Below are 72,089 nucleotides of genomic sequence, written 5' to 3'. Positions count from 1 at the left end.
CAATTTTATGGCTGTGTGGAATGGTAATGGTCAGGCCTCCCAGCCCTAATTTATATCAGTTCTAAAGGTCAGGAAGGGGAGTTGCAACCAGGGGGATTGAGGCAGAACAATTCAAGGAACTGAAGTATAACAATTCAGGAAAACTGAGGCAGAACAATTAAAGGAAAATGTGGCATAATACTCGGATTTACCTACTACATCCAAAATGACCCTGGGTTCAGCATCTTGATGTAAAGAGGGAGCCTGCCAAACCCCAGGCACCATCTCTCTTGGTCCTGAGGAGACCAGAGGACAAGGCACTGGGAAGATGTGGCTCAACCCCACCATGGGCAGTCTGTCTTCCTGTGTCCTTCCTGGTTGCACTTAGGGCATGGGTCTGGGGGTTTCCTCCAAAGACATTCCTGAGAGCAATGGCCCTGGCCATGGCAGCTGAGCCACAAAACCCCATGGTTCCCAAATATGGCAGCAACTACAATTTGAATCTATTCTCTGATTCCCCTGATTCTGCAATTTTCCTCCTTTGCTGCAACTTGTCCCCTATTATTGAAAACTCCAAAGGCTGTTTCCAACAGCTGTGTCTGGGGAGTTTGAGAATCTGCAGCTTCCTCCAAATGTCTGGAGCAGACTGACTAATAAAATGCATGCTGATAGCGATGGTCCCTCTTGAGAAGTGGGGTCCAGCTTAGTGTATTTCTTTAGAGACTTTACAAGCCACCTCTGAAAGAGAGTCACATTTTCCTCCTTGTCTAACTTCCTTAAATTTTTCATAATTAACCTGCTTTTTAATTCCTTTCTTCATGCCTTCAGTGAGGCAAATTAGAAAATTATCCATTCTCTGTGTGTCACTGCTTCCTTTTCAATAATCCCACCAGGGATCCCCTACTGGGACAGCAAAAGCCTCTGGGGAGTATCTACCAGAAGAGGACTCAGCCATATCATCTCCAAACTTCTGGGCTAGATCCAAGATTCTCTTTTTCTCCTCCACGTTGCAGCAAGAAGAAATAATGATGTTACCATGTCCCCAGGTAAGATCAAATTGAAAGGAGATAACTTTAAAGTCCTCAGTATATTTCATAGGGTCCTCAGAATAACAGCCACATTTTTCTTTAATCTGGAAAAGATCTGACATTTAAAAAGGCACATGCACTCTGACTATCCCTCCCTGAGAGCCTGCTAACAACAACAAACAACAATAACAAAAAAGAAAGCTACTTTTCTCAATGGACAGAGTTTAGAAGGGGTGGATAAATCAGGATCCTAAGGGAGAGACAAAGGCTACTTCTTGCATAGGAGGTATTGAGAGGTAGGGTCTGGGAGGTGTCAGACTCCTGGTTTAGGAGGTGAGGGTTCAGGGAAGAGAAGGGTCTACTTTCAATTCCTTTCCAGTAAATTTAGGGATAGAGGTGAATTGTCCTATCTTTGCCACAAGCCTTAGAACTTCTAGTTCTATAGTGCCTGGCCTTCCTCTGCTGTACCAGGGAATGTGAAAAGGTGACAAAAGGTCCCTTAGTCAAGAAGAAATTTTGCTGAGAAATGACAAGAGATTTCAAGTTCAGATGTCTCTAGTCAAGGAAAATTTGAAGAGCATAGAGCTCAGATAACACAGGGAAGCTTTCCTAGATGTTTGGGATATCACAAGCTATAGGGGCGAAAAGGGCTTACCTTAACAATGAGAATATAAAATGGGGGGCCCCACATTTGGGCACCAACAATGTTGAGGCAGAAGATATCCCCAATAATATTAGGGTCCCTTGGTAAATATCACGGGTATGGTGAATTCACACATTATTTGTCTCTAAGGTAAGGGGCAAAGATTTGTTATAATTGAAGTGGGTTTAAAGTTCTAAGGGAATTCAGCAAAGAGTCAAGATAATTTTATAGGAAAGAGAAACAAAGATTAGGTTGATATGCTAATATTATGACTTAGAAGTACAATTGAGGAGTGGTAGGGGTGGAGCAGCTCCCATTATTGAATTCTATGGTTTACTGACCAACAAGACTGTTCTTTGGCAGTCGGTATTGTCTGTGGCACTGCCAAAGCTGAGTAGCCTTAGGGTTTCTCAGGAATTGCAACTTTCTCACACCTCATCAAAGTGATGATTTATGAGTATTTGAGAACTATTTATGACTATTTAAAAAGCATTTATGGCTAGCTACTACATTATCTTTGCCCAGAAAACCTCAAATGGTCTCAGAAAGATCTGACCAAAATTACTGAACAACAAAAGAAAGGGAAATGAATAAAGAATTAGTATGATTTTATTCAGATACAAAAAGTAATATCCATAAATATTTTAGACAATATGGAAATATTCGGGTTAGAAAATAATTCAGTTGATGGAGTTTAGAATTGGTTGAATGACCAAAATGTCAATCTTCTCCCAAAGTCATTAGTGGAATACCACAAAGAATTTTCTTTTTTCCTTATATTAACATTTCTATGTGTGGTGATGATAATCAATATTTATGTAATAATTGAAAGTTTAAAATTACATGAATTATCTGATTTAATACTAACAACAATTCTGTAAAATTAATGCTTCAGGTATCCAGACCAAAGGTGAGCCTGTAGCTACATAAGACAAGGGAATATTTCACTTTTTTCTTCCTATACCTACAATCTATGAAAACATTGGCTAAATAATAGATTATTATAAATGCATATTGATTGGTTCCCATTTTACAAAGGAGGAAACTGAGTCTGAGAAGTTAAATAATTTATCTTCTTTAAGACCACACAAGTATTAAGTGACAAAGGAATGATTCAAGCAGAGACTTTCCTGGTTTCAAGTCTATCAATAGTTCCTCCAGAAAACTTCAATTCTAAAATGAATGAATGTATAGCAGCTTATGAAATTTGCTGAAAACAGAAAGGTTGGAGTGACAGTTAACATATTAAATGGAATAGCTAAAGTTAAAAAAAACCTGTATGATAGGCTAGAAACAGGTCAAATTGAATAAGATAAAATTAAATGTAAAATAATATGCTTGGTTACATATTATAAAAATAAAGATACATTCAGTAAATCAATATATCAAATACAGGCTCAACAAAACATGGCAATAAAACAGTTCATGAAAAGCTTTTGGAAGTTTGAGTGAACAACAGTGTGATGTGGAAACCAAAAGAGATATTTGGTACTATAATGTAATAGAACCTATCAAACAAGCAGCAAATACCTGTTACATGCTAGGCACTGTGCTAGATACAAATAAAATCTATCTATACATAAGGAGTTAATAAAATCTTAGATTGAATTAAAACAGGAACAATATCCCAAAGAAGAGTTGATAATTATTTAGCACTGTTCTAGTTACATGACATCTGGAGTGTTTTATTCTGTTCTGGGAATGAATGTTTGCAGTTTATTGTCAAGGTGTAAAATCCAAAGATGGGAAATAATAATAAGGGGATCAAGGACTGTCATAGAAGTACTGGGGGGGAGGGGAAGAAGTATAGATGTATATTCTGGAAAGAGACAAGAAATAGAGGGGTAAGGGGAGAAGTGAGACTGACAAGTTAGTGCAGCTCCATCTGGCTTAAATTCAATTCACATATGTCAGGACATCACTCTCATGATGCTTCATCTTTATCTAGAATCAAGGACCACCACTACCATCAACACTTCACATAAACCTGAAACATTCATCTTAAATCCATGAGGAAAGTAGCATATGTTGTATTATTCTTATTGGAACAATGAGAAGCTTAAATTCAATGGAAATATAACTTAACCAAACTCACATCATAGATAGCTGATGGAGCCAGAGAATGAACTCTTATCACTTTTTATGTCTAGAGAACTTTCCAACTTTCATTTTATTTATTGTTTTTTTGAATTTTTAATGTTTGTATTTCATATTGTTCTTAATGTCCATGAAACTATCCATAAGATATTCAGGAAATATTTCTTTATTATGTGAATGGATCTAATGTCCACATAGGAAACATTATTACTGAAATTCCAAAATATATGAATGGTAACATTTTCCCTATACCTCCTTCAAGACAATGATACCTCAAGAGAAGACATGATTCACTTTGTGTGGATATTCACTCCATGATTAATCTAATTTTTATATTAATGTTTTCCATACTATGAAGGCTCTGAGACTTGGTCACTTTTTATTTCCTTAAGAAGAGGCATCAAATTTGGACCTTACAAGCTTCTACCAAAAAGTGATGAGCCACATTAAAATGTCATTGGGAAAAATTTAATAAAATAAATATAAATACAACAAAAATAATGTTAATGTACAATTTTCTAAGTCAAAATGTGACTATCAATGACCCATTTTTGAGTTTGACATTACTGCAACTTCATCTTCCTTACTCTGGGAACATTAATATCTAGCAGAACAAGAGAGTTTTTGTTGTTGTTGTTTTGTTTTGTTTGAGGTTTTTTTTTTGTTGTTGTTGTTGTTGTTGTTGTTTTCCAGTTCTCTTTACAAACATATAGAAGCATGGGTTTGTGCTTCCTCTCTCCCCCTTTCCCTTCCCCTTCCTCCCTCCCTCTCTCTCTCTCTCTCTCTCTCTCTCTCTCTCTCTCTTCCTTTCTCTCCTTCTGTCTGTCTCCCTCTGCTTCTCTGTCTTTGTCACCAACTCTCTTTGCTTCATTTGCACCTTTTCCCAGAGACTAAAACTACAACCTTATATATATATGGGCCATGTCTCAAAGTTTGTTTATTACAACTAAAATATGCTCATCTCTAATATTGTTAAGCTATGTTTTGTACATTATCTCCAGAGTCCTAAATCTCAAACAATTAGCTTCTAGGTGAGGGGGAAAGATATGGTAAGCTTTTTTCCTAGTACCACTTAATTTTAATTTCTGTTTTTAACTCTATTCAGGTTTATCAATTTCTTCTCTATTACTCAAAAAGGGCATGCTTTCCTTTCAAATTGGCACTACTTTCTATGTTTCAGAAATCTGAAAATACCTTTGTTCTATACTCACTTGCCCTCTATTTCCTTACTTTCCAGAGCAAATCTAGTTCACTCTCATTATCTAGGGCTAATTCTAGAAAGAAGGGGAGGCAATTCAAAAGGTTCTGGTCCAAGTACATGCAAGAAAGAATAAGAAGGCATTCTTCATTCATGTTTCATTTAAAGAAATAAAAAAAATACTTGAATATTATAAAACTTTAAGATTAGATACTGAGTTAAAGGTTCTGATAAAGGCCTCATTTCCAAAATATATAGAGCATTGACTCAAATTTATAAGAAATTAACCATTCTCCAACTGGTAAATGGTCAAAGGATATGAACAGACAATTTTCAGACGATGAAATGGAAACTATTACCACTCATATAAAAGTGTTCCAAATCATTATTGATCAGAGAAATGCAAATTAAGACAACTCTGAGATATCACTATACACCTGTCAGATTGGCTAGAATGACAGGAAAAGATAATGCGGAATGTTGGAGGGGATGTGGGAAAACAGGGACACAAATACATTGTTGGTGGAATTGTGAACACATCCAGCCATTCTGGAGAGTATTTGGAACTATGCTCAAAAAATTAACAAACTTTGATCCAACAGTGTTATTACTGGACTTATATCCCAAAGAGATCTTAAAGAAAGGAAAAGGACCTGTATGTGTAAAAATGTTTGTGGCAATCCTTTTTGTAGTGGCCAGAAACTAGAAATTGAATGGATGCCGATCAATTGGAGAATGGTTGGATAAATTGTTGTATATGAATATTATGGAATATTATTGTTCTGTAAGAAATGACCAGCAGGATGAATACAGAGAGGCTTGGAGAGACTTACATGAACTGATGCTGAGTGAAATGAGCAGAACCAGGAGATCATTATACACTTCAACAACAATACTATATGAGGATCAGTTCTAATGGAAGTGACTATTTTCAACAATGAGAGAATCTAAATCAGTTCCAATTGATCAGTAATGAACAGAACCAGCTATCCTCAGCAAAAGTGTATGAGGAAATGAGTGTGAACCACAACATAGAATTTTCACTCTTTCTGTTATGGTTTGCTTACATTTTTGTTTTTCTCCCCAGGTTATTTTTACCTTCTTTCTAAATCTGATTTTTCTTGTGTAGCAAGACAACTGTATAAATATGTATACATATATTGTATTTAACATATACTTTAACATATCTAACATGTATGGGACTACCTGCCATCCAGGGGAGGGGATGGAGAGAAGGAGGGGAAAGGTTGGAACAGAAGTTTTTGCTAAGGTCAATATTGAAAAATTATCCATACATATATTTTGTCAATAAAAAGCTATAATAATTTTTTTTTTTAATGATTAGATTCTGGGAAAGGAACATTGGTCTAGAGAATGAGTGAAAACCAAATTTAAAAAAAAGATATGTATACACATACACACACAATCATACATATATATTTATATATTTCCTCAAGCCTATATTACATGCAGAGGAAATAATACATTCAATGTGATGAAAATGGTCCTGGATTTTTAGAATTCAAATGATGTGGATTTAAACCTACCTCTAACACTATGTGTTTGCATGATTTGGGGTATTCTTGGCCTTGAGCATAACTTTTCTGGCTTTCAGTTTCCTCATCTTTAAAATAAGGGAGTATAATGGATGGCCTCTGAGCTCTCTTTGAGATCCAAATGTATAATCCTATATTTGTGTGAACTGGAATGTTTCTTCCTAGAAATGTCAGGTTTTTTAAAATTTTTTAATAACTTTTTATTGACAGAACCCATGCCAGGTTAATTTTTTACAGCATTATCCCTTGCACTCACTTCTGTTCCAATTTTTCTCCTCCCTCCCTCCACCCCTTCCCCCAGATGGCAAGAGTCCTTTACATGTTGAATGGGTTGCAGTATATCCTAGATACAATATATGTGTGCAGAACCGAACAGTTTTCTTGTTGCACAGGGAGAATTGAATTCAGAAGGTATCAATAACCCGGAAAGAAAAAGAAAAATGCAAGCAGTTTATATTCATTTCCCAGTGTTCTTTCTCTGGGTGTAGCTGCTTCTGTCCATCTTTGATCAATTAAGACTCTCTTTATCGAAGAGATCCACTTCCATCAGAATACATCCTCAAACAGTATCGTTGTTGAGGTACATAATGATCTTCTGGTTCTGCTCATTTCACTCAGCATCAGTTCATGTAAGTCTCTCCAAGCCTCTCTGTATTCATCCTGCTGGTCATCCCTTACAGAACAATAATATTCCATAACATTCATATACCACAATTTACTCAATCATTCTCCAATTGATGGACATCCTTTCATTTTCCAGCTTCTAGTCACTACAAACATTTTGGCACATACAGGTCCCTTTCCTTTCTTTAGTATCTCTTTGGGGTATAAGCCCAGTAGAAACACTGCTGGATCAAAGGGTATGCACAGCTTGATAACTTTTTGAACATAGTTCCAAATTACTCTCCAGAATGGCTGGATGTGTTCACAATTCCACCAACAATGTATCAGTGTCCCTGTTTTCCCACATCCCCTCCAACATTCCCCATTATCTTTCTCTGTCATTCTAGCCGATCTGACAGGTATGTAGTGGTATCTCAGAGTTGTCTTAATTTGCATTTCTCTGATTAATAATGATTTGGAGCATATTTTCATATGTCTATAAATAGTTTCAATTTCGTCTGAGAATTGTCTGTTCATATCCTTTGACCATTTATCAATTGGAGAATGGCTTGATTTCTTATAGATTAGAGTCAATTCTCTATATATTTTGGAAATAAGGCCTTTTTCAGAACCTTTGATTGTAAAAATGTTTTCCCAGTTTATTGTTTCCCTTCTAATCTTGTTTGCATTTGTTTTGTTTGTACAAAAACTTTTCAATTTGATATAATCAAAATTTTCTATGTTGTGGTCAATAGTGATCTCTCGTTCTTCTTTGGTCATAAATTCCTCCCTCTTCCACAGGTCTGTGAGGTAAACCATCCTATGCTCTTCCAATTTATTTATCATCTCATTCTTTATGCCTAGGTCATGAACCCATTTTGACCTTATCTTGGTGTACGGTGTTAAGTGTGGGTCAATGCCTAGTTTCTGCCATACTGATTTCCAATTTTCCCAGCAATTTTTGTCAAATAATGCATTCTTATCCCAGAAACTGGCGTCTTTGGGTTTGTCAAACACTATATTATTAAAGTTATTGGCTGTTTTGTCCTTTGAATCTAACCTATTCCATTGATCAACTAGTCTATTTCTTAACCAATATCAGATGGTTTTAGAAATGTCAGTTTTAACCTGGTCTTCAGAATACATGTAGGTAGAATTGATCCAAATGTATAATCCTATATTTGTGTGAACTGGAATGTTTCTTCCTAGAAATGTCAGTTTTAACCTGGTCTTCAGAATACATATAGGTAGAATTATTCAAAGGTGTTAGAAATGGCATCTATTTTGAAACACACAAAAACAAACCAAAAAAAAGGTTATAGTTTGACTCCTGAAGAATGAATTTTCTCTATAAATTCAACTCTGATTTTTTCATATGTCATAAATATTTCTTCCAAATTCAATTTCTTACTTCATGATTCTTCTTCCAAATTCAACTTTTCAGGCAACCCAACTGAAAGTGATCTCTTTTGCCTTATATTTCCCAATATAAGGAGAAAATCGAACATGTTATCTGGACCTCCACTGAGCACTGATCTCATTCTATTTTATACACTAGATATGTATATACTTGTCCTTTATACAAATTAAGTCCTAATTAAGCTTTTTGAAAGCTGATCCCATGACAAATATTACATGTAACAGCAGCTAATTAATAATAAATACTTTATATAACACTTTAATATTTATCTCATTGTATCCTTTTAACAACTCTTGGACATAGGTATTACTAAATTTTCCAAATGAAGAAACTGAGGCACATAGTAAAATTATGATTGCTTCAAGGTCATACATCTATTGTCTGATACTGAATTGGAACTTAGATCTTCCTGAATACAAGTCCTTAACTCTATCCCCAGCACCACTTAATTGCCCCAAGACAAACATTCAATTACCGCACTTTGGTTATAACTGGAATTCAAGCTTCTGTCAGATCTAAAAATGAACAAAATCTATTTATTGAGACCATTCTTCTGATATTGAGCAGCAGAATCTACTCTGCTAACCTTGGAAAAGAAAAGTAAGCATCAGAAATATGATCATTTTCAGATCCTAGCAGACTCATTCCTGATATAATTCATTAGGATGCAAGCTCTCTGAAAGAAGCAACTATTTTCCTTTTTGTCCCTGTGCCCTGTGTCCTCAGTGTCTAGTATAATTTCTAGTATACAATAGGCGCTTAATACGTGCTTGTTGAATTAAAATTAATTTGAAGGAGACATAAAAATAATTCCCGCATGTGTTAGGAGATAGGACATTTGGTGGCAAAATTAAACTCATTACGAGTTTTGAAGAGAAACAAGTTACACCTCAGAATCATAGCAGGGCAGTGTCACGATTTTTAAAAATGCTAGCTTTTGAGTCTAAAGAATTGTTTTTGCATCTCATCCCCAACATTCCTTAGCTATGTGATGTAGCTAGTTTACCCTCTCTGCCCGGGTTTCCTGATTTGTAAAATGGGTATGCTAGAATTTGTTGTCATTACCCTCTCAAGGATACTGTGAGGAAGGGGCTTTGTAAATCTTAAAGAGTTAGACAAGTTCCAGTTTTTATTATTAGGCTTTAAAACCCCAAGCTAGCTATTTTCTGTATCTCCGACTCAGTTGAATTCAAAGAAAGGCATCAGTAATTTATAAGGAAGAGAAGATCTCTGGAGAGTTTGTTTTTCTGTTTGTGCAGCAGTCTGAGACCTAGGGGGAGGGAAGGTCATTTGATCTGTCAGAGGTATCATTCTCAGGCCTGTCAACCAGTGCTGCTCTGATGCAGGGGCCAGGGTATTGTTAGCACTGTCTCAGAGCCCCATGTCAGCCATCAACACCACTGCCAAACAGTCAGACTGGCAGAATGACTCTGCTTCAGGTGGGGAGATTTCTAAGGAATCCCAACAGCCTGAAAACCATCAAACCAGCCAGGATGACTTGTTTGGAACTTTATCTCAAGTTAGAAATGAAAGCAACCCCAGAATAGACTTGTCATTGAAGGTTATATATCTCTTGCTTCCTATTTATCTCTGTTAATGGTACCTTGATAATGTAGATTGAGGGATAGCCTGGTAGAGTGGAAAGAACACTGAATTGTGTGTTAAAAGATCTACTTTGGAATCCTAATGTTTCTACTTCCTAGTTATGACAATGGGCAAAATATTTGGCTTCTCTATATCAATTTTTTAATCTGTAAAATGACCTGTAAATTTTAAATTTCAAAAATGAGGTGAAATGGGAAAAATACTGCTTATATTATATCCCTCACGGGGTATTATAAAAGTATGTTGTAAATGGGCAGGTGAGTAGTACAGTGGATATAGTGCTGGAGTCAGAAGTATAAATCTGGCCTCAGACACTGCCTAGCTGTGTGACCCTGGGCAAGTCACTTAACCCTACTTGCCTCAATTTCCTCATTTGTAAAATGAGCTGCAGAAGAAAATGGCAAATCACTCCAATGTCTTTACCATGAAAATCTCAAAAAGGGTCACAAAGAGTTGGACATAACTGAAGTACAACAAATAGGAAATATGAGACCATTTATTTATGTCTCAGAAAAAATTCTGTACCTGAAACCACAAAAACTAGGGCATTTCTTTGCTTCCTGGTTTACTAAACATTTATAAATAAGTTATGGGCAACATTAGCTTTGGCACCAGAAAGAAAAATTAAGTCCTGACTCTAATCTATATTAGCTGTATGAAAATGAACAAGTAACTTAAACTCTCCAAGGCTTAATTACTTAATTTGTAAAATGGTAGCTCTTATATTTCAGCGTTATTTTAATGTTCCAATGAGAAAACTGAGTACCTCTAATAAGAAGGGTGTTCTAAGATAATCCATTCCCACTTTCCCAAGATTTAACATTTTTTGTTTTTCTTTCTTTTTTTCTTGATATGAAATATAAATAGTATTCTTTATAAGTCATCTGTTTCTCCCAGTTCTTTATTTTATGCTAGGCAAAACAAATTTTACCCTTTTCCATATGACAGTCTGTTCAGTACTTGAAGACAACATGTGTCCATAATGACTTCATTTCCACTGGGAAGTGGACTTTGGACTTCTATATTTGTGTTACTACTCTATACATATTGAATATGACTTTTATTAGAGATATTTGATGAAAACACTTTTGATCAATTAAAAACTTCCATTGATTTAGTTTGTTCAAAAAGCTTTTGGTGTCATGTAATTACAATTTTTTTTTTATATTTTGCCCTCATCTCTATTGCTCATTTAGTTTTCTGAAAGGAAACTGATGTGGTCCTTTTCTATTTTTTATGATATAATCTTTCATAATAAGGTTCCATTTCCATTTTGAGCTTATTCTCATTTGTGGTATAAGATATGATCAGAAACTAATTTCTTCTAGGACCTTTTTTTCATAGCAACTGACATCTAACCATGTGTTCCCCATCTTGTATTTGTGAATTTCATTTTTAACCCAACTGTGAGATTTTACATTTATTCATTATAATTCAATTCAATTTGACCTTATTAAATACAATCCATATAACAGACATTTATTAAATAGCTACCAATATATGACACTTCACTTACAGGTTAGTAGATAGTGGAAGAACCAAGTCAGGAGTACACATACAACACAACATGGTAACATTCAACTTGTTATTCTAGATTATCTTTTATAATGTATCCTTCATATGAATCCCTTGTTATAATAATGATATATTCACACAAAAATATCCTTAATCCAAATCAAGGAAAGTTCTGAGTTTATATTCCAAAAGAGCTAGATAAAATTGAATGTGTTGTCTTTTAAGAGTGTATGTTTCACAGACCTGAAGACTTGGGTTGGTTCTTCAAACTCACAACTCTATGTGACTCCTTGTTCCTTATTTATTTGAGAAAACTATACATTACTTAGTCTCAATCCTCTCCTACTACATGCACATCTTTTGTTTTGAATTGTTTTCCTTTGCTCCATTTTCTTTAAATGTCAATTTTCTTCTTTAAAAAGGAACAACTGTTTATATTATAAATAGAATTTTGCCTTGGAAGAGAGTCACTTATCCATTCATGGGAGGTTTTCAAAGAAAAGGTAGATTATAACTTGTGGATGTTGCAGAGGTAATTCATATTCTAGATGCTCTCTGAGTCTACTTATGACTAAGATTCAGTGATTCTGCTAAGATACTGAAGTGGTTTTCCATTTCCTTTTCCAACTTAATGACAAATGAGGAAACTGAGACGGATAAGGCTAACTGACTTATTCAGGATCACACAGCTAGTAAGAGTCTGAGACCAGATTTAACAGATCCAAAATCTATCCTCTGTACCATCTAGCTGCCCCTCAAGTCAAAGAAACAAATTGCTAATCAACTTTCATTGAATTGTCCATTAAGAAAGCAAGTAGAAGAGGTCCTTTTTAGGGGAGAGAAACAAGGCATGTATTTCTCCAGTGAATACCTCAAAGGAGCTGCCGAAATTAGGTAGGCAAGGATTATCAGCTAGGAGTTACATTCTCCAATTATAAGACCATTTAAGAAACGATCAGCAGGATGATTGCAGAAAGGACTGGAGAGACTGAACTGACTCTGAGTGAAATAAGTAGAACTAAGAGAACAATGTACACAGCAACAAAAAGTGTATGCAATGATCAATTCTGATGAATATGAGGTGATTTAGGCCAATTCCAATAGATTTGTGATGTAGAGGGCCATCTGCATGCAGAGAAAAGACTTTGGGGACTGAATGTGAATCACAACATAGTATTTTCACTTTATTTTTTTGTTTTTTGGTTGGTGTTCGCTATTTTTTTTCTTTCACATTTTTTTTGCATGATAAATGGAAATCATGTATAGAAGAATTAATTGCCCATATTTAACATATATTGGATTACTTTCTGTCTAGTGGTGGGAGGAAAGGAGGGAAGAAAATTTGTAACACAAGGTTTTGCAAGAATGAATGTTGAAAACTATCTTTGCATATATTTTGAAAATAAAAAATCTATTTAAAAAATAACATTCAGAAACACAAGATAATTAATAAAAAGGAGGTTTTTTCCATAATATTTCAAGGATAAAACCTAATCTAAAATCTTTACTCTGTTAGAGGGGAGTGACCAAAAGGGACAGAAAAATGATCTTCCTTCAAGGCTCAGTTTAGGTATGACATCCTGCAGGAAGCTTTTCAGTTCCGTTTAGTTGTTATTGTGATCTGCTTCCTTAAATGATCCTTGGTTTGTTTATATTCTGTCTCTCTTGTCCAATAGAATATAAGTTCCTAGAGGACAGAGTGTTTTTTTCTGCCTTTGTATCTCTATCTTCTAGCACAGAGGCAGCCACATAAATTGAATTGAGTAAGAAGAATCTAGGCTACAGTATACACTATAGTAAACAGGCCATAAAAAGATTTTGGTGAAAGGAAAGTTTTTTTTTTTTTTTTTAAGACCAATCAAGATTAGAATTGGCAGAGAAGTAATATGACAATTCAATCATAGCCCTAAATGAAATAACATGACAGGTTCATGTTGGTCAACTTGTTATCCCAGATTATTTTCTTTTTATAATGTATCCTTTAATAAATTTCCTTGACTATGACATTCCTATAAGTTTTCTCCCTGGGATCTCTTTCACATGGCAATTGGTGGATTCTTTCTATTTTTACTTTATCTTGTTCTACAACTTCAAGGTAATTTCCTTAGTAATTTCTTGTAATAATGTATCCAGATTTTTTAAAATTATAACTTTCAGGTAGTCTGACACCTCTTATATCTCTCTGATTTTTTCTTCTGGTTAGTTTTCTTTGTAATGAAGTGTTTCAGATTCTCTTTCTCTCTCTTTTTTTAGTTTTATTATATCTTGGTATCTTATGTTATTTGATTCCCCTTGCTCTTTTCTAGTTTTCAAGAAGTTATTTTCTTCCTTAAAATTTTCTATTTTTCTAATTGTTTAACTTTCTTTTCATAATTTTCTTGCATCTTTAAGTCATGCCCAAAGATCTATCATAAACTTATTCTCTTTTAGAAATATCATTTGACATCAATTACTGCCTTTTTATCTAGGTAACTTCTAATTTTACATTTATGTTCCTGAGCTCTACTTTGCATCTCCATTTGTTTATAGGATACCTCTATCTATTGTACATGTCTCATTGATAACTCAAATTCAACCTGTCCAAAGCCAAACTGATCATATGTCCTAAACCTATTCCTCATTCTGATTTTACTATTTCTTTCAGTGGTATTTACTTTTATTTAATTCAGTGTATAACTAGTAAATCTGTAGTTTTTTAATTGGCAAAATTAGAAAGATACATCTTTCAGAGAGTACTGTCCATGCCTGTTAATATAAACCCAGTTCATAGAAATGAAAGTTAAAATATAAAATGAGTCCATTCATATTATTTTAAGAATCTCAGCTCTTAGAGATGTCTAAAGGAGATGATCCAATCCATAAATTTCAAGGCTAATTTCTAGTGTTTGGGGGTGCTGTACAGTAAATAATAGCCTCTAAGCAAAGGTTTCTACCCAGACTTGCTTTGAAAAGTTGAGAAAGAAATTTAATAAGATAATGACTTCACAACAATATATAGCAACATCTATCTTCAAAAGATGTTTTAATCACAATCAAATTTCTCCTGTAAGTACATTAGGGTTTGTGAGAATTCAGGGCCCCATTCACCACAGTGAGAACAAACTCTCCCATCTCTTTACAAGTGTTTATCAATTACTGTCACTGCCAAGTTATAAAAGTGACAAATCTGGATAAAGTATGTATTTGATAACTTTTAAATGTTTTAATCAAAACTTAGAAAGGAATGTTCAGCCACAGAGAGAAACAAGAGCTCAGCAAGGATGAAATATATCCCAAGTCCTTCTTTAAGACAGAACTGGAAGTAGAAAGGACTGGTTAATTTTTTTTTTTCTTTTTACGATTCAACAGACATTTACTAGATATCTGCCAATTAAGCTGGATGCAATCAGAGAGTAGGGGTAGAAAAAAATGGAAAAAATTCTTAGCTTATGAAGGGCTTACCATCTAATATAAAGGATATGTCCCATGTACACAAAAAAGTAAGAGATTTAATTCAAGTAGAATTTATTAAATATCTGCTAACTACAGTATATGGTTCTGGGTGCTAGATATATATATATATATATATATAAATTGACCTCAAGGAGGTTAAAAAGTTTTTTGCATAAGTTATCTATTTTGCTCCCTAAAACCTGGTGAGGCATTTGGTGCAGGAATCCCCATTTTACAAATAAGGAAACTGAGTTACAGAAAGGTAGGATGCTTTGCTCCTCGTTTCACAAGCATCAGAGACTAGATTTGAACGTTGGCATTCTTAGGGCCAAGTCCCACATATTATCCAGTCTACAAAACTACCTCTTAAAAAGGGGGTTAGAGTTGATCATCTTTAATCTCCTCTGGGCTGCTACATAAGTAGAGCACTGTCATGGAGTTAGGAAATCTTGATCTTTCTGAGTTCAAATCCAGTCTCAGACATTTTGTAGTCATTAGATTCTGGACAAATAATTTAATTCTGTTTGCCTCAATTTGCTCATTTATCAAATGAGCTTGAGAAGGAAATGGCAAATTATTCCAATATCTTTGACAAGAAAATTCCAAATAGGGCTACAAAGATTCATACACTTTTAATATCAACATTATGTGTTCTAAGATTCTGTGTAATATTAACATTCTGAGACTCTGTGAATTTTAATTAAATTGAAGTAATAACATGTAAGACTAGTTACAGCTAGCCAGAGCCATCCCAACAAGAGCAATTTCCATACATTTGCAAAGGAGACTCAAGAAACACAAAGGAGCTCCCAGATTTCAAAATACCTGAAGAGACCATATCTCAGACCTAGAGGCATTCTACAAGAAACATGATAATAGTACCACCACACGAGATAGCTTATTCTGGACACACTACAGCAATTAATAAAAGATAACCTTCAGTAATAAAGATCTGTTTAGTTTCTACCTTGGGAGTCAGGGTAGTAGAGTACTTAACTGTCTCTGAAAGAAATTGAATTAGGAAAATACACCAGTAGGGAATTTGGCCAAATTCTAACTCAGTATTAAGTTCCTCCAGTGAATTGTGTTATAACTGCTTAAGTCCCTGGTCCAGTTACTTTAATTCTAGTGTTTGGTATTATAGGATAGGGAAGAATATGACACAGTATGGACACAGAACTTATTTTCAGGGTTTAGAATATATATAAAGAGGAGAGAGACAGAGAGATTGAGATAGATAGATAATAGATGATAGATAAATAGCTTCGCTAGATGATAGATTAGATAGGTGTTAGGTGATAGACAGATGGAAGGATGGATGGATAGAGAGACAAGAAGACAGACAAATAGATAGATAGAAAGAAAGAAAGAAAGAAAGATAGACAAGAAGAGAGATGGATGAGCAAACAGCAGATGGACAGAATAGATAGTAAGATAGAAATAGAAAGATAAAGAGATAAAAATAGAAAGATAGATAGATAAGAAATAGAGATAGATTAATATAGATAGATTAGATGATTGATATATAGATAGTTCAAGATAGGTAAATAAATTAGATAGATGATAGATAGACAAATAGACTATATAGATGATAGATAAATAAATACATAGAGAGATAGATTAGATGATAGATATATATAGATAGTTCAAGATAGGTAAATAAATTAGATAGATGATAGACAGACAAATAGACTATATAGATGATAGATAAGTAAATAGATAGAAAGGCAGATAGATAAGGCAGACAGACAGATTAGATAGCTAGAAAGACAGCAAGACAGAGATAGATAGACAAATAGATGAAAAATGATAGATTCGAGGGTGGGTCCTACTTTACAAAGGGTGGTGCTCATGAGGAAAATGTATCTCAGATATTTTACAGACTAGAAACTGAGGATCTGTCTTTAGACATCCCCCCTCTTTCCTAGAGAGAAAGAAGAATTAATGGAAAGGACCAGAGAATAACATAATACTGAGCTTCAAGGTATTTAAAAAAACTTAATCTATCTTACTTTAAGTGGCACAATGAATAGGGGATAGATTCAGGAAGAGTTGAGCTTAAATCTGGCCTCAGATATTTCTAGCTGTGTGATCAGAAATAAGTCACTTCATCTGTCTGCCTCAGTTTCCTCACCTATAAAATGACCTGGAGAAAGAAATGTCAAACTGTATCACTGTCAAGAAAATTCCAAATGATGTCATGAAGAGTCAGACACTATGAAACAATTGAACAGCTTATATATTTAGTATTATGTTTGTGGGTAGAAATGTCAATCACTTTTTAATGTAACTTTATGAGCCAAGGCACTCCTTTTATTTGTAATTTTCTCCTTAGCCAATATTTCTGCTTAATCCCTTCTAAGAGAGATATCTTGCTGACAAAAAATAAAAAATACACAGCTTCAAAATCTCTCTTCTTTCTTCCACGAACCCATTTTCAGTTTCCTCCCTTCATTCCTAGTGAATACACACCAATTAATAAATGCCTGCAGTTAACCAAGATGACCACAATTGTCAGCTTAAAAGATAAAGCAAATGTTTATATAAAAGTAAATAAATTCATTAGAAACATAGTTTCAATATGTTTTGCATGATTTCACTTGTATAAGTGATATTTTGTTTGCCTTCTGAATTGATGTGGGTGAGTTGGGAGGGAAAAAATTTGGAATTCATTTTTTGGGGGGATAAGACAATTGGGGTTAAATGATATGCCTAGGGTCACATAGCTACTAATTGTTAAGCATATGAGACTGGATTTGAACTCTTAACTCCAAAGCCAATGATCTATCCACTAAGTCATCTAGTTGCCCTGGAACTCAAATTTTAAAAAAGGATGTTCAAAATAAATAATCCACTTTTTTTAAGTACAAAAGAAAAAAAAAAGAAACATACTTTTCCTCACTTCGATGAAGCATTTTGAAAATCTATAAACTATAATAGAAATTCAAACTATTATTATTAGGTGCAAATCCTCCCTGGGATATTTTAATTTTTAATGGGGAGTCACTGAGGCCTTGGAGGCAAAATAGCATTTAAGCCTTGAATTAGGCTGTAATGGTGTAATATCAGAAAATGAGATTGACATTTTGCCTCATAGATCATATAACAAAAATCAGAACCTTGGCATAAGCAACAACAGAACACATGGGGTGGTGACCAGTAGTCCAAGTAGATCTGTAGGGTTGATTGAAGCCTAGGCGGCAGAATCTGGGAGCCAGAGTCTGACTACATGAGAAAAAGGTATTCAGTGACATAAAGAGGAAAGAAGGTCTTGGACTGGAGAGAGTCCTCAGAGGGTAAGTTTAAGGGTGGAAATGGGGGTGGTGGTATTGAATGGGGGTGCAGGGGAATTATAGAAGAAAGAAAGGTGTTTGCCAAAAGTCCAAATCAAATCCCAAAGTCCGGGGAGGAAAAGATGGGAATGATGTGTATCATTTGCCAAAAGTCCAAAATGGGTCTGTTATCCAAGGATTCCATGCATTGGGGATGAGGTAACTGGGTAATTGGTGGGGTCCAAGAAGCAAACTGTCAATCGGCAATCCAAACAGGCAAATGGTCAGCATCTGGGAGATCCAGTAGTGGGTATAGGGGATTCATTCTAGAGGTGATAAAAATTTAAAGGCAGGAAATCGATCTTCCTTGGGAACGAAGGTACCAGGAAAAGTCAGTCACAAAGATGGTAGGAAACCAGCTAGAGAGAGGATTGCAAAGAAAGAACTGTTATTAATGTCAGAAAACCTCAGTAAGAACTTACAGCTGCTATTTACTAGTTGTGGGAACATAGGCAAGAAAATTAAACTCAATTTCTTCATCTGTAAAATAGTGATAAGAACACCTGTTCAATTTAACTTTTAAAATTCTGGAATTGTATAGTTAGAACTGGAAGGGGACTTAGATTGTTGTGAAAAAGCACTTTGTATATTTTAAGTAGAAATGAGACTTTAGCATTATTGTCATCACTATTTATGACTTTAGGCAAATAGCTCACCCTCTCTGGATCCCAAGTTTCTTCTTCTCTAAAGTGAGGAGTTTGAAGTAGATTGTGTTACAAATCCTTGGCAAGTTTATCTTTTCTGATACTTGGTAATCTCCTACACTATGAGGATTATGATTCGGGGAAGGGAAGATGTAAAGGTGAGGGTGGAGGGGGAAGATAAAGGGAGAGGGGGAATCCCAGGATTTATCCAAGGAAAGAGCAGACCATGCCTTAATACTCTCCTTCTACTTGTCTCCTATCTTTCCCTTTGTCCTCCCAGCCACCATTACTGCGGAGATTTTCATTCCTTTTTTCTTTTACTTTGTTGTCTGTTTGCCATCATCAAGACACAGCTGTTTCCTGGTCAGGAGGCAATGGAGCTGAGCAAGAGTTGTCTTTTCACAGCTGCCATTCATGTGGAAGAATAGGGGATGGGTGGTGGTGATTAAATAGTGCACATCCCTACCTAAAACCCCATAGGTATGTTCAGCTTAATAAGCATGACACATTATAAAAGGAGCACATTCAAACCCTCTTTCATCAAACCCTTGATCTTTTTATGCTTGGATATTTTCTTTAGACTACTCATTCTGCCTTCTCCCTGGATCTTAATGATTACTTGGGGACTACATCTGCTTTGGAAGAGGTTAAGGAATAGCATTTAGAGGAAGGATGGAGGCTCCTTCTCAGAAAAAATTTCCTGGCAATTAGAACCATTCAAAAGTGGTTTATGTTGTTCTAGGAGCGAGTGAGGATCTGACTTGAAATACTCAAGAAAGGCTAAATTATCATTTGTCCCAGGGAAGTCTAGACTGTGCTACAGCAGTGTATAAACTTAAACAGAAATAAAGAAATGAATAAGGATCCCTAGTGGTCAATATTAACTTGATTCTAAAATGGAATATTATCTATATTTTATTATATTTTTTACTTTTTGTTAATTATATTTCAATTATAGTTTAATATGGCTCAAGGTATTGGGAGTATTACAGGTCAAATGTTTGATACCACTGGATTAAATAACCTATGACATTCACATCACATCTTTGACCTTCAGACATTGTATTTGCTAATCTGGTTAACCAGCTTTATAGTACCTCCTTATCCATTCAAACCTTACCTTTGGCTTCCTATAAGTAATTCATTGTACACATACAAAAGGTACACATATCATTTGCCAACTCACAGCGTCTTTGAGTCCCATTGGACCTCAGCTGTTTCCTTGTGATTTTCAACTCCAAGAGATCTCATCTAGCTCCTTAAAAAGTTTTCCATCAGGTTACTCTACAAGCCTACTCTCCCCTACCTCCCCCCTTCCCCCTGGATGAAAGTACAGGTAAGAAGAGAATACTCACAATTGAAGAGAAGGCACCCAAAATGGAGAAATTGCTGTGTGCAAACTTGTTCTTGTGGAGCCCAAAAGGGGTCACACACACTTGTGCTAGGCCTTGGGGGAGATGGAGAAGCATAAGCCTTGTACCTTGCTGTCTTGTTGCTCACGGTCTAGTCAGAGACTGGAGATAAATACATGGGAACTAACTGACAAAGACGAAGAACAAGTCCCAATAATCTTATAATATCCTGTATTTTCATAGTCCTAGAGGCCAAAATAACCACTAGGAGAGATTTCTTAGAGAAAGTAAGTTTGCCTAAACTACATTCTAATGTACTAGGAGGCAGAAAACACTGTTTATTATTTGTATTCTTTTATTTAATCTAATTTACATTTAATTTAATTTACAATTTTAATTATAATTAATTTGTTTTTAATTTTTAACAAATACAGTAGCACAATGACTTGGTTTGACCACTTGCGCTAGCTAGCCCAAATGTTTCTCTTCCTTAAAATAAAGATATTGCGGGCAGCTAGTTTGTATAGTAGATAGAGCATCAGCCCTGAAGTCAGGAGGAGTTCAAATTCTGCCTCAAATTCTTAACACTTCCTGATTGTGTGACCCTAGGCAAGTCACTTAACCCCAATTGTATCAGGAAAAAAAAATGAGGATATTGGATTAGATGACCTCTAAGAGTCAAATAATACTGCTTCACGATTTAAGTTAATTTAAATTAGTTAAGTAGCTAGTTTAGTTAAATAGTTAATCAAAACAGGCTAATCACACCCATTCCTATTATAAACATTAGAGAGCATAGGGATAAAGGGAGCTTTCTTTAAAATAATATATAGTATCTCTAAATATAATCTCTAAATTAATCTCTAAAATAAACAGCAAGCATCATTTGTAATGTAGAGAAGTTGGATGCCTTCTCAATAAGATCAGGGGTGAAACAAGGATGCCCATTATCACCACTGTTATTCAACATTGTACTAGAAATGTTGGCTTTAACAATAAGAAAAGAAAAAAGAAATAAAACAAATTAGAATAGGCAACGAGGACATAAAACTATCACTCTTTGCAGATGAACTGATAACATATTTAGAGACCTAGAAAATCATTCAAAAACACACCCAAAGAAATTCACAGCTGTAGCAAAATTGCAAGATATAAAATAAACCTACAGAAAGCATCAGTATTTCTACATATTACTGACAAAGCCCATTAGCAAGAGATAGAATACTTGTAGACAAAATAAAATATTTGGGTGCCAAGACCAACCCAGGAACTATATGAACACAATTACAAAATACTTCTCACACAAATACAGTCAGATTTAAACAATCAGAAAAATGCCAATTGCTCATGGGTAAGTCGAACTAATATAATAAAAAAGACAATTCTGCCTAAATTGGCCTGCTTGTTCGATGTGATCCCAATGAAACTGCCAAAAAATTATTTTATAGAATTAGAAAAAAAAATAACAAATTTTATCTGGAAGAACAAAAGATCATAAGTATCAAGGGATTTAATGAAAAAAAAATTATCAATGATGTGGCTTAGCAGTACCAAACATAAAACTACATTATGAATCAGCAATCATCAAAACCATTTGGTCCTAGTAGACCAAATAGAAATAGAGTTGTGGATCAGCTGAATAGGTTAAATACACATGACACAATAATCAAGGCCTATAGTAATCAAGTATTTGATAAACCTCCAAAATCCAGCTTCTAGAATAAGACTTCAGTATTTGAAAAAAATTGCTGGGAAAACTGGAAAATATTATGTCAGAAACTCAGCATAGACCTACATTTCATATCCCATGCCAAAATAAGGTCAAAATAAGTACCTGATCTAGACATAAAGGATGATGCCAAAAACAAATTAGGGGAAAAAGGGATAATTTACCCATCAGATCTATGAAAAAGGGAGGAATTTATGACCAAAGAAGGAATTTATGTCCAAAGAATTTAGAGAACATTATGAAAGACAAAATGGACAACTTTGATTATATTAAACTAAAAACTTTTTGCACAAACAAAACCAACAGAAACAAGAATAAAAAGGAAGTATAAAGCTGGGGAAAATATTTAAAGTCAATGTTTCTGATAAAGATCGTGTTTCTAAAATATATAAAGAACTGTGTAAAATTTATAAAAATACAAGTCATTCTCCAATTGATAAACAAAGGATATGAACAGACAATTTTCAGATGACAAAATTAAAGCCATCTATAGTTATATGAAAAAATGCTCTAAATCACTATTGATTGGAGAAATGCAAATTTAAACAGCTCTGAGATACCTTTTTACATCTCTCAGATTGACTAAAATGACAGGAAAACAGAATAATAAATATTGGAAGGTTATGGGAAAACTGGGACACTAATACATGTTGGTGGAGCAATCTGGAACTATACCCAAAGGGCTATAAAACTGTGCATACTCTTTGACCCAACAGAGCCATTATTGGGTCTGCATCCCAAGAAAATCACAAAGGAGGGAAAGAACCCACATGCACATAACTGTGGTAGTAAAGATTTGGAAAATGAGTAGATGTCCATCGATTGAGGAAAGAAGGACTGAACAAATTGTGGTACATGAACACAATGAAATATTATTGTTCTATAAAAAATGATGAACAAGCTGATTCTAGAAAGGCCTGGAAAGATTTACATGAAGTGATGCTTAGAGAAACAAGCAGAATCAGGAATGCATTTTACACAATAACAACAAGAATGTGCTATGATCAACTATGAAAGGCTTGGTTCTTCTCAGTGATTCAGTGACATAAAGCGATCTCAATAGATTTTGGACAGAAAATACCATCTATATCCAGAAAAAGAACTATGGAGATTGAATGTAAATCAACACATGTTATGTTCACTTCTTTTTTCTGTTTGTTTGTTTTTTTTCATCTCTCCCATGTTTTTTCCCTTTTGCTCTAATTTTTTTCTGTCCCATCATGATTCAAAGAATATTAAAAATAAAATTTTCTTAAAAACACAGGGTAATCAAATCATCAATCTTGTATGAAAGGGATGCTGGCTCAAGAGAACTGTATGAATATGTACATATATATTGTTTTTAAGATAGACTTTAACGTGTTTAAAATGTATGAGACTGCCTGCCATCTAGGGGAGGGGGTGGAGAGAAGGAAAGTTAAAGCTGGAGAGAAGACTTTGCAAGGGTCAGTGTTGAAAATTACCCATGCATATGTTCTGTCAATAAAAAGATATAAAAATAAATTAATTAATTAATAAACATTAAAAAGATAAAAAAGAAAGGGATGCTGGCACAATAAGCTGCCAACACTGAAATGTTTTTTTCCCACTCACCTCCACCTTCTGAAAACTTATTTCCATTGTTCAATTAAGTGAACTAAGTAGCACAAGTTATATATGACAAAGTCTGCATATGAAACAATGGACTCAGAATAAGAACACCTGAATTTAAATAAAATGAATTTGTTGTAAAACCAATGGCTTTAATGAGAAATATCAGAACCTCTCTAAGTACCAACTAGAACAAAAAGTGTTTTCTTACCATTGCCCCAGAACTGTCAGCAAACACCTCTTTCCCATTACTTATTTTCATAATCCCTATTATGTACTTTTATATATATGAAATTTCATTTTTTTTGTCTTTAGATCCCCAGCATCTAGTACAATCCCTGACATATAATAAGAACTTGTTTTCTTTTTTGAAAAAATAATTATAACTTTTTTATTGACAGTACATATGCATGAGTAATTTTTTACAACATTATCCCTTGTAACTTGCTTCTGTTCCAATTTTTCCCTTTCCTCCCTCCACTTCCTCCCTATATGTTATAGTATATTCCAGATACAATATATGTGTGCAGAATTGAACAGTTCTCTTGTTGCACAAGAAGAATTGGATTCAGAAGGTAAAAATAACCCAGGAAGAAAAACCAAAATGCAAACAGTTTACACTCATTTCCCAGTGTTCCTTCTCTGGGTGTAGCCGCTTCTGTCCATCATTGATCAATTGGAACTTAGTTAGATCTTCTCTTTGTCGAAGAAATCCACTTCCATCAGAATATATCCTCATACAGTATTGTTGTTAAAGGATATAATGATCTTTTGGTTCTTCTCATTTCACTCAGCATCAGTTCATGTAAGTCTCTCCAGGCCTTTCTGAAATCATCCTGCTGGTCATTTCTTACAGAACAATAATATTCCATAACATTCATATACCATAACTTATTCAGCCATTCTCCAATTGATGGACGTCCATTCATTTTCCAGTTTCTGGCCACTACAAACAGGGCTACCACAAACATTTTGGCACATACAGGTCCCTTTCCCTTCTTTAGTATCTCTTTGGGGTATAAGCCCAGTAGTAGCACTGCTGGATCAAAGGGTATGCACAGTTTGATAACTTTGGGGGCAAAATTCCTGATTGCTCTCCAGAATGGTTGGATTCAAAGAACTTGTTTTTTGGAGATTATACCAAGTGTCCCAGCATAAGGCCAGGAATATTCCATTAATGGTATTAGTTAATGATTATGGTTAATGATATGTCCTATTTGGATAGTATCTTAGAAATAAGTACAGGCCTGGAAATCAGGTCTTCTGCTTCCTTATCTGTGGTTCTTTTATTCTATCATACTGCCTGCTTTTCATATCAAGAAATCTCAGTAAAGCACTTGGTCCAAGCCCAGCTATATCCTGAATATTCTAATTGCTAAAAGGAAAGAAGTCTCCCTTACCCTCAATAAACTTTTAAGGAGGCATAATGTACAGTATAACAGAATTGCTTTCCTGTCATTTTATCCACAGTCTGTAAAATCTGGCCTCTCGGTACCCTTATTTCAGACATTCAGCAATAATAGGAATAGCAATAATAAATCATATTTAAATGTTAGTATCAGAACCATAATAATGGATAGTCAAGTGAGATACATGTAATCATAATACAAATTTATATATATAATATATATACATATATATATTTTTATTCTTTACATACATATTATATATATATATATACACACATTTCCATCTCTGTCTTTGTCTAATCTATATGTAGATATAGATAGACATATACACACATATATATGCACACATACATATACATGCAAACACATATCAGCACAAACATGTGTTCATACACATTTATACTTACTGAAAATTGAAAATAGTCAATGGTTTATCCCACATCATTGGATCATGTTGGTTCACAAATAAGGTCAAGGATATCAGGATATCAGGCAACTGTAAGAGAAGTCAATAAAATAATGAAATTTCCCAAGCAGTCCAAGATCCACTTACCTTAGATTAGACCAAAGATGGGGAACATTTATGCTGCAAAAGGTCACATTTGAATATTTATAACATCATTCTTGAGCCATACAAAATTATCAACATATTTGTACACATACATGTGCATGTATGTATTATATGTGTATTTAAGTTTACAACTGGAAAGAACAATGGATAGAGCACCAATCCTGAAGAATGGGATACCTGTGTTCAAATGCAGACTCAGACTCTAAGGAAGTCATTTAACTCTGTTTTCCTCAGTTTCCTCATTGGTAAAAAGGAAACTTGTAAAAGGAAATAGCAAAGCACTATAGTATCTTTGCCAAGAAAACCCTAAGGAAGTTCTGAAAAGTCAGCAACAAAGTATGTGACAACTAGGTAGCACAGTGGGATAGAGAATTGCAATTGAATTAAAGAAATCTGGATTCAAATATTTCTTCAGACTTCTGCTAACTATCTCAGCCTGAACAAGTCACTTAATCTCTCTCAGACCCACTAACCTCCTCCATAAAATGAAGATAATAGTACCTAATGCGTACAATAATTGCAGGAACCAAATAAGGAAATAAGGAAAAATAAGGGAAATAGTTTTACATAAAAGGCAGTTGGCTATCATCATTTGAAAAGCATCAGACCTGAAGTCAGGAAGGCTCATTTTCCTGAATTCAAATCCAGCCTTGGACACTTGAGCTGTGTGACCCTAGGCAAGTCACTTTACTATTTGCCTCAGTTTCCTCCTCTGTAAAATGAGTTAAAGGAAATGGCAAATCAATAATAATAATAATAACAATAGTAATAATCATGGAGTCATGAATAATCAGATGTGACTGAACAAATGATGAAGAAAATCATCATGATTTATTGATGTTGTCATGTTCAATGATGCCATGTTATTAGAATGGGAGAAGGAGAAAATCAATTTATATGCTTCCAGCACACAACATTAATTTGATATGTTTTTTGGGATCACATAATCTTAAGGTTTCGGTCTAGGAGGGGCTCTGGGGATCAGCCCTCTAATTCAATTCCCTCATCTTATAGATGAGGTTACCAAGGCTTACTGAAGAAAAGAGACTTGTCCAATCCTCATTAAAACCCTGTGATTAAGAGAGTACAACTAGTTTTATGCTCTCTGCAGGTGAGAAAATGAAAGAAAGGTAGGAAGGATCTATGGCTTTCCTGAGAAAAATATGGCTTGTAAATTTTGGAGCTGGACATCAAATTCAGATGTCCTTATTCTGAGTCCATTGTTTGTTTCATATGCAGACTTTGTCATGTATGACTTTGCTACTTAGCCCACTTAATTGAACAATATGGTAGACTAGTTTACCTGTAACAACAGCATAGAGATATAAGCAAGGTTTTTCAAGGAAACTCCATTCTGCCAAAGGCAAAGACAGGAAAACCCTATCCACAGGCAGTGGTATGTCCCATCTCATTGGATCATACAGATTCACAAATAGGGTCAAGTCAGGGCAGGATATCAAGCAACTGTAAGAGAAGAAGTCAAAAAAATAATCAAATTTCCTTGGCATCCCCAGACCTTAGGCTAGACCCAGTGTGGGGAACCTTTTTCCTGCAAAGGGCCATTTGGATATTTATAACATCATTCATGAGTCATATAAAATTATCAGTTTATAGAACTCAAATGGTAAGAAAATTATACTTACTTTCAGCTCATCATAACCAATGATTGTCTTAGCAAATTATTTTAAAGTCCCACATATTCCTCACCTCTGGGCTAGACTAAACATGTAAAATAGTCCAGTCAAATGGTGTATATCAGAAACAGCAAATGGTGATGAGATATTCTCTTTGATGTTTAGATATAGGTCTCATAAAATATAGGTTTTATGGTGGTTGCTGTCACCAATGGTCACCATAACCAGTCAACAGATATCTTGAAGACTGTGATAATCCCAGAAGCTCCCGCTTCCCTCAAATGTTTGCATACATGGAGCTGTAGCCAGGGTAAGAAAACTAGTTTTCTTTTTGGATTTTCCTCATGTCACTGTAATTCTTGAGAAATTACTTCAGGCAAATGATATACTAACACTTTATATCAACATTCTAACTCTACTAGCCCTGTATTATCACTCTAAGGCCCTACCTTCTCAGAAAAACTGAGCCAAACATACTCTGGTGATAAAATACATGGTGATGACAATGGATTCCAGTTTTATAATGCTTTAGAATTCTGAAGTTTTAAATCTAGGCTTTTTCATCAGGCTTTGCAGCTTTCACCCAATTACCAACATAACTAAGTATGGAGAACTTATCAACAGAAGGTGAGACTTAAGGTAGGGCAAGTTAAAGAGATCACAGCAATGTATGTGAATGTCTAGAAAAGTGTAAAGTCTAGAAAGACTGAGTCTATTTGCATTGGTAAAAGTAAATACCTATACCTTTTAAAAATGATGGTTGTTTTCATTGATCCTTTTTACAAAAAAATAGCTCATTTAAGTCTTAAAACATCCTACTAAAAAGGTAGAGCAAGAATTGCCAATAATCTTATATAAATCAGGAAAATGAGGCTCAAAAAGTAAAGTGATTTCCTCAGTTAAACATCTTATAAGTGGCAAAATCCAAAGTCAAAACCAAGTGTTCAAATTTGGTATACACTCTTATTTACATTGTATTACAGCTGTTGGATGGGCTCAAGAAAGGTATGAAGAATATTTAACATATATAGGACTGCTTGCCATTTTGGGGGGGTGGGGAGGAGGGGAAAGGGAGGGAGGGGAAAAATGGGACAGAAGTGATGCAAGGGGATAATGTTGTAAAAAATTATCCTGGCATGGATTCTGTCAATAAAAAGTTATTATAAAATAAAAAATTAAATTAAAAAAAGAAAGGTATGAAGAAGAAAGTTCAGTAAAATGGTCAACACAAACTTTCTGCTGCACATACTCTTTCCAATATAGTCCATTTTGCAATTATGCTACCATCCTGCTTTTCCCCATCTGTCCCAGCAGCCACCTGCACTAAAATTAGAAATCCATATTCCCAATCCTTGGACTGATTCTTATATCTAGATTATAGTTGAACCCATACCCTGAAGCATGCTTCAAGTTCAGGTCATCTCATACAGCTATTGACCAAGTCTACTTTGCTGGCTACTAGCTATTAGGTATATACTTTTTTCATGTCCTCCACTCCAATATTCCATCTTTTGCACTGAAGACAACATTATCCAATTAATCTAGAATTTTTTTATCACTGGCATTTATATAAATCTCGAAAATTTGCAAAGCAGTCTACAGAGATTATCTCATTTGATCATCTAAACAATCCTAGAATTAGCAGTTATTGTTTTACAGATGAGAAAATGGAAACAGTGAGATTAAGGGTCTTTCCCATAATCAAATAGCACCAGCTTTGAACTCAAGTTTGGGTTTTTTTTTTCTTTTTTTGACTCTAGGACTATCTCTCTAACTTACTACCATCTAGTTACCATTGCTTTTGATAAGGCATGTGTCACTTGAATACACACATCATATTTTTTTTTTATGGCCAGAACTCCCCTATATCTGTTGTTATGCCTTGTGAGAATGTAAGTTCCTTGAGGGAACTCTTTCTTTTTTTTTTTTTTCCATTTGTATTCCCAAGGCTTAACACATCACTTGGCACATGTGTTTTGTTTTGTTTTTTCATTCATTCTTAAAGGAAAGGGGATTAGTTAGGCCCTGAAGTATATATAAGGTTTAACAGGCAGGAGGAAGGAGATGAGAACAGCCACAATTGAATGACTTCTGCAATGCCTAAGATCTGTCAAAAGTATCCAAACAATCAAGACTATTCCCAGTTCTTCTCTCTAACTAATCTAGGAAAATGAAAAAAAGATTATGCATCCCCAAACTTCTCCAAATAGAATGAAACCAATAGGGTGAACAACTACAGCACATTCATTGGTCTTAGATGAACACAAAATGGTTTAAGTAACCTGGGAGTATTCAGAAGGTGAAAAACAGTTTAGATGGGAATTTGATAAAACAGCACACAAAGTGTTAGGAATTTACTTCTTTCTCTAGATGAAATACGACAGCTCTACCAGTTTCTTATTTTAAGGTCTAACCTCTTTTTATCTCTCAACAGGTTCAGTATATAGAAGTAGGACCTATTGTAATGCTGGAGAAACTGAGGCAGGATAGAGATTAGGGAGTATCTAATAATTTATTAAATGGAGAGATTTACTGGGACCAAATGGATCCATGGTTTGGTCCTAGGGCTGAATGAGTCTACTGTCTCCAAGAATACAACAAACAATGAGAGTTCTCAATGACATATATACACATGGCTCAGACATTCCCATATTCTGAGACATAAGGTCTTTTATCCTTATCAAATATTCTGATAAAGAGGGAGGGGAGATTTTGCAGTACTGAAAAGAAGAGAAACTGAGAACTGTGGCATAACATTATGATGAGTTTCACCCCTTATTTTGGATTTTTCAACTGGAATTTTTAAAAAGATCATCAGTTACACAAATGAAAAGTGGAAGGAGATAAAAATCCGACAAAAGACATCATTTTTTTTTATTCTATTATATGCTAACTCCTAATTATATCATACTTTGAAAAAAATTAAGAAACTTTCCTCACAATGAGATTGAGTATAATTATCATCATAACAATGTTATGGTTTAAAACATTAACAATAACAATAACTTGATAATTGGAAGATTGCTGTGACTTGCCTAAGGTCAAAAAGATAAAAATAAATATCAGAGCCAGGCTTTAAACCCAAATCCCTTTCTCCTCTTTCACATTGTAGTTCTTATCTAAGATTATACTAATAAACTGTATGTCGTATATCTCTTAGATGATTACAAGGGGGAAGGAAAGGGAATAAGCATTTGTTAAGTAACCTAATATTGCTGAGCACTGTGCAACATTTTACAAATATCTCATTTGATACAAAAGCCCTGAAAGTTAGCTCCTATTTTTATCCTCTTTTTACAATAGAGGAAACTGAAATAGAGAGAGTTAAGTGACTTTCTCAGGGTCACAAAGCTAGGAAATATCTAAGGCCAAATTTGAACTCAGTTCTTGACTCCAGACTCTCCAGGACTCCAGTGTGCCACTAACTATGACAAATCATTGCTTTATTTTTATTTTTGAAGGAATCCAAGGTTAAGTGACTTGGGTTACTTAACTGTTAGTTAAATGTCTCAGACCAAATTTGAACTCAGGTCTTCTTGCAATCTACTATACACCAACAGTGTCATTGTTTTGTTTTGTTTTTTTCTTAGACATATCTACCCCTTCCTACCCACATGATGTTGATTTTTTGAAAACAATACAGAAATTTACATTGAGCCCTATGGTTAGAAAAAGAATGGAATTTAGAAGATAAGAATGGAAACAATATATATGGGGGAGGAAAAGAAGATTAAATATTCATGAAGAAACATGTTTTAAAATTTTATTTAGGTAAATTATAAGTCAATTATTAAGTACCTAATATTTGCTAAGCACTGTGCAACATATTTTTACAAATATCTCATTTGGAGCTTCACAAAAACCTTGAGAGTTAGTTCCTATTTTTATCTTCTTTTTACAATTGAGGAAAGTGAGTAGACAATCTTGAAGAGAGGAAGTTCCCCAACAGGAACTCTTCCCACCTAATAAAATATAGGTCTAATCTTCATCCCACTAAACAGCATATGGAAATAAAAGTATTTAGCAAAGGATGAATATGAATGGCAAGCAAGTTCCTATAAGCAAGGTATCAGTAACATTAAAGCTCAGAATAAGCTGTGAATAGCTATTAATTTTGCAGACAAGAGAAAGTATGTTTTATTTATTTATTAATTAGTCTATTTTATTTTTTTAGCAAAGTTGAGTGAAAGAGAAAAGTCAAATAAGAGATAGGACTACTTCTAAGAGTGAATGGGACGCCAATGATAGTCTATGGAAAAAAGGCAGTACTACTCTACCATTTTTTTTTAATCCTAATTCTTTAACATATGAACCAACATTTATCAAGTGGCTACTATGTTCCAGATGCTGTACTGATCAATAAATATACAAAAAAGGAGCAAAACATAGCTCCTGCTCTCAAGAAGCTCACAAGGTAATGGGGGACAACATGAAATAAATATATAGAAAATAAGATACAACAACTATACTTATGTAAATGATTAGAACACTACAATAAATGAGAACATGGTGAGACTGGTTATATTTGATTTTTAAGATTTCTTTTAGAGTACCTGAAGAAAATTTCATTCATTTCATTCAATTCTCCATTCCTCCTTTATTTTCCTCTTTCTTTCTCTCCTTTCTTTGTTTCCTTTTTTAAAATGAATGTATTATTGCTGTTACTATTAACCATCTTTGAAAACTGGAGAACAGAGGAAGTACTAAAGGACTGAAGAATGGGAAATGTCCTTTTTTTTCAAAAACAGAAAACAGGGTACAGTATAAAAAATTGTAAGCTATTGATTTTCATTTCCTAGAAGGCAGCCTAGAATATATTGTTGAAACAATACTTTGAAACCAATTAAACTGGGAAGCAGTCGCCACTGAGTAAGCTATGAGGTATGTCTTCTTTATACACACACACACACACACACACACACACACACACACATATATATATATACGGGGGGGGCAGGAGACAGAGAGAGAGAAAAAAGGAGGAAGAGGAGGAAAAGATGAGGAGGAAGAGAAGGAAAAGAAGAGGATGAAGAGAAAAAGAGGAGGAGGAGGAGGAGGAGAGGAGGAAGAGGAAGAACAAGAACAAAAAGAGAAAGAAAGAATGAATGAAATGAGGAAACAAAACAAAGGCAGACAGACCGGGATAACTTCAAGAACTTTATTTTAATTGACAATGGTACTAGAGAGACAAATCAAAGAAATGCTATAGATGTAGTATACTTAAGTTTCATCAAAATATTTGGAAAAATCTTTCAGCTTATCTTCATCCATAAGAGTGAAAATATAGCATATGTCATAGTATAGCTAGGTGAGAAGTTAGACCTGATTAAATGGCAGATACAGAAGTTAAATGACAGCACATAGAGTGGACAACAGCATAAATGTCAGTTTGGAGAGAGGTCTTTAATGGGCTTTATTAGAGAATATATCTGTGGATTTTAGGTGTTTTCAGCATTTTTATTTGTGACTTTTGTAAAGTCATAGTTATGATTAATATACTGAGTGACAGTCAAAATCCAAAAGTTTTCAATATTGGTAAAATCTAATAAGATGAATATGAATGAGTAGATATTTAAGTCCCATGTTTGAGTTTTTCAAAAACCAGGACAAATTTTAAAAAATAATGACCGTTTGGAGGTATGTCAGGCACACATCAATTAATCCTACTAAAGCATAGATCTGACCATATCCCACTTCTGCCAACCCCCCAATTCAATAAACTCTAGTGACTCTTCCTTTCATCTGTATTAACAAAAAAATTCTCTAATTCAAAATTTTCTTTGGTTCACAACTAATTTTCCTTTTTTTTTTTCTTACACCTTATTCCATCTCATTCCCACTCCTAAATAAGTCTGTGATCTAATGACACTGAACTTGCTGCTCAATTTCTGGATTGTGTGTGTGTGTGTGTGTGTGTGTGTGTGTGTGTGTTTTAATGGCTACTGTACATACCTGGAATATTGTCTATTTTCATCTTTGATTCCTGGTTTCCTCTGACTTTTTTAAAGTATCAGTTAAAATTCCATCTTCTATGAAAAAAATTTTCTGAGCCCTCTTCCCCATACTGATTATCTTTGACTCTATATGAGTGTACATGATTTGTTATATACTTGTTTTATGTTGTCTATCCCCTTAAACTATGAATTCCTTAAGATAAGGAGCTGTCTATATATATATATATTATTTAGCAGAGTGACTTACTTATTTACTGATTGTATTTAAAAACCACTCATATTGCATGTTATTGAGAGTGTTTGCAATTTATTGCTATAGACTTTGAAAGCCAATTCTATATTCTATAATGAAGAACCATAGAAGTTTATTGTGAACACTTATGATACAAAATAATTCAATATATATCCATAATAGTTATAAAAACAAAGTTTGTTCTGAGGACCAAGGAAAGAAACATTGTTATTCATAGGGAATATAAGGGAATGGTTCTTGAAAAAATATCTTTAGAAAGTGAGGTAATTTATATGATTAATAGTTAAAGAAAATTGAAGAAGAATTAAGGAAGAGAACTGAGTTAAAAAGAATTGAGGAAGCATATATGTAGTAGATATGTAATGGGGTAGGGCAGGCAGCTAGGTGGTATAATGGATAGAGTGCTGGGCCTCGAGACAGGGATATTTGAATTCAAATCTGTAAAATGGGCTGGAAAAGGAAGTAGAAAATCACTTACTATCTTTGCCAGGAAGAACCCAAGTAGGATCATGAAGAGTTAGACTTAAAAATTGAACAGCAAAAATAGGGTAGAATAATGAATTGTTCCTGGTATCATTTTGCTTTCCATTAAAAAAAAAAAAAATCCACTCCAAACCACTTATTGTTTCATGGCTACTTGCTCTCTTTCTATACTCTGCGTGATACGCTGACTTATGAATTTCATACATTCTCAGGTACTGGACTACTGACTCCCACCCTAGTTTTTCTATGTCACCCTTTGCATATAGAGTTCTTTCTGACTGCCTCACTCTGAATTAGCTTGGGTCTTGACACTGATATTAACTGTCTCAGCGCTGGAATATCAACTTCCACTTTTTCCTCCACTTTAGATTTTCCTATTTATCTGGCCCCAGTCTAGATCACTTTACCTTGCCTTCAATCCTAAGGTTCCAATGTGAAGTAATGGTATGTCATTGATGGGATCCGATCTGAATTCTTCTCTTACAGAACTCTGATGACCACTGTTGTCAGGAACATTCAGGTTATTTACTTTAGTCCTCATTATTCCTTTGTTCTGTGTATCACCTCAGGAAACCAAAACAAGTTAAAAAATACAAAATATATATTTTTTTTTATTTAACACCCCAAAGTCCAATTTTTTTGTCTCAGAATCAATGTAAAGCCATAACTTGGCTTCCTATTAGTTTCAAGAAAAATAGGGACATTAGCATCTCTTTTGGGCTGTGAGTTGGTTATTTAATACATGGATGCATTATAATTTGTAGCATGTTTATCAAAATGTAATGGCATGTCAACAATTACCGCCACTTGAAATATTTATTATTTGGCTTTAATCTGGCCTTGTAATATTAGCAGTAAATCTGAATGGGAGATTGTCGTTTTCTTCAATTGATTAAGCTGAATTCATGGATGCAAATTAAATGCTGGTGATTATGTTTCATTGCTGATACTAATAAGGAATTTATGTAAACCATACTTGCTTTTTTAAGCTTTAAATAACATTACGGCTCTGAAAAAAAATATACAGAGTAGGAATATGCAACATTTGTGTATCTTTATATTTTGGACGTTTTTGCTTAAATCTATTATATTTACTGCTATACATACCCCAAACAATAATGTGCAGAAGATTAATGGATGATATATTTAGTTATTTCAATCTGTCACCAAGTGATCTTTACTAGGTTAAGACAGCTGGACAAGTGTCAAAGACTGATTCAATCATCCTGTGCTAATTCAGACTTGGGGTAATTAGTCCATGTGCAGTTTTTAAATGCTTTACTTCCAAAATCTTGATAGGTAGATTATGTGAATATCACTCTCATTTTAAATGGAAGCACTAGGTCATAAAAATGCTTACCTGTTTTCATGGTTCTGTGTTTTTCATCAATATGGCTAGGTATTTCTTGCCTCACTGCAGAATGCCAGACATCCAGATTTTCTCACCAATCCTATGAAATTATTGTTTGTCTTATTAGATCTGGTTCATCCTGACTCTATCATCCAGAGTATTTCTATCCCTCTCACTCTTGTATCAAGTGGAATTTAGTAAACATAACATCTCTCTTATTCTAAGTATTAATAAAAAGCACTAAACAGCATGAAGCCAAGAATAGATCACTGAGGAACTTTTTAGAGATGCAGGAACAATTTAATATCTCATCATTAATAAGTATGATTTGATTTGAACTATTTAAACAGCTATAGATCCACATGCCCAGAGACTTTTCTCACCAATCTCTCTCCATCTTTACTATAAGAATAAAATGAAAAGAATAGATTTAAGGGGGAAGAGGAGGATTGCTCTCATCTAGTTATTCCCAGGCTTTTAAAGATCATTGACAATAGCTCAGCATTCAAATCTGCCAGTTCTTTCAATAAACAAGGATATAGTTCATCTGGGTGTGGTAACTTTGGCTCATTAACAACTGCTCAGTGATGTCTTTTCATATTCCAATTGATTTTGAATATTAACTTTTTTTTTAGTTATTTCTGTTTTCTCCCTTTTTGTTTAAAGATTATTGTACTAGGCTATCAAAGCAGGGATAAAACAAAAGAAAATCACCTTTTTCTCCATCACTGAGTATCACCAAACCATCTCTTTGGACAAGCTGTTTTTCTTTTCTCTAATTATTCTTTTCCTCCCAATTAAAAAGAAATCTTTTTGTAAGAATTAAGTGTTTATGACAAGCACAACTCATTTTGAACTTTAGTAGTCCTAATATCATTCTTAGAGATCTACAAACATGTTTCAATGTTCATCTTTTTTTTTTTTAAACCTTTCATTCCTCACTACAAGTTTTATTTTCTTTTAATCTGGTGATTTAGAGTTCTTCCAATATATTGTCTCTTTAAATAACTCATTCTTTTCATACAAATTGGATTTATTTCAACAATATTCTTTTCTCTCTTCTTCCCCATCTCATATCATCAAAATACCTTCTTGCACTATTTCCTCCTTCACCCATTTCACATGGCAAGTGACCATTCTTCTTACCAAGGCAAATCATTTTATAAAGACAAATCATCCCATTCCATATCAATTTCTCTAGCAGACTGCCTCTTCTGTCATTCTCACTCTTTTATATATCTTCAGTATCTCGTTTTCTACTGGATGCTTTTTTTTTACCACTAATCAACATTAATACATTTTTCCCACTCTAAAACAAACAAACAAAGCCCTCTTTTTTTTTTTTTTTTTTTTTTTTTTTTTTTTTTTTTTGCTTTGACAAAAGAGCTTTCCATATTGGCTATGTCATTCTTAGAACTTTGATTTTTGAAGATATGTAGCTATAGATATACTAAATATTTTAAAAGCTAAGATAAAGAATTTTTACTAATAAAAATGAAGAAACAATAATATATTTTCATATATTTTAAAATATACATATATATGTATGGAAAACATGTCTATACCTATATGTATCTGTCTCTTAGTTTTCCCTTCTATTTCTAATAGATCTGGATAGTTTTTATTTATGATTATCATATTTCTGGAAATCAGCTGTGAATAACTCTTCTATTCTCAGCAATACCATGATCCCAAACTCTTCTGCAGGACTTATGATAAAGGACTGATGGTGATATGATAGGTATGCTATCCATATCCAGAGAAAGAACTGGTTGAAGGATACTTTTTTATTTACTTTATTTTTCTTGAAGGGTTTTTTGAGGGGGGAAATCTATGTTTTCTTTTGCAACATGATTTTTATAGAAATGTTGTGCGTAACTTCACATGTACCTTCTCAATGTGGGAGAGGAGAGAGGAGGAAGGGAGGAATAGAATCTTGAACTTAGAGTTTTAAAAACAAATGTAAAAAATTGAAACTGGGAAAAATAAAATATTAAAAATATTTCTTTCTTTGAGTTTATCTAATGTTTCCTGCTATGCCATGAAATCATTGATTTTGTTTCCTTTTTTATAATTTTTAGGAAATGTATTGCTTGAGTGAAGTTTGCCTCTTTTTTAATGAATTTATTCTTCTTCCAATCTTTTCACTAGAATAAGGATATTTAATCTAGGAGTTATTTTTTTTAAATACAAATATGTATTGTTCATGTTATATATACATATATTCTTATAATTTAATTTCAAGTACAACCTATATCAAATTGCTCTTTTTCTCAATGACACAAAGGAATAGAGGCAGGAAGGGAAAGAATTTGGAAGAAAAAACCAAAGGTTAAAAATTGTTTTCAAATGTAATCAGAGGAAAATAATATCAAATAGAAAATAATTTTATTTTAATATTTAGATTTCCCTTAAATCTTTGGTAATTTATTACACACATTTAGATAAATTTATTCTGAAAAGGTATTCATAGATTTCATCTGACTGCCAAACATGTGTACAATACTAATAAGTTTAAGAACCTCTGCTTTAGAAATCTATTTATTTTTTCATCTCTTGTGGAAAATTCTCCCCCCTTCAAGTTTCTACTTGCAATTATTTGGAATCCCTCATTCTGGGATGTTACAGTCTTTTTTTTTTTCCCCTTTGTGTTTATATCTTTTAAAAAATGATTGACATTTTATTTGATCTACATATCTCTCCAGGTTAAATTTCTTAAGTGAGGTTTTATTCCAGAAAGAGATTCTCTTTCTTGAGGAGTTGTTGGGTGGGGTAGATAGCCTTTCTTGGTCTCCTTCTAGATCCTTTGGATTTTTGTTCTAATCGCCAAACTGGGGTTGCACCTCCATCAATGTTTGGTATTGAAAGTGCTGAAGTTTCAGAGATTTTTGTAACATCTCGGAACAGAATATAAGAAGACCTCAGAATTTTCAGGAATTTGGACTATGTTGGTCTGTTTTTATTTGGTTCAGAAGATTAGGGATTTTACAAGGTCATATCTTGACTTCCTTATGAATTAGACTTAAATGAGGCAGATTTGCACAAAGTCTTCAGCCTCATTGTTTCCCAGTCACCAAAGTCCAGTGGCAAGACCAAAATCAAGGTGATTGGCTATGGCCCAGATGCAGTGGATGACCTTATTCTCAGGCACCCTTTCCACTGGGGGAGATATCTCCTTAACTCACCTTTTGAGACTTGTTGGTTACCTTCAACCTGGTTTAGCCCATCTGCCAACACAGTTTTATTGGGATCTGGCCAATTTACAGTTTTTTGGAGCCATAGGTAAAAGCTGAGTGCCAACTTGACACCAAAGGATGAACAGCCCTGAAAATGGCTGGGCAACCCTTCCCACCAGGGGGCTGATTCTCCTTGAACACCTTATCTCAGTCATTACCGCACCCTCATGCATTCAAGGTCCCCACCCCTTTGCTCTTCTTTCTAGACATAGAGCTTTATAGGCTACAAGTATCATTTGACTTTCACTGATCACCATGAAAGTATGGATTTGTTTATCTTCACTAGTACTACATTTATTGGGCCTTCCCTTCTTGGGGCTTCTGGCTGACACTTTGTGCAGTTCTGATATAAAAGAAGTCATTCTATTTTCTTATTAGATTGCTAGATCATTATTTAATCTAATACAAATATGCAGTTTTTGTTAGGATGAGTATATTGGGAGTAGGACAGTTTCACCTTTACTTCCTCCATTTTCTTTAACCTCCTTATAATATAAGCAATGACCCTGTAAGGACACCAAAAAGCAAATCAAATTTCCTTTCCTGTCTTTATCTTTTTTTGTTAACTCACAGAGACAATCTAGTTAACAATTTATGATCTACTGTGTTAAATGCAATTAACCAACTTTTCCTTTGGGACACTCCTTCCTTCCAGAGTACCAATGTTATTGCACTCTTCCAGTTTTTTATCTGGATAACAACTTCTTCTGAATTTCTTGTACTTAATTATTTTCAGTCTCCTAATGTCTAATTGTAATAGTCCCCCAAGATCCTGTCCCCACTTTCAGTCTCAATTGTTTCTGCATTAGTGATTACTTTGATGTCCATAGTCATCACTTCTTTGTAGAGTCTCTTAAACCTATAGATCCTGTTTTTTATTTCTTATTGCCTCAGATTTGATTCTACATATTCCTGTTACACATATGCATCTGGTTGTGTTATTTCACTTTCAACTCAATATGCTTGAATATGAAATCGTTACCTTACACACACACACACACACACACACACACAGAGCACACTCTTTGCAATTTCCTCGTAAGTACCTCCATCTTCCCAATCAATCGGGTTCAAAAACCTTTGGCCTTTCCACTCCTTTCCATTCTAACATTATTCAATTGCCAAATCCTGTCAATTTTTATACCAAAATTTGTAGTCATTTTATTTTTCACTATTATTCAAGTACCCTAGAGTACAAGCATTCATCACTACTTAATGGACAATTCGAAAAGCCTTATGTGAGTTCCCAATCTCTTCTTTCTTCAAACTAGTCATCATAGAGCTTCAAAAATAACCTTTAAAGTTTAATCTCATCATGTTGTCCTTTAAAAAGTTTTTATTAGGTACCCTCTTTCTTCTAGGCACTTAGATTATAAGACATTATACAATATGAAGTATCTTTCTAGCTTTATTGCATTTCACATTACCTTCTTTCATTCATTCTGTTTTTAGATTGAAAAAATATTTTATGTTAAATATATATATATAATAAATATAACATGAATTGATATAACATGTAATTATATATTCAATGGGCATTATAATATATATAAATATAAATATGTATATGTGTTTATGTGTGTGTATGTATGTGGTATCTGTAAGTATTATGCTTTTATGTGTCTATGTTTGTGTCTATGTCTGTATATAGTTGCCTTTTGTGCTTGGGGTATGTTTTCATTTCTTTCTGATTTCAAATTGTTAATGACCTGTTAACCATAAATTTAAGACTAAAAATGAATCTCTATATTAACTTATAAAATGGGGATAATAATAATTTCACTATCTGTTTCAATCAATCAATAGGAATGAAGTACTTAAGAGTTGTTTGAAGAAGAATATCTTGTAAACTTTGAAACATTATGGGAAAAACATGATAATATTATGACTACTAATATCACACACATGTAGAATTGAATTAAAGTGAAGTACTGATACAGATATCAAGATATGAATTTAGTGAGGTAGTATGTTGTATTGAAAAGAGGGCTTAATTATGGAGTTGAAAGAAATTTATTTTAACCTGATATCTTCCATTTACTAATAATATGACTGAGGAAAGTACTTAATTGCTCTGAACTTCAGTTAATTCATTTGTATCATGAAAAAAATAGTATTTATACTCTCTACTTCACAAAAGAGCTATTGGAGAATTACTTCATTAGATACTATGCAAATGTGACCTATTATCATCCACTAGTATATGTACTATGGATATAAGTCATGGATGTGGGTACAGAGACAGAGAGAGAACTAAGTATAGAAATGAATTTAAAGACAGACAAGGTGACAAGAGACTAAGGGACCTAAAGTCATAAATACATGAAATTAATTCAATAAGTATCTGGAGTTGGAAATACTGGGTTGATTTTTTTATTCTTTCATTCATGACTTATGACTTTATGTAAGACATTTCATCTTTCATGTATCAAATTCCCCATCAACAGGGGAAAATAATGCTTGATCTGACTAATTTACAGGTCTGTGGTAAGATAGTAACTGAACATGGAGTCAGAGATTATGAATTTACAACCACTATGACCTAAGTCAATTAACTTCTCTGGGCCTCAGTTTCTATTTAAGAAAATTAAACTTGTTGGTCTAAATGGTCCCTACAGTACTATATTTATGATTCTTTGAAATTTAAGATATATATGTGTGTGTGCGTGTGTCTGTGTGTGTACATATATATGAAATCAAAGATATATATATTTAAAACCTTTGTGTTTTAGTAGCAATAGTAGCAGCAGCCACTGTAATAGTGGTGGTAATAGTCTTAGTAAATAGTGGTGGTGGTGGTGGTAATAGAGTATGAAGAGGAGAAAGAGTAATAGTAGTGATTGGAGTGCTATTAATTTAGAACAGAAGTTTTTAAACTTTTATAATCATATATCTTTTTGACAATCTTATGAATTCTATTAATTTCTTAAAATTATATGTTTTAATTTATAAAAATTATATAGTATTACAAAAGAAATCAATTATATTGAAAAGCAGTCACTATAGATATATGTATACATGTTCACATATATACATATATGCACATATATCCATGTGTATGTATGGATATGCATATTGTAATTATATATACAAATATATATATACATATACATGTGCATGTTCATGTACTCTAGAATAAGAATCATTGATTTAGAAGAGGATAGAGAGTAAATGTAGTATATAAGGGCTTGATCATTCTTGGGGATGTTCACTCACAGTTAAGTGCAGTCCAGGTGCACAGTATGCAGGGACCAACAACAGATTCTCATGGTAGATAGTTCCAATAGTGACTGAGATTCCAGTTCTCCACTAGGAAGGGCATCCAAATTTTGAAGTATCTCACAGTGAAAGCAAATGACAGAGACGACTCTAGAGAGGAACTGATGTTTTTCAGATCAGGAAAAGTGTTGAAGAGCCAAACTAAACTCCCACAAAACAAGGGAACAACTAACAGGAAGCTGAGATTCCCCAACAAAATCCAACATATTTCAGGAGTCATTTCCGTGTATTTCACTGATTCTTGTTAAAGTCCAACTGTGTGCGCCAGGTCTGCTTTGCTTTGTTTTCTTTATACCCCAGCTCCTGTCAGCATTTTTGAGTTGGCAGGATCCTGGTGCATACACCATGGAGGCGAAAAGTCTAAGTAGACATAGATATAGTTGTTGCTCATACAGATGTTGAGAGAGGCATGAATTTGCGTGGAAATTCAGGTGTCAATGAGGCTTCAGGGCTGAGAGAAGAAGAGTCAGATTTATGGGTAGTAGGAGGGGATGGTGTAAAGTTAAATGGAAAGAGTGGGAAAATGATAGATGGCATAGATTTAGAGGAAGATTCTAAGTCAGAAGTGACTACAGCTGGAATTGTAGATGTGTAAATAGGTGTAGCTGTAGAGGTAGTTGCAGAAACACATGAAGTCATAGGCACAGCTGTGGACCTAAGTGTATGTTTAGAGGGAGATGGAGAACGAGGAGTATATTTCTGCAGGGGTATAGATATTGAAGTACCTACAGATTTACAATCAGGTATAGACATAGATACAGGAGTATTTTTAGAAGAAAATGTAGAAGGTGCTGAGGCAGGAGCATATTTTGAAGCTAAAATACCATCAGAGCGATAAGAATGTGGAGAAGTACAGGGAGATGTGACGATAGGTGGATTAGATCTTGGGAACAATGGAGATGTTGAGGTAACAGCAGAGGTAAAATGAGCTTCCTGAGGGAAAAGTATACAGTGATATTTAGGTGTGGATTTAGAGGGTATTGGGATAGGAGTAGATCTGGGGTTCTGTGGAGGTGTTGAGGTAGAGCTGTCGATAAAATTGCAGGGATTTCCAAAGGATAATGCACAGGTAGATGTAGCTTTGGATATAGGAGGAGATTTTGGGCTAAGTGGAGCTGTTAAGGTAGAGTTACATATACAGTTAGAAGGATAATCCTTGGGAAAGTCACAGGTATGTGTAGCTTTGGATACAGGAGGAGATTTGGGGATAAATGTAACTGTCGAAGTAGAGGGATGGATACAGTTAGAGGGAAGCCCAAGGAACATGTCACAGATAGATGTAGCTGCCGATGCAAGAATAGATTTGGGGCTAAGTATAGATGTTGAGGTAGAGTTACTGATACAGTTAGAGGGATGATCCTTGAATAAGTCACAGGTAGATGTTGCTTTGGATGTAGGAGGAAATTTGGGGCTAGATGTAGGGGTAGAATTACAGTTACAATTAGAGGGAATCCCAGGGAGTACCTCACACATAGATGTAGCTGTAGATGCAAAAAAAGATTTGGGGCTAAATGTAGAAGCTGAGATGCAGTTAGAAGGATAATCTTTGGGTGAGTTATAAGTAGATGTGGCTTTGGATGTAGGAGGAGATTTGGAGCTAAATTGAGACAGTGAGATAGTGTTACACATGCAGTTACAGGGAACCCCAGGGCTTAGCTCACAGATAGATGTAGCTTTAGATACAGGAGGAGATTTGGAGGTAGATGTGGAGATAGAGTTACAGATACAGTTAGAGGGAATCCCGGAGAATAAGGCAGAGATGGATGTAGCTCTGGATGTGGGAGGAGATTTGACATTAAGCATAGAGGTGGAGGTAGACATACAGGCACAACTAGAGGGATGTCCACGTAATAAGAAACAAGAGATAGATCTGGAGATAGCTGGAATCAATTTGGGGCTAAGTGGACACGATGGGGGAGAGCTACTGACGCAATTAGGAGGATTCCCAAGAGATACTGCATTGGTCGATGTAGCTCTGGAAGTAAGAAAAACTGAAGGTGTTGAAGTAGCAGCACAGGTATAATTAAAGGGAATCCCGGGGATAACTTCTCCAGCACAGTTAGGTGTAGATGTCTGGTCAGGATCAGATTTGGGAGAAGGTTCAGATGGATCCTTATTAACACCTGCAAAATCAGATGGAGATAAAGATCTCGGTGTCGAAGATTTGGAGGCAATTGTTTCAGGTGTGGGTGGAATTACAAATGAAGGGGATGGGGAGAGAACACTGGCTGCTTTTAAGCTAGATGCCCACGACAAAGTAGAGGCTAAGCTACAGCTAGAGGGAAATTTACGGGTTGGTATAACAGGAAATGTTGTGGTTATAGGAGCAGATTTAGTGACAGGAGGATATTCTGAGATAGGTGTCAAGTTACAATGAAAAGGAATTTTAGAAGTCATGTTGCCATGGTGTGGATGTTTAGGGATCGTTACTGGTGTCTGTGCAGTTGGGAATGTAGGTGCCGATCTAGAGGCACATGGAGGGATTTTACTGCCAGGTTTATATTTGGGGATAGTTACAACAGAAGAGGCAGGGGAAAGGCGGGTGGGAGTCATGACGGAAGGTATAGATGTGCGAGAGGGCATAGAAGGCATAGAAGGAGAGATGAAGATAGTTCTAGGTTCTAGTGAAATGGTAGAGTTAGAAGGAGAAATCAAAGGAGTAAGCGTTTTGTTTGCTTCCATGCCGATCCCAGGGCTCACGCTAAGAGTTGTTTTCTTGGATTAATCTTCAATATTACCAGATTTGCTTAAAAGTTGGGTCTCCTCAGAAATGGAGTATTGCAAATGTTCATTCCAGGTTATCAAGGTGTCGCTCTATTGGCTCAGATGTCCATTACCACTTGGTTGAGTGATATTACAAAAAGAAATTGGGTGGCAGATAGAGGGTCAAGCCTGCTACTCCTTTGAAGAAAGAGAAGAAAAAGGCTTAGAACATCAAGTGATGTCACAATGACACCTTCCCATGACACGACTAAATGTGCGACCTGTTTGTATTCTCTTATCCACAGGGAGTGGTGTTCAACATGGAGCATTTCTTCGACAACACTTGCTCACTGTGCAAATTAGTAGGGTAAATCTGTTAGGAGACTATCTCCTTTTAAAAATAATAATTTTCTGACTCACAAGAAGCAGTGGTATAAAAACAAACAACCAGCTGGTGATACATACAATCAGTGATAGAGCTCTTCTGCTAGGGCCTCCATTTCCTCCAAGATGACCTTCCATTTACTCAATACATGTTTTGTATATCCATAGCTGTATAAAAGTTGTCTTTTTGATTAGAACATGAGGTCTTTGAGGGGAAGAGCCTTTTTTTTTTTTGTCATTCTTTGTCTCCACAGAGCTTAGCTCAGTAACTAACTTATAGAAAGTGCTAAATTACTTATTTATTAAAATAATATATTGCTAGCTAACAAGAAAATCTTTTTGGATGCTTCTTAAATTAAGTCATTGAATGACCTCTACTGAAGATGACAAGGAAATACCTTGTTGCAGAGACCACATTTGCATGGAATAACAGGCTATTAAAAGTAAAATTTCCTGCAGGGATATGTGACTTGTTTCTTTTCTGTTAAAAGAAATATGGTTTGTAAACTCAGAATGGAATTTTTAAATATTTTTTTCATAAAGGGATATGCCTCCAAAAAAGAGGAGAAAAATCAAAATAAAATGATTTTAAAATGACTTCAAAAAATCCCTCAAAAAAAAAGGAAGAAAAAAAAAAAAAAGAAAGCATGTGTATGAAATTAACTTCTCACAGCAAAGCAACATGGTTCTAGAATCATAATATCCATACATTTATATTATAGTCTGGTACCCATTGTGAGAAAATACTGTGGTATAGTAATTTGAACTCAGGATTTGGTAACAGAGACTGAGATTTGAGGCCTGGTTCTATTTCTTTCTGAGAAAACTCACCATATCTTTAAATTTCTTCATTTGCAAAGGGGAAACATTAATATCTGCATTCATACATACACAAAGATAACTATAATCAACCATACAAACATATGCACACATATGTATTCATATACATCCATGTAAAGTCATACTATGTTTGTATTCTGTTTCTTTGATGGCGGATAACATCTTTCATAAGTCCAAGTCTTTCCATATTTTTCTAAATCCACCAACTCATCATTTCCTATAACATGGCAATATTCCAAAATTACACTATTTAGATATTTTAAGTAGTCTAAACCAATTTTGATTTACATGGAGGACATATAGTGTAGTTTCTCTATGTTTCTCTTCTGATTAAATCTATTATACCTTTAATTTTGAGATCAATGATTGCTACCCCTATTTTTTCTAATTTTACTTCTAATCATTATATTTGTATCTCTTATTTCCTATTCCTGCTGACTTCTCTGTTTTACTTCTACCTATTCTTTAATCTATCCAACCTGCAAGGATCCTTCCCTTTTCCTTCCCTTCCACACAGCTTTTCTCTTCCTCTTTACCTATTCTCATTAATCTACACACTTTATCCCCATTTCTGTTACTCTGCACACCATTCTAGCTCCCTGTATGCTATTCCCTTCTTCCTCTCATTTCTATATAAATTTAGAAGATTTTGTGCTCTTCTAGGTATATATGTATTGTTCCCTCTTTAACCCATTCCTGATGTGGGTTGGATTCAAAAACTACCAGTCCTCTTCCCTCATTTAATTCCTTAGTATCATTTCTTTCTCTTGCACCTCATTCATATAATTTTATCTTTTCCTACAAAATTTTGCTTTTTAAAATCACATTATATTCAGCTCTACCTTTCTTTCAAATTATCCAATTGCTTATGACAATCTTAGACATCCAATTTATATTTCCATGTATAAAATATAAACAGTTTGTCTTTATTAAGTCTTCTAAAACTGGTCTTTGATATTTATCTTTTATTTCTCTTAGATCTTATTTATCAAATTTTCTAGTAACTTAGTAGGTTCAGGATTTCTTGCAACAAAAATATGGAAGTCTGGCAATTCATTGAACATTCTTTTTTTTTTTCATTCATGCTTAATTTTACCAGGTATGATATTTCTGGGTATAACCTAGATTTTTTGTTTTTGCTCTTCAATATTTAGTGTTCCAAGACCAGTTTTTTTTTTTTTTTTTTTTTTTAGTATAGCCATTGCTAAGTCTTATGTGATTCTAATTGTGGTATTGCTTTTTGGCCTTGTTCTACTTTGACAATAATGATCCTATGAGTTTTTCTTGTAGGATTTGTCTCAGGTGCTGATCAGTACATTTTTTTTTTCTATTTCTACTTTAAACCTCTTGTTCTTACACTTCAGGACAATTTTCTTTTTTTCTTTTCTTTTTTTAAGTATAATTTTCTTTAATTAATTTTTGTATTATTGTATCAAGATTTTTTAAAATTGTATATTTCAAGTAGTCATTATTCTTTTTTTTCTCTTCTTGATCTTTTCTCCAGATTTGTTGTTTGTCTCATATTCTTTTCTGGTTTTTTTCATTCTTTATATTTTTAATTATTATTTCTTAGTCTCATAACTTCTTTGACTCCCCCCTTGTCAATTCTAGTTTTCAAGGAGACATTTTCTTCCTTAAGAATCCCTTTTGCTAATTAGTTTTCTTTCTTTTCATACTTTTCTTGTTTTACTTGTTTGTTTTTATTTTGTTTTTGTTTTTTTACTTCCTCATTTTATTTTTAAAGTCTTTTTTTTTGAGTTCTTCTATGGATTCTTTTTGGGCAAATGACCATTTAATATTACTCTTTGGACTAGGTGATGCTTTTTTTTCCCCCTTTAGTATCTTCCTCTGAAGACAAATCCCAGTATTCTCTACTCCCACAATAATTTTCTATAATTGGTTTTTTCTCCCTCGTCTTCTATTTTTTTTTCTTTTGGTAGTAGATTATTGAATGAAGTCCTGGGATATGGGGAATGGTGCCTCTGGTCTCAGGTTTTTCTTCAATTCTCCTCTGGCCTGTAATCTGAAACCAAGAGCTCTGCTCCCATTCAAGTGTTCACAACCAGCAGCATCCTTGCCCCCCTGCTCCTGCAGTCATGGAGTTTGTACTGGTTCCTTTTCATCCAGGGCCATGTGTCAGCCCCACAGATGGGCCTAACATCCCTTATCAGTGGAGGTTCCCTCAATTTTCTGCTACTCAAATGTTCCTTAACTCACTCTGCGAGTTGAAAAATCCTGGGACTAAGTCGAAGTTTACTCCCCAACTCAGGGATCTCTGATTGATCTTTTGGTGGATCTGGCCTGGAGATGCTCCTACTTCTTGCAGGCCAAACCTTTCTTTGGATGTTCTCCAATCATCCCAAGAGGACCACTGTTCTGTCCCAACTTTTATTTATTTTTATTCCTCTGTGTTCTTCCTGAAGTTCAGTTTTGTTTTGTTTGTGGGGGAAATTTGGGAAGCTTGAAATTTTTCTGACCTACTTTTCCATCTTCCCAGAAATCCTCTCCTAAAAATGCATTTTTTAACCAAAAAGTGCTACATAACTGTAAGTTACAATTACTACTCACCAAGGATAATGAAATGAGCTTAGGGGGAATTCAGATAAGTGACTAGGCTGCTGACATCTAAAAGATCCCATGTATGACTTTTTCTTTTCTTTGTGTGTAATCTATGTTTCCACTATACAATTGCACAACTGTATGACTGAAGACCTATAAAAACATTCAGGGGAAATACATCTACTCATAGCCAACTGCCCCAGGGGATTGGTGATTTGATGTACACAGAAAATCTGGGACAAGGGAAAATGCCTAAGAATCACAGGTGTCTCAATGGAGACACATTGTAGCTCTTATGAGCTACCTTGTGTCCCTCTCCTTCAGAACTTTTCCTACACAGCTTTCACATGAAGTCTTGTCTTCACATGGACTAGCACAAAAATTATCAGCCCATTGTTCTATATATCTGTGCTAATACTGCAGGTAGAAGTTTCCAAGGCCACCTGAACAATATGTGTTCTTCCCCCAACGCCCTTGGATTCATTCATTCTAACAGTTTATCTGTAAGCTGACACGTTGACATGCATATTCATGGGCACATACACACATGTGCACATATATAAACTTATATACATGCACCGATATTCATGAATGTGTGCTTTGTATTGACTGAAAATATATGCACCTATGAGACACAAAGCACTTGATTTCCCATGTGTAGGTCCTATTAATTAATGATAATATTTCTTTAATAAGTGAAAGGTTATAGAGCACAGTGACTGAAATTAAGGCACAGCATGTGGAGTCCAGTAAAGACAAACTTGAATTTATCTAAGACTAAAGCACTTCCTTCCCTCTAAGCCCTCCTTTTACTTCCTGATATTGCCCCAAGCAGTACTGACTTTCTGCTTCCTCCCTCACAAAATCTCATTCATCTGAAATTGCTAAATATTCTTATCCATGTTTTGTCTCGTCCATCTGCTAGACATGAGAAGGAAAAAGGAGACATTAGCACAATGGATAGAGCAGTGGATTTGAAGGCTCTGGATTTAAATCCTGACCGTGTGAATTTAGCCAAATAACTTAACTTCAATCTTCTTCCATTTTTTCTTTTGTAAAATTAGGGAGTTGAACTAAATGGCCTCCGGGGTTCTTTTCATAGGAATCTGAGGGTAGAGCTGATCTTATCTAAATTTTGTATTGAGCCTAGCACATATCTCATACTCTGCATGTAGATGGTAAAGAAGTCAATATAAGTTATTTTGGTGATATCTCTATTTTTCAGTTTCATCTTAAGGGATTTGGTTCTTCACCTCTCACCTATTGCCAACAATCACACACACACAAGCTCTTGCATCATAATTTTGTGTCAATCTTAACATTACAGAGCTAAATCCTACATCACTAGAAATTAGAATAAAGACAATGGAAAAGGACCTTAGAGGCCATTTAGACTGTTCTCCCCATTTTACATATGAAAAAGTTGTGGCCCAGTAAGGAGAAGGGACTAGGATTACATGGATAATAAGTAACCAAACCAGGCTTCAAATCCAAGACCTCTAGTTCTAAACCCATCATCTACTGGCATCCCAACCATGATAACCATCCTCTGGGCATTAGATGAAAGGAATGTAGTTAATTATAAAGACAATCTTTGAAACTTTTTCAGAATTCTGGGAAATTCCAGAGCTTTTGTCCTTCTGACAGAAATTTCAAGAAAAGAGAGTTACCTCCATGCCTTCAGTCTCTCCCCTCCTCAATTCTAATGTACCCTTTACTCAGCTGACAAATTGATTTTCCTAAAACACAGATCTGACCATATTACACTCTTTTCCAACAAACTCTAGTGGCTTCCTAATATTTCCAGGGTCAAATATAAAGTTTTCTGTTTGGCAGGCAGACAGAAGGCCTTCTAGAGGGAAGGTGTTATTTTATTTACATTTGAACTCAGGAAGTTGAGTCTTTCTGACTCCCAAGTAGATGCCCTACCCACTGTGCCTTTTTTCTATGCCCCAACTTGTTTTAAGGAGCCCACACCTCTATCTATTTATATGATGGGTTACAGCTGAGGGTCTATTCAGAACTGTATATCTATCTAAGAAATGTGGATCAATTTGTTGGTTTGTTGCTTATTTGTTGCTCCTTATTTGTTTCTGGCAAAATACCCATAATGTCTGATTGACAATATTTTGCTAAAAAGACATTCTGTATACTTACTTGAATGAAAAGAAATTCTGGCTCCCCCCTTACCTGTATTTTGCTCTCCCCATGCTAGAAACTGAGACCCAAGTTTCAGTGTATAAAAACTCTCCCAAACTCTTTCTCGTTGCTAGACTCCCTTAGAGACTAGCCCATCTATTTTGGTGTAATAAAGTCTTTTGTGACCACAAGAGAATCTCCTTGAAAGCTTTCAATCTAAGAGCCATCACTCTTGAATGCTTCATATACACTTCATATACACTCATAATTTTCCCTTATACTTTGCCATCAGGGACTATTTAGTACCATGAACTTATTTTCCTCTTTTTGGGGAATAAATTTTCTAGTGCTATAATATCAGATCAGAGAATTGCATTTCAAAGGAATAAATGAGGCTAGTTCTATGTAGGGTATGCAAGAGTTTCCTTTCCAAACATATTTTTGACTTCTTCATAATCAGATACACAGAATCCTGTGTCAACTTCTATCTTCTACAAGGAAAGCTTAATTGTATATGCATTTTGAGGGGAAAGTCTCCACATTAACTCACCCTCTCTTTTAATCACTGCAATTCAATCAAAGAAGACATATTAACTAGGAGTTGGTTCCAGTTTCTCTGAATTCAATGCAGACTTTATTTTTAATAATTCATGGTTTCCCAGGTGTGCTTGCTAGTCCTTTACTATAGCTAAATCATTTCTCCTCCTTTGTGAAAGTAATTCTCTAATACATTTACAGAAAAAATTAGAATTTAGGAATCAACTGGTCATCATTCCTAGAAGAGAGGAGTTCTTTAAAATTATAGAGAAGTACCAACTTTTTGTGTTTAAGATCCTACAGTGCTGGCAGAAACAAATGCTTTCATGGTCATAGAAGAGAGGTATGTCAGGAACCTTAGGGCCAGCTATTCCTTCTGCTTTATTTTTAGTTAGAAACAGCCTCAGTGGCATGAAGACCTGGTTAGAGCTTACCTCTGATATATACTGGTTTTGTGTTCTTATTTAAATCATAAACATTTCTTTCTCCTCATTACAGTCTCTTGGTTTCTCAGAGATTCATTAGGATTCAAATTAATCCTCCCTTCTGCAAGATGTGTATCCCCTACCTCTTTTTTCCCAGCCCCCAACCCAAATGAAATGCTAGAACATTCCCCTGAGATTACTTCCCATTCACCCTTTATAGATTTTACAAGTTCCTAGATATATTTGCTATTAGAATGTGAATTACTAAGGACATAAACTGTTTCTGTCTTTATATCCCCAATGCTTCTCACAGTGCCTGGGTCATAGTAAGCACTTAATAAATGTTTTTTGCCTGACTACCCCCATTAGATTAAAAGCTTTCTGAGCTCAGGGTCCTTGTTATGTCTCTCTTCATTTTATTTCCATGACTGAACATGTTGCCTTGTATTCTATATGTTAGTACTTAAGCAGATCTGTAATCTTATCAATGCAAACTCTCCCTTTCAATATAGATCACACCCAATCTGAATCTTTTTACTCAAGTTACTCTTGTTCATTTCATTCATTCATTTATCTACCTATTAATCCATCCAGATACTTAATTATTTATGAATTTATTTGTGATTTCTTCAGATAAAAGAATTCTTTCTGTGTACACTCTTCCATAGATTCAATTCAACAAAAACTTTCAAATTTTTAAGTTGTAGCAACTTATCTGAAGAGTTGAGATATTAATTGATTTGCATATGTATAACAGGGTACATTAAAAACAGAATTTTAACCCAAGTTTTACTGACTCCAAAGCCAGTCTCTCTTCCCTACAGCATAATTCTTTTGTCCATATCCTCTTATAAATTTACAAAAGTGGAATAAACTTTTTTTTTTTGTTTTTAATTCTTATCTTGGTATTTAAAGCTGTCCACAGTTTAGTCTCAATCTAATTTGTAAATCTTATCTCTGAGTTAACTGTCTCTTTCTCCTACTTTAACTTATAGTTCTATTCAAATTATCCTCATTTCCAGGAAATGTTTTTAGAATTGGAGTTGGGAAGATCTGATTTGGAATTTTTTTCTTGAGTATTTACTAACACTGGCACCCTGAACAAGTCACTTAACTTGTCTCATGCTCACTCTTCTTCTCCATAAAATTGGCATAATGTTAGTATCTACCTCATAGAGTTGTTATAAGAATCCAAATGCTAGCTATTATAATATTCCAATGTGTTCTCTAATTCAATTCAATTATGCAAACATCAATTAAGCATCTGTTGTATCCAAGATATTATTCTGGACCTTAAGAATACAAAGGAAAACAATACATTCTCTGTCTTCAGAGAGCTTACATTATCTTGAAAATGGAATAAAGAAAGAGAAGCTATCCTTAAACTTTTTAAATAGGGGGCCAGTTCACTGTCCCTCAGACATTGGAGGGCCGGACTATAGTAAAAACAAAAACTTTGTTTTGTGGGCCTTTAAATAAAGAAACTTCATAACCCTGGGTAAGGGGGATAATCATCCTCAGCTGCCACATCTGGCCCACTGGCCATAGTTTGAGGACCCCTGATAAATGAAATATGTATATGAAATATATATATATGTGTGTGTGAGTGAATGTGTATATATTATATATGTTTTATGTATGTATACATGAAAGATAGAGATGGTATATGGAGGGGGAAGAGAAGACTTTAGGAGTTGGATACCTCTTTGCTTCCCTTTATAATTGGTACAACATTATAATTTCTTTGAGCTTAATTAGCTGAAATTTTCTAGTTGCTAGAGAGGGTATCTTCAACTAACCTATTAGTTTTACTTCAAATAAACCTGATCAGTGGTGGGCAAAAGTAGGATTCTCCATGTCCTGACTTTCTAAAAGTTGAGTAAAAAGTATCTCCATCAGTTGTCATCCAATGTCGCCCCTTCAAAATCCATTAATAACACTTTCTAAAATAATCAGGGTATCTTTATAGTTGGTTATTAAACACTTTATTAACAGCTAATGATTATAATCAGGCTATTTTAGCTAGAGGGTTGGTCAAAACTCCTTTCCCTTAGATTAGTCTCAGAAAATAGAAAGTTTCATTCTGAGTGCTGCTTAAGGAGAACTTTCTATAGGTATTGTTTGAAATTCCTTCCATCTGCTAACTACAGTTGTATAATGCCTTGGACAGATGTATATCGTGTTCATGTGCTTCAGTATCTTTGTTTTTCATTATAAATGCCATATATGTTTGAGGGAAAGTGAGCCCCAGTTTTACAGGGAGAATGTTTTGTAGTTACTCTTGTTTATCTGCCATCTTTACCTGAGAATTAAACATAACTGACTACTAATAGGAAACTCACTGAGGGAGGGGGACAATTAGCTATGGCTTTGTAAGGATAATCTCATATAGTATCTTAGAAACAGTTAGTAGCAGTTCACATGGGACTAATTTCATGAAGGCAAGTACTCTTTGGAGGAATTATGGCAGAGGAGCTGCTATATTGAGATCACAGGATCACTGATTCACATAATTGGAGGCAAACTCAAATTGTTTTGGATTTTTTTCAAGCTTATAAATGTCCTTCCTAAACTGTGGCACCCAGTCCTGGACAAATGACCCCAGATCTGGTGTAGCAAGCGCAGAGTACAAGACTATCTTCCTTCCAAGCCTGAGTAACCTGTTCTATTCAATGCAGATCATATTAGTTTTAATAATAAGCCATATTACTTTTGAGTTACAGTGATTTTGTAATCCAACACAATTCTAAGATCTTTTACAAATGAATCGTTGTCTAGTTACACCTGAAATGTTTCAAAATATCTTAGAATTATGAGGCATCATAGAATTTCTTGGGATGAAAAAAATTATTAACCTCACTAGGATAGCCATCTGGGATTGAAGTAAGGGAGATGAAGGCTCAAATTTTCCCTCGGATACTTCCTAACTGTGTGGCCCTAGGCTAGTCACTCAGTTTGTGTGTGTGTGTGTGTGTGTTGTGTGTGTGTGTGTGTGTGTGTTTGTGTGTGTGTGCCTCAGTTTTATCATCTATAAAATGAATTTGGCATTTGATAGGCTCTAAATCCTTTCTAGCTCTGGATTGTAATTTGAAAACCTGGGCTTCAATTTATTAACTATCCAAACTTGTATAAATCATTGTAACATCTCTAGACTTCAATTTTTCTCTCTCCAAAATGAGGGGATTGGACCCTTCTTGTCCTAATATAAGATATTCCCATGAGCTATGATTTTATATATGTTATAGGACATAACCAGCTATGTAAGTGAAAGCCATTGTTATTATTGATGGAGAATGTGGATTCAAGCAAATGGCATAAGGATTACAGTGTTACATATATTGGTGGGCTGACATTCCTGCTGGGATGGTTGGTCTCATTTGCTTCTTCTCTTAGTGAATTCTAGTCAAAAACAAGAAAAAATATCACTGTTTTCCAAAGGCCTCCACTGATTAAACCCATGTGTTTCTTCAGTACATAGCCAGTTTAAATTTCAAGAGACATCAAGCACTCAAGGTGAGAAATAAAAGGTGACCCTAGTCTATCAACCAGTCTGTCTATCTATATGTGTGTGTGTGTGCCTTTTTTCTGAAGTTGTCTGCCTTTTCTCTCCTTCTCTGTAAATGAGATGCATAAAAACTGACACATGCTTCCTTTGGCATCAACCAATTTCAGGGACACGATAAAGAGAACAAATGAACTCAGATTTAGGCAGGTGGATTTCTTTCCCTCCGTATGGTGTTTCTTTTACTGTAGCCTTCCAAACACACCATCAGCATGATTTTTGTTTGTCACAGGAGCAAAATAATTGAACCTAGTTTTCTCAGGTGAGTGAAGTGCTCAATGAAAATAACAATTCACCTTTTTAAAGTGTTTTAAATTTTGCAACTTGGCAAAAAAAACATTTAATAAGAATTGCTTACTTTTTGAGAAAGGTAATACAAGTACAGTTATCCCCTCCAGATTGTAGGGATGAGAGACATGGCACACCCCCAATCAGAAAAACCCATATAAAAAAAATTTTTTTCCCGTCTTACCAGAAAAGAAGTCTGAGATGTTATAGTATTAAAAGGTTAAATATGGGCAGAGCCAAGATGGTGGAGAAGGCACACACGACTTTCTAAGCTCCTCTCAGTGGAGCCCCAAACCGGAGGTGAGAGCACAGATCACAGCACAAACTCCCAGCCCCAATCCGCAGTACGGGGCTTTTCCTTGGGGCAGTTGTGAACCTGCACTGCAGGGGGGCACAGCCCAGGGCAGCCTATAATCTGCACAGTGGGGGGGGGGGGCTCAGCCTGGGGCAATAGAATTTATGCAGGGCGATTTGCTTCTGGACAGAGCCTTCTGGGAGGAGACTTCCTTCCCAGCAGGGCTATTCCCTGGTCAGGTGCTAATACCCACAGCCCTGGGGGGGGAGGGGGGGGAAGAGAGAGAGGAGGGTCTGGTCTGGCCTGGGGCATTAACACTTTCACAGCTTAGTCTCTAGCCTTAGGGCAGTCACTAAACCACACAGCAGTTCTCCACTGGGCACTTCTGTGGCTCGACTGTGCTGAATAACCTCCAGTGGGGGAGGGGGAAACTTTCACTCAGAGCACTCCCATATTTCTCCTTGCTCTGCAGAGGAAGCTGGTAACCCTCTTGCCCTGAATGCAAACCCTAAAGGCTTTTAAAAATGAGTAAAAATATTAAAAGGACTATCGACAACTTCTATACAGAAAAAGAGCAGGTCTGCAATCCCGAAGAGACTAATAGCAAACAGCTGCCAGACAATACCCCAAAGGAGAATGCTGTCTGTCCCCTTTTACATAATGCTCTCATAGAGGAGACCATTAAAAGTCTCAAAAGAGAGTTAGAAGAAAAATGGGAAAAGGAAAGAGAGGCTTTGAAATATGAATTGGAAAAGGTAAAAAATTCCCAGGAAGGGCAGGGAAACAAAATTTGTGAATTGGAAAAAATTTTTAAAATCTCTGGAAAGTAAGATTTGTGAACAAGAAAGTAAGATTTGTGAATTGGAAAAGACAAAGAACTCGCAAGAAAGTAGTTTCTGTGAATTGGATAAAGAAAACAATTCACTAAAAAAAAAAAAAAAAAAAAAAAAAAAATTAGTGAAATGGAAAAAAATTCCATAGAGCAAAACAATTCATTTAAAAACTCAATTGGACATATACAGAAAGAAGTAAAAAAAAAAAAAAAAAAGCTAATGAAGAAAATAATTCATTAAAAATCAGAACTGAACAAATAGAAACTAATGATTCATCGAGACAGCAAGAATCAGTCAAAACCAAAATAATGATAAATTGGAAAAAAAAAAAAAAACATGAAAAGTCTACTTGGAAAAATGACAGACCTGGAAAATACATCTAGGAGAGATAATCTGAAGATTATTGGACTTTGCAAAAATTATGATGAAAAAAAGAGCCTAGATACTATTTTACAAGAAATCATCAAAGAGAACTTTCCAGAGGTAATACAATCAGAAGGTAAAATAGGCATTGAAAGAATTCATCAAATACCTTCTGAAAAAGACCCTAAAATAAAAGCTCCAAGGAATATTGTGGCCAAATTTCAGAACTATCAGATTAAGGAAAAAATATTACAAGCAGCCAGAAAAAAACAATTTAAATACCAAAGTGCCACAATAAGGATCACCCAAGATCTGTCTGTCTCCACATTAAAGGATTGAAGGGCCTGGAATCTGATATTCCAAAAGGCAAAAGAACTTGGAATGCAGCCAAGAATAAACTACCCAGCTAAGCTGAGCATTTTCTTCCAGGGAAGAAGATGGACATTTAATAAAATAGATGAATTCCATTTGTTTCTAAGGAAAAAATCAGAACTAAACAAAAAATTTGATCTACAACCACAAGACTCAAGAGATGCAGAAAAAGTAAAAGGAACTCTTGAGAATTGTATTTATGTTGTGGATATACAAAAAGACTACATGTATAATTCGATTTTACTGACATAACCTAAAATAAGGAAAGTAGAAATGGAAAAGGGATAATGTCAGAAAAGGGGGAAAGCGGGAATAAAAAGAGGGAAACTACATCCCACAAAGAGGCAAAGGAAGCTTATCATATCTAAGGGAACTCAGAGAGGGGGAGGAATATTGGGTGAATCTTACTCTCATCAGAGTTGGCTCAAAGAGAAAATAATTGACATACTTGTTTTAGAGAAAATCCTCTTTCACCTCATTAAAAAGGGGAGAGGAAAAGGGAAAAGAAAAAGAATAATAAGGGAAGGGTACAAGAAAGTGGAAGAGATTCAAAGGTGGGGAGGGAGGGATCCTAAAGAGGGTGAGTGGCATGATACAAGTGGGGCACATAAGCTTAAAACTGGGAAAGAGAGTTAGGGGGAACAAGTAAAAGAAAAACATAATCTAGGGATAACAAGATGGCAGGAAATACAGAATTAGTCATTTTAACCGTAAATGTGAATGGGATGAACTCTCCCATAAAGCAGAGGCGGAGAGCAGATTGAATCAAAAGTTAGAACCCTACAATATGTTGTTTACAGGAAATACATTTAAAACAGGGAGATATATACAGAGTAAAGGTAAAAGGCTGGAGCAGGACCTATTATGCTTCAGGTGAAGTCAAAAAAAGCAGGGGTAGCCATCCTTATCTAAGATCAAGCAAATGCAAAAAATGATCTAATCAAAAGAGATAAGGAAGGAAACTATATCTTGCTAAAGGGTAGCCTAGACAATGAAGCAATCTCAATACTAAACATATATGCACCAAGTGTTATAGCATCTAACTTCCTAAAGGCGAAGTTAAGAGAGTTGCAAGAAGAAATAGACAGCAAAACTGTTAATAGTGGGAGATCTCAACCTTGTACTCTCAGAATTAGACAAATCAAACCACAAAACATATAAGAAAGAAATTAAAGAGGTAAATATAATATTAGAAAAATTAGGTATGATAGATCTTTGGAGAAAACTGAATGGAGACAGAAAGGAATATACTTTTTTCTCTGCAGTTCATGGAACCTATTCAAAAATTGACTATATATTAGGACATAAAGACCTCAAAATTAAATGCAAGAAGGCAGAAATAGTAAATGCTTTGATTTCAGATCACGATGCAATAAAAACTATATTCAACAAAAAATTAGGGGTAAATAGACCAAAAAGTAATTGGAAACTAAACAGTCTCATCTTAAAGAATGATTGGGTGAAGCAGCAAATTATAGACACAATTAATAATTTCACACAAAATAATGACAAAGATGAGACATCATACCAAAATCTGTGGGATGCAGCCAAAGCAGCAATAAGAGGAAATTTTGTATCCTTAGAGGCTTGCTTGAATAAAATAAAGAGAAGATCAGTGAATTGGGCTTGCAACTAAAAAAGCTAGAAAAAGACCAAATTAAAAACCTTCAATCAAATACTAAATTTGAAATTCTAAAAATAAAAGGAGAAATTAATAATATTGAAAGTAAAAAAACAAACTACTGAACTAATAAATAAAACTAAGAGTTGGTTCTATGAAAAAAACAATAAAATAGATAAGCCTTTGGTAAATATGATTAGTAAAAGGAGGGAGGAAAATCAAATTAGTAGTCTTAAAAATGAAAAGGAAGAACTTTCCATCAATGAAGAGGAAATTAGAGCAATAATAAGAAGTTACTTTGTCCAACTTTATGCCAATAAATTTGATAACCTAAGTGAAATGGATGACTACCTCCAAAAATATAGGCTTCCCAAATTAACAGTGGAGGAAGTAAATTACTTGAATAGTCCCATTTCAAAAAAAGAAATAGAACAAGCTATTAATCAACTCCCTAAAAAAAAAAAAAATGGACCAGATGGATTTACATGTGAATTCTACCAAATATTTAAAGAACAATTGGCCCCAACGCTATATAAATTATTTGATAAAATAGGGAATGAAGGAGTCCTACCAAATTCCTTTCATGCAGACATGGTACTGATACCTAAAGCAGGTAGATTGAAAACAGAGAAAGAAAATTATAGACCAATCTCCCTAATGAAGATTGATGCTAAAATCTTAAATAAGATATTAGCAAAAAGACTACAAAAAAATCCTCCCCAGGATAATACACTATGATCAAGCAAGATTTATACCAGGAATGCAGGGCTGGTTCAACATTAAGAAAACTATAGTATAATTGGCTATATTAATAACCAAATTAACAAAAACCATATGATCATCTCAATAGATGCAGAAAAAGCATTTGATAAAATCCAACATCTATTCCTATTAAAAACACTTGAGAGTATAAGAATAAATGGAATTTTCCTTAAAATAATCAGCAGCATCTATTTAAAACCATCATATGTAATGGGGAAAAACTGCAACCATTCCCAATAAGATCAGGAGTGAAACAAGGTTGCCCACTATGACCATTGTTATTCAATATTGTATTAGAAATGCTAGCTTTGGCAATAAGAGTTGAGAAAGAGATTAAAGGAATTAGAATAGGCAATGAGGAAACCAAATTATCACTCTTTGCTGATGATATGATGGTATACTTAGAGAACCCCAGAGATTCTACTAAAAAAGTTATTAGAAATAATCCACAACTTAAGCAAAGTTGCAGGATACAAAATAAATCATCAGCATTCTTATATATCACTAACAAAACCCAACAGTTAGAGTTACAAAGAGAAATTCCATTTAAAGTAACTACTGATAGTATAAAATACTTAGGAATCTATCTGCCAAGGGAAAATCAGCAACTTTATGAGCAAAACTACAAAACACTTTTCAAACAAATTAAGTCTGATCTAACCAATTGGAAAAATATTAAATGCTCTTGAATAAGGTGAGCAAATATAATAAAGATGACAATGCTACCTAAACTAATCTATTTGTTTTAGCACTATACCAATCAGACTCCTAAAAAACTATTTTAATGATCTAGAAAAAATAACAACAAAATTCATATGGAAAAACAAAAGGTCAAGGATTTCAAGGGAATTAATAAAAAAAAAAAAAAAAAAAAAAAAAAAAAAAAAACAAATGAAGGTGGCCTAGCTATAGCAGATCTAAAATTATATTATAGAGCAACAGTTGCCAAAACCATTTGGCATTGGCTAAGGAAAAAATTAGTTGATCAATTGAATAGGTTAGGTTCAAGGGACAAAACAGTCAATAACTATAGCAATCTAGTGTTTGACAAACCCAGACACCCCAGCTTTTAGAATAAGAACTTACTGTTTGACAAAAATTGCTGGGCAAATTGGAAACTAGTATGGCAGAAACTAGGCATTGATCCACACTTAACACCATACACCAAGATAAGGGCAAAATGGGTTCATGACCTAAACATAAAGAATGAGATTATAAATAAATTAGAGGATAGTTTACCTCTCAGACCTGTGGAATAATTCTCAGACGAAGAAATTGAAACTATTTCTAGCCATATGAAAAGATGCGCCAAGTCATTATTAATCAGAGAAATGCAAATTAAGACAGCTCTGAGATACCACTATATATCTGTCAGATTGGCTAGAATGACAGGGAAAGATAATGCAAAATGTTGGAGGGGGTGTGGGAAAACAGGGACACTAATACATCATTGGTGGAATTGTGAATACATCCAACCATTCTGGAGAACAATTTGGAACTATGCTCAAAAAGTTATCAAACTGTGCATACCCTTTGATCCAGCAGTGTTACTACTGGGCTTATATCCCAAAGAGATCATAAAGAAGGGAAAGGGATCTGTATGTGCACGAATATTTGTGGCAGCTCTGTTTGTAGTGGCTAGAAACTGGAAATTGAATAGATGCCCATCAATTGGAAAATGGCTGAATAAATTGTGGTATATGAATATTATGGAATATTATTGTTCAGTAAGAAGTGACTAATAGGATGATTTCAGAAAGGCCTAGAGAGACTTACATGAACTGATGCTGAGTGAAACGAGCATGGCCAGGAGATCATTATATACTTCAACAACAATACCATATGATGATCAATTCTGATGGAGCTGGCCATCTTCAGCAATGAGATGAACCAAATCAGTTCCAATGGAGCAGTAATGAGCTTAACCAGCTATGTCCAGCGAAAGAACTCTGGGACATGACTAAGAATCATTACATTGAATTCGCAATCCCTCTATTTTTGCCTGCCTGCATTTTGGATTTCATTCACAGGCTAATTGTACAATGTTTCAGAGACCGATTCTTTTTGTACAGCAAAATAATGGTTTGGTCATGTATACTTATTGTGTGTCTAATTTATACTTTAATATATTTAACATCTACTGGTTATCCTGCCATCTAGGGGAGGGGGTGGGGGGAAGGAGGGGAAAAATTGGAATAAAAGGTTTGGCAATTGTCAATGCTGTAAAATTACTCATGCATGCATATAACTTGTAAATAAAAAGCTATTTAAAACTTTTTTTAAAAAGGTAAAATATGATAATACATATAATACTATACATATATTTTCAGCATTCTGAACTTTTTTTTTTCCTGTATAATCTGTGGCTTCTACAAAACTCCCTCAAAATTCCCATTGAATATTTTTGCCAACTCGAGATATATCAAAACCACATTGGAGAAAGTCATGATGTAAAAGGGACAATTGTACTACATTGCTATTTTACAAAGAAATGGAAGCTCAAATAAATTCGATGACTTAAACATACTCACACAACTAATATCAAAGCCTAAATTGAAACTGAATTATTTTTTGAAAATTTTAATGTGTCCCCTTGCTTTTCCATACCTCCTTCCACATTTGTTCAGACATTTTCTAATGTTATATTTTCAAGGAAAAGCTTAGAGAATCATAAAATACCTTAACTGCCCAAACTCTTGGGTCTTACCTCTTGCCACAAGAATTGGTTGGGAAAATAAAGAAAAGGGGGGATTAATGGGAAAATGAAACTTTTGGAAGAAGATATGATTAAATTAGCAAAAGTATTTTTGCCTTCCTTATTTTTAATCTCACAGTATTTTCTTTAGTCAAGACCAGAGTTTTACCATCTGCTGTAAGATTTCCTTCATGTAGAAAGTCCTCTGAGATTTCCTCTTATGTGTGTACTGATGGGAAGAAAAACAATAAAGTAAGAAGAGCTATCAAGTATCTGAAGTAGTAAAGCTCTTGTGCTTATTACAATTGTGTCCCTGGAAAAATCTTGCATGCTAAGCTATCAAAAAAATTCACTGAAGTCATGAAATACTAGAATGGGACATATGATGACTACTCGAATGTAAGCTCAAAGCACTTCCATTCTTGAAAAGAATCTCCCATTTTGGGGGCTTTTTCTTTTTGTTTTTGCTTTGTTGTTTTGTTTTGGTTTGTTTTTTGGTCTGTTTCTATTCTCTCTGGTGAGCTTGGATTAGAGGTAGTAAGGTCCTGGATGATCATTGGTTTCACTTAACTGAGGGCTGTAAGACTACACAGAGTGAAGGATGTACCAATTCAGATAACTCACAGATTAATAAGACTCCGAAACCTATGAATGATAAATTATTTCCATTAGATTCAAGAGATGTTTGTAAGCTGCTCTGAGATAATTAAAAAAAAAAAAAAAAAAAGGAGTCATGGTACCAAATGGTACTTTAGAAAGATGATTCTTGCTTAACTTAGCTTTGAAGCATAAACAGAAAAGCAATCAAATAGAGAACTGGGAAATAATTGGAGTTGCAGTTGCAATAATTCAATTCAATAGGCAGTAAGTATTTAACAAGGAAATTGCAAACTTAACAAATTGACAATTAATAGAAATTGATGACAGAATCAATTTGGAGGACAAAGGATAAGAGATCTTCAAACATTCAGATCTTTAAAGAAATACAGAACTTATAAAAGCGTATTTAGTGTTAGTAGTGATCAAAATACATAGGATGCTACATAATAAAATACAGAATTAAAGGAAATCTCAGTCCAAACCTCTCATTTATATAGATATGAAAGAATTAAAACTGGAAACCAGTCCCCTTAATTTCCATGATATCCAGGAGTAAACACAGTAGATATAAATCTGGAAATTTGCTTAAACTTAAAAAAAAAATCGATGGGAAAAGTTTATGGCAGTGAAAAAATAAGATTTTGCTCCTTTGTCACAATTCATGGGAAAAAAAAAGTCTGGACTCCAAGTCAATTCAACTTTATAACAATGTTAGATGTAATCCCTGAGTTTTAGTTTCCTCATAAATAAAAATGGAAGAGTATGACTTCCATTCCAACTCTAAATCTATAAACTTCAAGTCCTAAGAAAAGAAGAATTAAATACGTTATAACCATACAAATCAGAAAATTACAAAAAAACTAACATTTTTAATTTAGTATTTCATTTTCTTTCAATTAAAATGTCAATACTTTAAAATAAAATTTTGATTTCCAGATTCTTTCCATGTGGCACTCATTGTCTCTCCCACTTGTTTAGAAGGCAAGCAATTTGATGCTATATATGATACTCAGTCATGAAAAACATATCTCCATGTAAGTCATGAGAAAGAAAGAAAGAAAGAAAGAAAGAAAGAAAGAAAGAAAGAAAGAAAGAAAGAAAGAAAGAAAGAAAGAAAGAAAGAAAGAAAGAAAGGAAGGAAGGAAGGAAGGAAGAAGGAAGGAAGAAGGAAGGAAGGAAGGAAGGAAGGAAGGAAGGAAGAAAGGAAGGAAGAAAGGAAGGAAGGAAGAAAGGAAGGAAGAAAGGAAGGAAGGGAGGAAGATAAGATAAGGAAAAAGTATGCTTTAATTTGCAATCAAACTTCATGAATTGTTTCTTTAGAAAGAGCATTTTTTAATCAGTTCTCCAGAATAGTATTGAATCATTGCCTTGCCATGAATAACCACATCATTCATAGTTGATTGACAAATAATATTGCTCTTATTATATAATGTTCTCCTGGTTCTGATCATTTCATTTTGTATCAGTTCATATAATCTTTCATTTTTTTTTTCTGAGAGCAAACTGTTCACCAGCACAGAACAATCACATACAAGGCCCTAAATGATGGACATCCCCTTAAATTCTAATTCATTGCCACCACTAAAAGAACTGCTAGAAATATTTTTGTACACATTTTTCTTCTTTTATTTCTTTGGAATAGTAGTAGTATTACTTAGTTGAAAGGTATACAAGGTATGTCTTTTAGGCATAATTATCAATTGCTCTACAGAATGGCTGAATCAATATACAACTTCACCAACAGTGCATTCCTATCTCATTTTTTTCTACATCCCTCCAATATTTCTTATTTTCCTAAAGAACTAAGTCTTAAAAAGCATTACAAGTCATTTCAATCAGACGGAAAACAGAAGTTATATATTCCCATATAATAAAAGACACTTACTTGTTTGACTATTATAGACAACACTCAAACTTCCACCAGATAGTTAAACTTACCCCCGAAGGGCCCTTGCAACTCAAATTCTATTGTGAACTTCAGACATCATGTTTGAGTTGAAAAGCAAGAGTTTTCATTCAACAAACATTTATGGAAAGGTTATGAACATGGCCCTCTGTTAAGTAATGATGAAACTGGATTAATATACAAAGATATTTAAGATATTTTCCTTGCTTTATAGGACTTATGCTCCACAACTTACCTTTTAATAATATATCTTCAAAGATTCATCGAAAGTTAGAACTTAAAGAAGAGACATTAATGATCATCTGCTCAAACTCCATAGCACAATTTACAGAAAAAGAAAATCATTCATCATGCATTTGTGAACCCAATTATTTTTCTCCCTTGTTTCATATTAATATATTCTAGAATACATTTGACTTCTTGCTCTTTCCAGAATATAATTGGGAATTTCCTGACACAGGGACTTTTGACCAATGTCTTCTTATACCTAAAATGTGTCTAATATTTACTCATTAGCTGAAATTCTTCATTTTAATTGCACAGGCCTTCAATCCTACCTATCATGAAATTTCATTTGCAAATTTTCAATAGCATCAAAATGTAACACATTATTATTATGATTATCCCTCTCCTAGGGATGTGTACATTCTCTTACAAAGCTCATGGTAATGGCATCTATATCTTTCTCCTCCAGGCTTTCTTCATTCTATCAGATGAACATTTTGCAACTTCCCAATATTTTAAAGGAGGACAAGAAAATAGAAAGAAAAACTAAACAGCTCAAGGAAGTGTTATAATACTTTAGTAAAAGAAGCGACACCTTCCTATGGCCTTTTAGGGTGAGCATGAAATAAGTTTCTCACAGAAACCAGGACACAGTCTTAACTCCGTACAGATGAAGAAAGGAAGATTGAGCTAGGACAAGTTCATTGTCCGGTGTCAGAGAACTGATACGAGTGGAAACCTGTGTTTTCAAACTAAGTGTTCCATCACTGACCAGGAAAGCTCCAAATGAGAAAAATCCTTAGCCTAGATTTTGTTCTTGGCTGGCACACACCAATTCTTTTGTCCTTGATTGACCACTAAATCTGTACCTTTTGTAAAGGAAAGTTAATAAGATGCCCCATTCAGTGTGCCTCACAAGGATGATGAGAAGATTAATGAGACAGTGTTTAAAAGGTATTCTCCAGGGGGGAAAAGTTCATATCAATACATGGCAGTGTAATGTAGAGATACTCTATATCTCCTTTTTCATCTCTGCTTCTTTCTCTTTCACTGGAAGGGATGTATATCTATTTCTCTGTCTCTTCTCTTTCTGTCTCTCTTCCTCCCTTTTTTGCTTTCTCTTCCTTTTTCTCCTTTTGTTTCTGTCTCTGTCTCTCCCCATTTGTTTCTGTCTCTGTCTCTCCCTGCCTGTCTCTCTATCTTTCTTTACCTGTCTCTGTCTCTGTCACTCTCTCAGTCTCTCTGTCTGTCTCTCTCTCTCACACACACACATACACAAACCTAACCTTCCATAATTTCAAATTCTCCTTCAAAAATATTAACACCCCTATAAGAACTATAGCTATACAATAAAACCTCGAGTAAATAAAAATGTTTCTATAGAAAAATTCTCCAAGAGTGAGTTCTTCATGTCTAGTTATATGGTATGTTAGCTGCACTTGGACAATAATCAATCACTTGGAATAATCAATCAATGAACAATCAGTAAGCACCTACTTTGCTAAGTGCTGAGGATCCAAAAAAAAAAAAGACAATGCTTGTTCTCAAGATGCTTATAGTATAATGCAAGTACATACTATACTCCCAAAATACATCTGTGACCTAGAATTTCCATAGCATGCTAACAAGAAACATGCACACAAATTATATAATATAAGATCCTCCTGAAATTTACATTTCCAGTTTATCTGGATCATTGAATGAACTTAAACAAAGTCCAGCTATGTCAGCATTTCAGAATTTTCATAGTTCAAAGGTATGGGGAAAATAAACTTACTTCAGCTTTTGATGTATCAATTCAATAATTACAAAACATTCGCTGTTGTCTAAAGCAGGGATACCTTCATTTTTCTTGTGTTTTGACATCAAAGATATCTTTGATGTCAAAAACTTGTTTCCTGGGGATTAAGGCATCAGGTGGGGATGCCAAGGACTCTCTTAATTACATTTTAACATCCTAACACCCTCATGAACAATTTCAATTTTCAGGAAGCATAGACACAATATAAAATATTTGCTGTGACAAAAGAGACGGCCAGTGACTAAACATTAGGGAAAGGGAATAACATTGTTCATATTTTGCAGGATGACAGATTTCTTCGTATTTATTAATTATGAATGGACTCAGAGCAGAGGAAGGTAGCATGTGCTGCTGCAAAAAGCTTCTGTACATGATTAGTACACAGAGATCAGGACAGAAAATAATGTTTTATTAAATCATACCTGGCTTGTCAGAATATCTAATAGGGTCAATTCTTAAACTTAATTCCCTTTTGTCTCTGACATGTACAATACTTTCAAATTGGAAGTGATCTCTTTTTAGCACGAAGTCCCTTAGGTTGATGATTTGTACCTCCCTAATATCTCTGACTACATTCTAGTTTTTAATACAATCATTCCTCTTCTCACACCACTCTTCTCCACGTATCCTTAACAACTAGGTAATTCTGTTAAATTGGGGCTGGAGTCAAGAAGACTTGAATTCCATCAGAATCCTGGCTATATGACCCTGGGAAACTCATTTAACTTAATCTGTCTCTGTTTCCTCAATTGTTGAATGGACATAATTATAGCACTCTACACCTGATGGCTGTGGTTCCAGAAATCCAGGAATTACAAATTTCAGGAATTTGTAAATCACTTCTTACATTGTCTGACATGGCATAGGTGTCTAATAGTTGCTTTTTTCCCCCTTCCTTTCACCTTCTTTTCTTCCTTCCCACTTTATTCCTTCCTATCTTCATCCTTTCATTCATTCTTTTCTTCTTCCTTCTTCTGGATAAACTGAAACACTTACTCCTTGTTAAACAAACTTACAATTTTTAATTCTCTATCTTTGCCCACCTCTTCTCTAATTCTGCTATTGCTTCCCCTCTGTCCTACCCATCTTTTCAAGATTTAATTCAAGTGTTTCTATCACCTTGAAAGCCTCCACACCCTCCCTAATTGGATATGTCTTTCTTTATCTGATCCCATAGTACTTTCTACAATAATTATACTTAATCCTGTTCTTGCTTCAAAATCCAATACATCACAAAAAGAAATCTCAGAGGAAAATCTTTACATCACCCCTTTTCTTTTCCAGTTAGAGAAAATAAAGAAGTTAAATGATTTTCTCAAGTTCATATAGGGAGGGTCAGAAATGGAATTTCAACCAAGGATCTTTAATTTTATATAGTCAGAAATGGAATTTCAACCAAGAATCTTTAATTTTATATATAACATTCTTTCTACCATACCATGTCTTAAATTTATCAAGGTTGAAGGCAATGGCCCTGACATATTCATCATTGACTCTCCCTCTAGAGCAATGTATAAAGTGGGTGCTGAATAAAAGTTCATCAAAAAATAAAAGGAGGATGTACAAAAGGATGCTATTACAAATCACCATTCATGGTGGAAATCAATATCATTACTTTACGGGTCAAGGACTAAATGTCAGGATGGCAACACATATGATGGAAAGAATTGTTTTTTTAGAAATCATAATCCATTTTAGTATCCTAACAATAGCTACTATTATACAGAACTTTTACATTTTTCAAAATCTTAAAACATTTATTCATTTTAACCTCCCAACAACTTTGAGGGCTAGATATTATCATCATCCTTTTTTTATAGAGGGGACACAGAGAGAAATAGAGATTAAATGGTTTACCTAGTAGGATCACACAGCTGGTATGGTCTGAAGTAAGATTCCACCTGAGGAAGATGTGAATGAGTAAAAACAATTTAGTTAGCATGGATGACAGAAAAAATAGTGGTATACTTAACATGATATAAAAGTTTATAAGACGATCAGGTTTGGGGAAAACAATAATGAATTCAGTTTTGGACATGTTGAGTTTAAAATGTCAATAAGATATAGAGAATTAGAATTGAGAGGAGGAACATTAGGGCTACATAAGTAGGTATTAGAATCATCAGAATAAAGATGACAACTGAATCCATGGGAGTTAATAAGATCACCAACTAAAATATTCTAGAACGAGAAGTAAAATAGTCTTAGCACAGATTCCATTAATGGTCATGATCTGGATGAGTGTCCATTCAAGAAGAATGAGAAGGAGTAGTCAGGTAGGTAGGAGATTCAGGAGAGAATAATGTCAGAAAAACCTAGAGAGAACCAAGTATTAATGAGAAGAGGTGATTGATAATGTCAAAAGCAGCCAAGATAAATGAGTGGAGCAGACATTCTAATCCCAATACAATACAGATACAATAGCAACAATTAAGGAACATTTGTCAAATGAAATGACATTTTGAAAAACACAATAAAAAGTGATTTACAAAAGTATTATATGAATACAAGTAGTTTAGGGTCATTTTGTGCCAGAGGAAATGAATAATTGTGCAACTGAAAATTTAAAGAGACTTTTCTTTATTGCTTCCATATTTTCTAACCTGTTTTCAGTTGACCTAAAACACATAGTCTCTTTGGCTAATTCATTTTCTCCCAGGCATTAGAAATCCTTTATAGCCTTTAATGTGCTTTTCAAAATCTTCCCTGATCCTCCCAATTAGTAAGGGCTTTTCTTCTTTGTACTTTATTCAGCTTGTTCTTTGCACCAGTTTGATGCATTTTCAGGATCAAAGGATTTAGTGCCAGAAGAAAAATGCAGACATCATATTATACACACATTTTGTAGAAGAAAAAGAAAACAATAACAAGAAAACAGAGGCAAGAGAGGTGAAATATCTTCACCAAGATGACACAAGTGGCCTCAGTTGTCAGATTCCAAATCTAGTGGTCTCACCTGCACACTATGGTTGCTCTTGGTTTAATTGAATTTTTAATGGATCAATGATGTCAGTGAAGAGGACTCCCTTCAGTTTTATAAATAGTAAGATGTCTATAATTCTCCGTTCTTCCTGATTTATGCCCGTGTTTTCTAGCAATTCCTTCTTAGGAAAAAAAAATATCTATTGTTCAGATGAATATCCATGGAGTCCCAAATCTCTGTCCAGCATTCATCTTTCATTTTCATTTTCCATAATTCACTGACCTCCTTTTTCCCCCTCCAATCATCCATTTCCTAGATATCTCTTTTTTTTTTTTTACTTTAAAGAATGCTTTATTGACTATATCCTAAGAACAAACTATAAAAGGAGCAAGAACTAAATAAACTTATAAGCTTCCAAAATACAAAGAAAAGGTAATAACTAAACTACTTCGACATTCAAAAAAAAGGTCACACTAAACTTTTTGGTTGAGTTTGTTCTTAACCTAAAAACAAAACAAAACAAGACAAAAAAAAAAATAAAACACAAAAAACCTCCCCAAACTTCACATTTCAAGTTATAAACTTACCTCAGTAGTGTACATGAAATGGTTTTGAAACAATATAGATAGATGGTTCAGACAGATGGTGCAGATAGATGATCAAAGACAGGAGGCTCATTGATATCTAACTGGCTGGCTATGTCACCAACATCAGTTTTAAGGTAGTTTGGTATTTGCCAAGATAAGAAACCTCTTCTTCTTCTTTTTTTTGTTTTTTGCACGTAATTTTACAGGCACATGTAAAATACAGTAAGAATAAGGTGTCAGAAACTCATCCTATTTAAAAAAATCTAGATATCTCTTTTAATTTGTTCCTTATAAATAAGTCATTAATACAATGAGATATAATAGGAAAAAGACTAGATATGGCATCAGAGGGCATCTGTCCCATCTCTGGCATTAACTATCTATGTGACCTTATTTAATTTACTTAATCATTTTGGGGACTTATTTAAATCAAGTATAAAAGTAATGAAATTAGACCAGATGGCTTTTGAGGTTCCTTCCAGGTCAAGATATATGATACTATGAAGTATTCTAGTTTTCTCATATTTATTCCTACTTAACTATATTCAGATGAAACAAGGGAAAACTTAGTGGGCAGAGTCACTTAAGGAATTTGTGTCTTCATTAAGACCATGTGTCCTGGGGGTTCATGACCCCACTGTTGCATCAATCTTTCCCATTTCCCCACAAATTTCTAGCAGAAAATATTTTGAAAGAGCTTCTGGAAAGTTCTGTATCATAAAACAGGATGGGAGGGGCCAAGCACAGGTGCAGCTTAGGGAGACCCTGACTGGGGAAGCCCCCTCATGCTGAGGGAATCTACTGGGTGAAATGGAAAAAAAAAATCCAATGAAGAAAACAACTCATTTAAAAATTCAATTGGTCAAATATAAAAGGAGATAAATAAGCTAAGTGAAAAAAAAATTCACTAAAAATTAGAATCGAACAAATGGAAGTGAATGACTCAATGAGATAACAAGAATCAATCAAACAAAACAAAACAAAAAAGAAAAAAAAAGAAGAAAATGTTATATAACCTCATTGGAAAAACAATGGACATGGAAAACAGAACCAGGAGAGACAATTTAAGAATTATTGGACTTCCTGAAAACACTGATAAAAAAAAAAGAGCCTAGACAACATCTTTTAAGAAATCCTCAAAGAAAACTACCCTTATGCCCCACAACCAGAGGGTAAAAATAGACGTTGAAAGGATTCACTGATAACATTTTGAAAAAGATCCTGTAATGATAATTCCAAGGAATTTCATAGCTTAATTTCAGCAGATGAAGGAGAAAATACTGCAAGCAGCCAGAAAGAAACAATTCAAATATCAAGGATTCACAATCAGGATTACCCAGGATCTATCATATTCCACTTTAAAAGATCTAAGGGCCTGGAACATGATATTCTGATAGGCAAAGAAACTTGAATGTCAGCCAAGAATCAATCATCCAGGAAAAAAAAAATAAGCATTATGTTTCTTTTGTTTTTGTTAATTATTATTTTTATTAATTAATTTATTTTTTGACACAATGATTTACAAATCATGTTGAGGAGAGAGAAAAATCAGAGCAAAAGGGAAAATCCATGGAAGAAATAAGAAAGTGAACAAAGCATGTGGTCATTTATATTTAGTCTCCTGACTTTTTTTTTCTGGATGCAGACATAATTTTCTGTTCAAAGTTTACTGGGTTTGTTTTGAATCAGTGAACCACCCAGTTGATCATTGCTGTTCTTGCTGTTATTGTGTACAATGTATTCCTGATTCTGTTTTTTCACGCAGCATTAGTTCAT

At 34.5% G+C, this 72,089-nt stretch overlaps 1 protein-coding gene across 1 annotated transcript; it reads right to left on the bottom strand.

The window, feature by feature from the left end:
- Window positions 1–18,028: 18,028 nt before the first annotated feature.
- Window positions 18,029–44,810, bottom strand: LOC127544480 (uncharacterized). Its single transcript, XM_051971130.1, has 7 exons — window positions 41,831–44,810; window positions 35,388–35,478; window positions 34,435–34,591; window positions 27,007–27,167; window positions 25,540–25,628; window positions 20,408–20,566; window positions 18,029–18,767 (listed from the first exon to the last, which is right to left on the bottom strand). Exon 1 carries the CDS (start codon window positions 44,573–44,575, stop codon window positions 42,281–42,283), a length of 2,295 nt encoding a protein of 764 aa, XP_051827090.1. The 5' UTR covers window positions 44,576–44,810; the 3' UTR covers window positions 18,029–18,767; window positions 20,408–20,566; window positions 25,540–25,628; window positions 27,007–27,167; window positions 34,435–34,591; window positions 35,388–35,478; window positions 41,831–42,280.
- Window positions 44,811–72,089: the final 27,279 nt, after the last annotated feature.

Source organism: Antechinus flavipes, chromosome 1 (assembly GCF_016432865.1).
Source record: "Antechinus flavipes isolate AdamAnt ecotype Samford, QLD, Australia chromosome 1, AdamAnt_v2, whole genome shotgun sequence".
Taxonomy (NCBI): Eukaryota; Metazoa; Chordata; class Mammalia; order Dasyuromorphia; family Dasyuridae; genus Antechinus; species Antechinus flavipes.
The sequence above is the reverse complement of the archived record's forward strand: the minus strand, read 5'-3'. Positions and strand labels throughout refer to the sequence as shown.

What these genes read in the sequence shown, in the direction of transcription:
- LOC127544480 (XM_051971130.1), bottom strand. Translation starts at nt 44,575, where the DNA reads ATGGAAGCAAACAAAACGCTTACTCCTTTGATTTCTCCTTCTAACTCT.